The following is a 72,089-nucleotide window of genomic DNA, read 5'->3' on the forward strand; positions in this document are numbered from 1 at the left end:
CCTGGTGGAGGCTGCCCCTGCACTGCTGGGGGGTGGGGTGATAGGGGACATGAGTGGGGGCTTGGTGGAGGCTGTCCCTGGTGACTGGGGGGTGGGGGTGGTGGGAGACATGAGTGGGGGCCTGGTGGAGGCTGCCCCAGCACTGCTGTGGGGTGGGGGTGGTGGGAGACATGAGTGGGGGCCTGGTGGAGGCTGCCCCTGCACTGCTAGGGGGTGGGGGTGATAGGGGACATGAGTGGGGGCCTGGTGGAGGCTGCCCCTGCACTGCTGGGGGGTGGGGGTGGTGGGAGACATGAGTGGGGGCCTGGTGGAGGCTGCCTCTGCACTGCTGGGGGGTGGGGGTGATGGGAGACATGAGTGGGGGCCTGGTGGAGGCTGCCCCTGCACTGCTGGGGGGTGGGGGTGCAGGGAGACATGAGTTGGACATGAGTGGGGGCCTGGTGGAGGCTGCCCCTGGTGGCTGGAGGGTGGGGGTGGTGGGACACATGAGTGGGGGCCTGGTGGAGGCTGCCCCTGCACTGCTGTGGGGTGGGGGGTGATAGGGGACATGAGTGGGGGCCTGGTGGAGGCTGTCCCTGCACTGCTAGGGGGTGGGGGTGATAGGGGACATGAGTGGGGGCCTGGTGGAGGCTGCCCCTGCACTGCTGGGGGGTGGGGGTGGTGGGAGACATGAGTGGGGGCCTGGTGGAGGCTGCCCCTGGTGCCTGGTTGGTGGGGGTGGTGGGAGACATGAGAGGGTGCCTGGTGGAGGCTGCCCCTGGTGGCTGGTGGGTGGGGGTGGTGGGAGACATGAGTGGGGGCCTGGTGTAGGCTGCCCCTGGTGGCTGGGGGGTGGGGGTGGTGGTAGACATGAGTGGGGGCATTGTGGAGGCTGCTCCTGCACTGCTGGGGGGTGGGGGTGGTGGGAGACATGAGTGGGGGCCTGGTGGAGGCTGCCCCTGCACTGCAGGGTGGTGGGGGTGATGGGAGACATGAGTGGGGGCCTGGTGGAGGCTGCCCCTGCACTGCTGGGGGGTGGGGGGTGATAGGGGACATGAGTGGGGGCCTGGTGGTGCTGCCCCTGCACTGCTAGGGGGTGGGGGTGGTGGGAGACATGAGTGGGGGCCTGGTGGAGGCTGCCCCTGCACTGCTGGGGGGTGGGGGTGATAGGGGACATGAGTGGGGTCTGGTGGAGGCTGCCCCTGCACTGCTGGGGGGTGGGGGTGCAGGGAGACATGAGTGGGGGCCTGTTGGAGGGTGCACCACAGTGCTGGGGGGTGGGGGTGCTGGGTGACATGAGCAGGTGTGCAGGGTAGTCCCCTGTGGTGTCGGCTGCCTGCAGGGGCCGTGGAGGGTGTACAGGGAATACCTGGGAGCACCCAGCCAAATCGCATGTAGGATTTCCCGCGTACCCCTGAAATACACATACCCAGCCAAATCGCGTGTGGAAGCTCCCGCGCACGTACCCGGCCAAATCGTGTGTGGAACTTCCCGCGCACCCCTGAAATCCACGTACCCTGCCAAATCGCGTGTGAAACTTCCCGCGCACCCCTGAAATCCACGTACCCAGCCAAATCGCGTGTGGAAATTCCCGTGCACGTACCCGGCCAAATCGCGTGTGTAACTTTCCGCGCACCCCGGAAATCCACGTACCCTGCCAAATCGCGTGTGAAACTTCCTGCGCACCCCGAAATACACGCACACGTTATTTTTCAGTCAGCGGGTGTCCGTGTTTGTGGGTACCCCTTTGCACGTCATTTGTCCTGGACGGCCACAGTATAGGACATTCATCATAGCTGTATGTAGGTGCTATTTGTTGGCGCACCTTTTGGCGCACATTTATTACAGGCGCAGAGACGCTACCGCCTGTTTTCTTGTGGCGGTCGTGTTTGTGCCTGTGCGCTGGTTTGACCGTGCGCTGTTTTGCCCTATTCGATTCCATGAATACGTGTTGTAGGCAAGCGTGTGGGCGTTCCGCGCACTTGCACCATGTACTTCCCCCGTGACGCCCACATTTTGGCAAGTTGTTCCCCATTCCGAGTGTTACGCCCCATGTTCCGCCTACTTTTGTTGTGTGCGCCGCGCTATGTGCGATTTTCGCTGTGGCCTGGCGCACGCCGTTAGATAGCCTGTGCGCCAACGTGCGCCGCGCACTTTTTTAGTGCACATCCGATGGTTTTCTCGCGCATGGCCTTCCATGAATCGATGTGTGCTGCTTTTCGTGCGAATTTTGCACTTGCACTGCGATTTTCACTATTCCACTGCGAATCGCACGTTTTTGGCCACTTGCGTCGTGCAAATTATTCCATGAATCGGCCTGTTGATGTGTTCTTAGAACTGTTTCAACCTGCCTACGAACAGTACGGACAGGTATAGTGTACTCAGGACACCCCCATTTTGTTTATTTACGAACATTTTAGGACACAGCCTGTGTTCTTAGAACAGTTTCAACTTGCCTGCGAACAATACGGACAGGCATAGCATCCTCAGGACACCCCCATTTTGTTTATTTATGAACATCCCAGGACACTTGATGCGTTCTTAGAACAGTTTCAACCTGTCTACGAACAGTAATGGCAGGTATAGTGTCCTCAGGACACCCCCATTCAGTTATTTATGAACATTTCAGGACACAGGGCCTCATTACACGGTAGGCGGAGGACCAAGGTGCTATTAGCACCTTGGTCCATGCCGGTAAAATACCGGCACCGCCTTGGTGGAAAGGGGAATTACCTCCCTATTCCAAGGTTGGCGGGGCGGTAATTCCCCTTTCCCCCATTGCCCTTCCCCATTCCTATTTTTGCCCCATAGGGCTCTATGGGAAAGGGGAAGGCGCTAATTACGGTGCCGCAAATTGCGGTACGGTAATTAGCACCCTGGTCCCTTTGCGGGTTGGTTTTTAACGCCTGCAAAAAAAGCATGTTGATAAATTCACCAACCCGCAAAGGGACCTCGTAGTAAGGCGGTAAGGGTTAACGGTCACCGTTACCATTATCGGTGACCGTTAACCCTTACCGCCGTCCGTGTAATGAGGCCCATAGTGTTCTTAAGACAGCTCCATTTTCGTTTCTTCACAGACATTGCGGACACCCACGCTTTCCCCGGACACCTGAACTGCTTTTTAAAAAAAGACGAGAAATGAATTAGGCACAATATACTAATTTTACTTTATTTTACATGTATGTTAAATTTATAACAGAGAAGGTGAGGCAGAAACTGAAACAAAAACAGGAGAATTTGGGGTTTCAATAGGATTTATATGAGGTGAAGAAGGGCTGGAAGTCTCATCAAAACGTTTTGGTTCATGGAGAGCGTTTGGGGATAATTGAGTGGGATATGTGAGGGGGGCAGGTACATGTGGGACAATGGTATGTAGTTGTTTGTTTCAAGTGATCCTCCACAAAATTTTTAAATGATTAAAATTTGCCAATTGTAGGTCAATTTTTTTTTCTATGTGCTGAAGAGTCTTATCCAATACTGCTTTTTCTTTAGTATTTTCAATTTTTGTAAGGTCTGTACAAAAAATATATATATGTTAAATGTATATAAAATAATATTTATTAATTGGTTTAAATAGTAAAGTGTCTACCGTTAGGTTCACTGTCTTCCGACATGTCCTCACGTGGGAAATGCTCCTCTAACCGCTCTAGAGTACTAGACATTTCTGTGAGAAAATAAACATAATATCATTTTTTTTGTATCTAATACAGAAAGTTTAAAAATATATGAGTAAAATGCAGTACACTTACTAGCTTCTGGTAAGGTGTGTTCTGAGTGGTCTGTAGATCTGCTGTTGCTCTTAGTTGTGGAGTTTATGTGAGGTAATCATGTTGGAAACCTATCTTTCTTCTTTTGGTATATTCCATTTTAGAACATATTGTATTTAAATGAATGGTTAGTGTGTTATATATATGGGTTACAATTCTTATGTATTACTACATATAATGTGTATGTGTGCTGGTTTGTGAATTTGTAAAATGTTCATATGTTATGATATAACAATTAAACATACCCCCCCAGACTTTTTGGGTAGTGGTGTTGTTGTCCGCATCTGTCCGCGGACATTAAAAGAGTTTGCAGACATCAAATTCAGTAGAGGGGTTTCAGTATGTTTTATGTTACTTGTACATAAAGTCAGAGTTATTATTGTTAAGTTGAGCTACTAAAAACCTATGAAATTCAGTAAAAAAACTTTGTTAAAGGGACGTTATGGTTAAGTTGCGCTACTAAAAACCTGTGAAATTCAATGAAAAAACTTTGTTAAAGGGACCTTATGGTTCCAAGTAAAACCGAAAAACCCATGAAATTTACCAGTTATGGTAAGCTAAGCAACCATAACTCACTCCACCACCGTGCACTGCTAAGACTAACACCCACGACATCAAAGATGACATCACAAATGTCATTGATGATATCACTGATGAAATCACATATGAATTTACTTTTCATGAAATGTCTGTATAAGGCAATCTTATTATAATGTTGAGAAAAAAGTGTCAAGGATCATTGGAATAAATATCAAGAGCTAATTAGTGCATTAAGCAATGCATTGATATAAATAGCATTCTATTATGAATTACTATCGAGCATACTAAGCTACTCATGCAGAAACCTAGGCATTGCGTGCAGCATACATGATGAAGATATAATATTCATTATGTTGATATGTTGAATAATGACATGATAAATGTTTTCTTATTAGAATTTTGTGTATTGTGAAATATATAATAAGTAGCTAATAAAACCCACGTATTACATAATTGCATTATTAAAGACAAAACACAAAGACACAATAACGCATACAAATATGTGTTTATACAGGGAAAGTGAAGTAAGCAAAAAAGCAGAAGTAGTAGCAGAAACAATTCATAACCTAACTGATTATCTTTATGCTAATAAATGATTGCTCTGTTGCAAAGCTGCTATTTACCCTATGTATGTGTATCACATGGTGTGACTGGACCCTAAGGAAAATAGTGTGAGTACAATGTCTACAAATATGAACATATACAGGGAACGTATAGTATAGTATTAAAAAAAACAACAGAACTATCAGAAAGTGCTGATAACTCTACTGATTATTTTCATGCACAGAAAGGATTGCTGTCTTTCAAGATTGTGTCTTCCCCTATGTATATGTTTCATATGATACAAGTGGACCCTAAGATAATTACTGTAAGAACATACTTGAAGGATAAATCTACAAATATAGTACATTTACAATTTTTAGTTACTGACTGTTACTGAAGAAAACCATGTGGCCTTGATGTGTCAGCAAAGCAAAAAAGAGGGAGACAGACATGTGATGTCATCAGTGATGTCATCAATGCCATTTGTGATGTCATCTTTGATGTCTTCGGTGTTAGTCTTAGCAGTGCACGGTGGTGGCGTGAGTTATGGTTGCTTAGCTTACCATAACTGACGAATTTCATGGGTTTTTTGGTTTTACTTGGAACCATAACGTCCCTTTAACAACGTTTTTTCATTGAATATTTATATGAGTGAACAACCTCAATCCTATTGTTGTCCATTGACCAGGAAAAATACCTACATCTTTTCTTTTTAGGCCCAATGATCATGATCTTAGTTTTTTGATGATTTATTACTAACTTATTATCTCTAGAATATTGTAACAGCTTATCCATGCTTTGTTGTAACACTATCTGGGTTTTAGCCAGCAGCAACATATCGTCTGCATATGCAAGCCAATCTAGGAGTTCATTAACTATTATCAAAGGGACATTTCTACAGTTTCTTGTTGAAGTTCCCATGTCAGATACATACTGATTATAAAGCATGTGTCCCAAAGGGCAACCCTGCTTTAATCCCACATTAGTCCCAATTTTATCGCTCAAGGTCCCCTTTTGATTCAACTGTATTTGTGCCACTGAATCTGTGTAAAATTCCAGGATATAAAAAAGTACTATGGTGCTTAGATTTCCATGATTGGAGCTTGGACCACAGCAATAGACTGTCAATTGTATAAAAAGCAGCTTTAAAATCATCTATAAAACATATAAATAATTAGCCCTCTTTTTTTTCAAATGATCCCAGTTCAAATACATTTGTGAAAAAAGGGGGGGGTGGACCAACTAGACCAAAGATGACAAGTTACTGTTTATCGACTCATAGTAAAACATCATTTATTTACAAATGCAGGAAACAGTTTCACAGAAATTAGTAAGCTAGGCTCAATGCACAAAGAACCGTCCCTCCAAATTCTATTCTATCATAACTCACACATACGTATCTCATACTCACATACATTTTGACAATAAGGTAAAATGATGTTACTATCTCAAATTATAATTAAATAAATGTCACTTTAACACTCTAATATTAAACAATGTGTCCCTCCAGCGGTAGGAAAACTATCGTCGACACATGTTTTGGTTGGGTTCTCAAACATGGGTAGGGTCCCCTTGGCCAGTTATTTTGACCATAGACATAGCAACAGGCATCCCATATCTTTATTACAAATACATTAGTGTCCATGCATTATGTAAACTGCTCATGCCCTGTCAAAAACCTGTCTGTTGTCTTAATAAGATGTTATTTATTTTAATCCATATATTCACCTCCTGCAATAACATTTGTGCAAAGTATTCTTAAACAGGCATCTGTCATGGCCAACCATCTATATGATACAGGTTATATCCTGCCCCCTTCTTAAAGATTGGAATAACTACAGTAGCTTTCCAACTCACCAGAAGGAATCCAGTCATGCCAATCTTGTGAAATAACTGCGTGAACATATTAGCCCAATAACTGTGATTTCTTTTATAGATCAGATGAGGAATCCTATCAGGCCCTGGAACACACAATGGTTTGGCTTTGAAAATTAGTGCTTCAATAGATTCAATGTGAAAGATAAGATCAAAGCTCTTATTCATATCCATATAGGCAGTGACACTTTTGGAGGTTACAGAGTCACTATATAAAATTTGCTTGACATATTTGATCTAATCAGACTCTTTTATACCGTTGATCCCATGCCTCACATCAAAAAGTTTGTTATTCTAGGCATTATACATATTCCAGAATTTTCAACCGTCATGATTATTTAATAAGGTTTGCAATAATACCCATCTCTTAGAGTGCTCTGAGGGTTTGTGCCTCTGAACAAAATTCTTATATACAGTTTTTAGATGCTTAATTGCCCTCTGCCTTTTGTGGCCATCATTGAATTCACTCTTCATACCATTTATTTCCTTATAAAGTTTATTTTTCTCCCTAGCAATTACAATATTGAATGTCTTACGTTTATACATTATTTTACCATTTTTACCCTTGAATCAGTCATGAATGTATTGCTTTGAGGACTCAGATTTCTTTGAAGGCTTTTAAATCTATTTGACTCTTTGTTCAGGTCACTGATACCAATTTCTCAACAACACAAAAATCATATCTCTTTAAGTTTTTAATAGACCAGTGGATTATGTTGCCGGCAGCATTTAACTGATAAGCCCCCATCATTAATTATTTATTTTTGCTTTTAATGTGACCATAGATTTCAAATGTCTGCACAAAATGGTCACTAAATGATGAAGGAATATGACTGAGTTGACCAATTCCCTCTGATATAGAATCAGAGAAAATGTTATAATCGATCCAAGAATATTTGTTTCCACTAAACCAAGTGTAGGTGGTAGGGGTTACCACAAGTTCATTTACATACAATTGATAGAGGCAATTAATATTTATAAAGGTTAACCAAGGGTCCATTTTTATAGAATCCTCCACACAAGGTTGTACAATCCCAGCCCCAAATGTGTTCATTAGTAATGTGTTAGCCCTCGGCTCTTGCTTTCTCATGTTCTTGAATCTCTGATATTTTAAATCCCCCAGAATCATGTATAATGCAGAGGGATTAGCACAATTCCAGCAGTCAAGTAACATCTCCAATTCTTCTATGAGTTTCAATATATAAACATTGTTAGGGGAAATTATACACATTTATGATGAGAATGCTTGTAACTTATTTTCCATCACTACAGGAAAGTATGACAGCCAGTATATATTGAGAAAAGAGTGGAGTCAACAGCTACCCTGGTCATTGACGCTTTGGTAGGATTCTTTTTTGAGAAGCAGTGGAGCTAAATTGGCACATATCTATTAGCTCTTAACATAAACACAAAGAAGTTAGATTATTTTTCAAAAATAAAAGGTTGAGATTTATAAAATTTTCAAGAGTAGATATTTTGAAAAACGAAATATGCCATTCTTTGCACAGAAAAACATTTTTTACACAAGGTTATGCAATAGTGACTGTAATTACATGTACTGTTAGTGTTGCGGCAGTACGTAAAAATTGTCGACACACACAGTGTTCAGGTGTTTCTAGTTCAGTGAGTAGATGGAGCGGCCAGCGGTCGAAAGTGTGGAACCTGCTGGTGGATGCACCAGACTGTCTTTAGGACTGGGGCAACATTTGAGCACAGGAGTGCTTGTTAAGTGCCAGGCACCTAGGGTAGTTGGAGCGTCATGGATTGCGTGGTTTGATAGGGGCCAGATTCTGGGTAAGTCGCTGGCGAATAGTTAAGTCCAAAAAATGGACCGACGGTCTCTGGTCTGGTCAGAAAATTGAGTCCCAAGTGGTTCTAGATGAGAAGATGTCTCTATCTAGGACGCGGGGTAAAGCCGCGGTCTCTGCAGTCGAGCTGTGTACTAACCCACCTATATGCACAATCATTGCATAACCTTGTGTAAAAAATGTTTTTCTGTGCCAAGGATGGCATATTTCGTTTTTAAAAATATCTACTCTTGAAAATGTATCCAGTAGTATATATATATTTAGGCAGTCCAAACAGCATTGATATCCCGCTTTATCTCGTGGGTTGCCAAACGACAATCAACAATTACACCAATGTAGTAAAAGAGACCCATTTGCTAAGAACAATTGAGGTGCTCTCTGCTGAAAATTTAATAGAGAAATTGTATTGTGTATGTGATACTGAAATGCCGAATGGAGGGACCGGGCCTCCTAGTCCTTGTCCTACCACTTCTATGTGTGTGTTTTCTCTATGTTTCCTGCCCCAGAGGTCCAGCCTGGGCCTCTGGCAGTGCAGATTTTCATTGTATCTTTTGGTGTACCCCTTATGTGTGCTTTTGGGCACCAGTGTGTTGCCCACAAAGCAGGGTATAGGCGGGTGCCAGTTACATGGTGACTTGGCAGTGGCTCTGAATGTCGTCCATTTTGGGACATCAAGGACCTGCCGTAGGAATCAGTAGATTCCTGACAGAATGCAAGATGGCCTCTGTGGCCTCTTGGCTTCTATTGACATCTACCTTGTTTTCCCAAAGTCCTGGGAAGCCCTGCCTCTGCTCGTCCTCCTGGATGTCTTTTGATCCTGACTTGCTGTTTGGTGGAAATACCATATATGGCTCTGGGACTGCCTCATGTCAGACTGACTGGAGACTTCCCATGTGTGGGAGGTTCTGACCCACTGGCTCTGCCCTGCAACATCACTGTGTGCTGCTTTCATCAGAAACAATAGTATGGCCGCCAAAAAGCCTTATGTGCACTGAAATCTGTGAGAAGTGCGCAGGTAAACTTCAAAAATAGGCTGCCAAATCCATTTTGCCTATGCCAGTGGTAAAACAGGAGACCACACTGCCAAAACCTATCATTGGGCTGCCCACAGAGTACAATAAAACTGCTTGAAAAGGCAGTGCTACATTCCAAGGAAAACCCAGAAGTGTTTTAAAATCTGTTTTTCCTTGGCTGATTGAAAGTGCAAAATCATGGTTCCCACACAGCAGAGAAGATCAAACATCCTTGTGGGGTGTTCACCATCACCTTATTTAAGGAATCCCAATAAACACAATGTCAGGAGAAACACCTTTCATCATAAAAAATCCACATTCAAAGGGTGCTTGCCTTGGAAGAATATGTCAGAAATGGGCACAGTACCGTCGCTCACCTGCGTCCTAGCTGTCATTACTTATACTGTCAGTTTAAAACGTGTGTCTTAAAATCAAATTGTAGAAAAGAAGATACTTGCCATCAATAGCAATATGGGTTGCTACAATTCAATTTCTATGTTTTAAAAAGACTGGAATGAAGAGATTTGTGTGTATATTTGTAGAAAAATGTAAATTGTATTTTAGAATGGACCATTTTAAACAGTGTTTTAAAGGTAAATTAATGCCAGCCACACTGGACTTCAAAGACATTCCACAGCTTCTCGCCAAACAAAGGAATCTTCCTCCTGCTCTCTGCTCAGGAACTGGCATTGAGTTGTTAAGGGAAGTGGGAGGAGATTTTGGTCTGTTGCTCTGAGTAGGGACAAAAGGCTCCCTTGACTGAAAGGAAATGCAAATTCGGGCGTCAACAGAAACCAACTGCTAAGGAAGAGAGGCTCAGGTTGCTCTTGGCGCAGCCAAACCTTGGAGGCAGAGCTAGACTGATATGTGTATCTGAAACTTCAAGGAAATATCATTTTGGAAAAAGACTCATAGAAAACTGTGAACAATTTGGAAAAATCTGTATTTTATAGGTTGTTAATATCAAAATGCTGCTCACAGTTTGAAACTACTCTGAACCCTGTGCGATATTCAGAGACCGGACTACTAAAATGTTGATATTGTAGCAATTGTGATCATGCTAGGAATATGAAAGTTTACAGGATTATGCCCAGATGTCATGCGCATGTATGTGGAAAAATGTGTGACACTGGGTAACCATACAAAAGCGCAAAACACTGTCAGTTTTGAACCGAAACTCTCAAGAAGATGGGACTCGGACGGATATGTGCTTTATTAAATATGTGATATGAATATGAATTATTAGCAAGTTGGTGATATTGTAGATATGCTTTATATGAAACATTGATTTTCTGCGTAGGAACAAAGGGGAGGTTTTTCCCTGTATTGTAAATTGCAGCATCACTATGACACTAGGTTTCCTTCTCAAATCAGGAGAGGGGGAATGCTCTGACCAATCGGATCCCTAGAGGGTGGGCTTATTATAATCATCCTGCTCATCCCTTTGGGAAATACATAAATAGGGACTGTTTTAGGACCTGGACACACACACATTCACCCATCATCTACTGGCAAAGCACTCTGCAGGAGAACCCAGATCCAAGACTCCAGAACTCTGAAAGCAGAAGGCCCAATTCCAGAGCTGAACACTTCTCAGCTGGCCTTCAAAATCTTGCAACCTGATTTTAACCCCAGACTTCCAAGGGGCACATCAAAAATTGAACAGCCTGGCTGTTTTCTGCTTCTTGCCAAGAACTCTTGCCAGAACCCAGAGATCCAAACCAGTAGAGCAGAGCTGAAACCAGATAGCTGTAAACTCCAGAACCAACCCGTCAGATCAGTCCAGAGTGCAGTGCAGAGGCCAGAGTGCCGTGCTGAGTCCAGAACCGGATGCCTGAATCCTGTCTGGTGGTCTAGCAGAATTCCAGTCCAAAACCTTTGACCAGATCCTGATGGGCCTATTCCATAACCATAGTTGTGAGTATTTAGCATAGAATTGTCCATTGCCAATCTCTTAACCTTAAGTAATCTAATCCAACCATTTCCAACATATCCAGAACTGCATTGTAGAATCTCTTTTGTCTATTCTGAATCTTTCCCTCATCCATATAGTCCTTTGTTCATTGTAGTGATAAATTCATATTTGCGCTAATATAGTACTGAAGAAAGACAAGTGTCTTGGCGGGCAAAAGTCAGAGCGGAGGCGCCCTGCTCTGGTGGCTGTACCGTTGGGTATCTTGCATCTTCATAGCCTCCTTAGTGCCAAGGAAATGTTTGTTTGTAATATTCAAAAGCGCATCTTTCATTTGAAAACCTTGACTCTTTCTGAGAAAAATCAACCTCTACTAAAACCTTCATAACTTCTGAACCGTACATGCTAGAAAAGAAATTTAAGTGTCAAATTGATTCTAATATCCTCTGCTCTCGAACAAATCTAAACTCCTTATAGTTTTTCTGTAATCACGTTTCTTGCGCACTGAAAAATTTGCCGCCAATCTGCATTTGGCTCAATTTCATCACATATAAAATAGCTATTTCTTGTATTTCTTGCACTCAACTTCTGAATTTAGTTTCCTATCTGCTAGTTATCCAACCATATATGCTAGTGTCTACCTGGAACTATCCAAAGCGGCTCCCACTAGTTTTGAATCCAATTTAGAGAATGAAATCCATTTTTAGCATTTTTCCCATTAATTTAAAATCCCATTCAAAAGCAATCGACCTGTTTTGAAATCAGTCCTGTTCCTGTCTAAGCTTGCTGTGGGAATTGGGATTGAAACTGCATTTGTGTTTATTCCTGAAACCTGTTTTTTCTCCTTCCATCTCTATATTGCATATTAGGGGGGGTTGAGTAGTATCAGGGGGAAAGAGTGATTACATTGCATTTGATTGAATTCATATCAAGTTTTATTTCTGATCTGCATTAATTTCCTATCATTGCATTTCATTGAACCCACACAAAGTTTTATTCTATGCTACATTATTCTTCTCATCCATACTCCTATTGATTAAAGAGATTGTTGATTGTAATATTACCCAACGCTGATCATTGTATAAATATTAATAGTGTGATATCTAGGTATTGTTCAAATTCATAAAAGTGTGATATATATCGTGTTCAAATCCACAAAATATATCTTTTTACTTTGCAAAACAACCTGCTCCTTGGTTCATTGAGACCGGGAGGATTCAAAGATATAAGGGTACATCATTAAAAAAAAAAGAACTTTAGACATCAAAATATATCATTAAGTGTTCCAGCTGGGCATCTCATGCTAGGCATTGACTTAGGTGGACTGCTGGGTTGAAACCACTTACAGATTGGGGGCTCGTGCGCGGGATTTCTGAATTTGATATACCACTTGTGACAGCTTAATACAGTGTGCTAACTGACAGGGTACATACATCCCTGTTGGGCTACCATGCTGTGTTACACTGTGAAAAGCACCCCTCAATAGGAACGCTCTAAGGAAACGGTCTGTTTTGCAAAATAAAAGAAAACTTCTGTAAATCAGGAAGGAAATCAATATTTCCAAAATGGCGACATTGGTAGATATCAATATGGCTAGAGAACACCTATAGCATAAACTATTTGTAAGGGGTGAATGGACAGAGCAGGATCAGAATGTGTGGTTGCAGGCAATCACAGAACAGATCACTACAACAAGATTAGATAGATGGCAAGATCAGGGACCATTTCATATCGCCCTGAGTGAACTATATATGGCCCCTAGGGCAAAGGAGGAGCAAAACAAGATTTCCAAAATAGTGGCATATCTATACCTATATATTGGAGCCATACAGGATAAATATGCTGAGGGCCAAGATCTGGCAAGTACGCAACTGAAAGCATTAGGAAAGGCCCAAACTGATCTGGACTCTGCTGAGCAGAGGCTACAGAGGAGCCAAGAGTCAGAAAATGAAAGTAGGCAGTATATAATCAAAATAAAAGAGGACATGGGTATCCTGCAGCAGGAAAAGGCAGAACACGATACCAGAATTCTGAGAATTCTGGCCTTGCAGAAGGAGTACCAAGAAAGTTTGGACTCTCTACTGCAGAGCCAGAAAAAGCTGGAGCAACAGGTACATTTCAAAATGGCATGCAGAGAGCAGGTAGCCACCCTGCAAAGCCAACTAGACAGAGAGAAAGAGGAGAGTAATACATTAATCCTGAAAGACCCGGACACCCAGGCAGAATTTGATGAAGAGCGCCAGAAAGCTGGTGCGCTTCAAAGACAGAGGGATGACCTGGCGGCACAGAGGCAGGCTCTCGCTCAGGAAAGGGACACCTTAGGCCAGGAAGTCTGCTATTTAAAAGAGAAACTGGAAGAAAATCACCTAGCCCTCCAGGGACTGGGTGACCTCCAAAAAGACCATCAAAAATTGTTAGAGCACACCAGGAGGGTGGAAGAGGCTCTAGCAAGGAAGGACCAGGCCAGTATGGACAGGACTCAGGAGGCAACCCTCCTGCAGCAAAGACTGGACCAGTACTCAAAAACAACCCAGGAAGCACAGAGGGAAAACTATTAGGCTCTCTTTGAGAACAATGACAGGCTCCACAGACAGGTAGCCATGCAAGAGAGATTGATATAGACTAGTAAGGGCTTGATTGAGGAACAGAAATCTCAGGTTTGTGCATGGCAACAGGGAGCAGGGGTTGATAGAGATGAGGTTCGCTGGGAAAGGGAAACACCTGAGCATAACCTCAGGAACCCTACTACCAGAGGCCTTCACCTCTTCCAATCCCTGGATTCTGCCACCCATGTCCACTGGTGCACATGAGCCAAGGGCCATGGGGATGGCAGATTTCAATCCAATCAGAAATATGGGGCTCATAGACCAGCACCTCCCAGGAATGGATGGGCGGGCATCTGGGTATGGGTACACAAGTACTGTGAAATTTAGTGGAGAACTCCATGAGAGTAGGCCCACTAAGGGCATCCTAAAAACCTCTGCCAAGCAAGGGCAGTGGGGGGGTACCCATCAAATCCTGACAGCAAGGAGGAATCATAAGACTCCTCTGAGCGCCCCAGGACACAGGAGACTAGGTCCCCATTTTCTGCCAGCAATTCCCAGGCTCACAGAATCCGGGAGAGCCTAGAAGACCAGACGGGCACCTCTGGGAGCAGTGCCTCTGAGTCAGAGGAGGAGTGGACCAGGGTTACCCGAACCAAGAATACCAATAAGGCGAAAAGGGCCTTGCTTAAGGACCCCTTAAAACAGATCAAAGCGATAAGGAGCATCACTACGCCCTATCATAAGAACGCTAAGTATTCTGTCAGGGAGCACTTAGAGCTCTTTGAGCAGATGATGGAAACTTTCCATTTGAAGGACAGCCAAAGCTGTATTCAATATGTGAAATGGACCTTCTCACCAGAAAACTCCAGCTTCTTTGCAGGGCTGGAGGACCAAAATCATTCTAGGTGGTCCACCTATAGGGCGGCCATCTTGAAGCATTTTTCTGTGCATAGAAATCCTCAGGAGGCTCGCAAAGCAGCCTACAACTTGCAATGTGGGGAGGATCAGGCCTCCAAGAATGTGTGCAGGAATTAAAGCGTGCCTTTGCGCAGACCACTCGAAGGATGCGCACGGACAGCAAAGAATTTGTGAATACTTTTTTCACGCTCTAGCAAAGTACATTATGACCCAGCTAGTGAGAGATTTTCATGAGAAAAGATCACTAGACTGGGTCATTGTACAGGCCACATGAATTTCTGAGGTGCAAAAGCCCATAGAAAATAAGAATAATGCTAAAAGCCCCAAAACAACGAACACCCCTGCTGCTGCTAAAGTAGCAGAGGTGAAGGTTGCCCCCATTTTGGATTTGGAGATGGGGGGCCTAAAAACCTGCCTGCACAGCAGAATAATCCCAAGCCCAGAAGGCCCTCGGGCCAGTCACAGACAGGGAGCCAAGGAGGTAGTCCCACAAATGGGATCCCTCACTCCCCTGACTACATAAGTCCCTGCTACAAGGGGGACAGACCCATCCTGGGTTATGTGTGGACTCATCCAGCCCAAGGGGGGATCCAACCAAGCACCAACTAATCCAGGGAACTTCCTGCCTCACTTCCCCCAGAAGGGCATAAATTCCCCAAATCCTGGACAGAACTTTTTCCCCCGGTACCCACAAAACTTTCAACCCCAGAACAATCCATCTTTCTTTTCCCACTTTCCTGGAGGGGTACCCGAATTTTCCAAACCCAGGGTATTTTCAGAGAAGGGATAGCTACCTTTCCTGGGATCAGCCCAGGGGAGAAATGAGAACCCCTTATCAGCCTGAGCGGGTGTCACAGCTAGAGCGCCAGGTCCAAAACATGGCACATGATCTGGGTTGCATGCTGAGGGCTCAACAGAATCCTCAGATGAGCATGCCGGCACAGAATTCCCCAAACTCCAGACCTGGTGCTCCAGAACAATGACAGGGGCAGAACACTGACAACCCACCAGTTCCCAGGGAGAAGGCACAAGGGGAAGGGAGGTGTAAAGCCTTGGAGGAAGCCTCCTTCCCCACTTGTAAAAAGCCCCTGGAAACCCAGGAACTGGAACCAAAATCTCCTGCCCCTGAAAGTCTGCCACCCAAGGAGCAGAGGGGGGGGGGGGGTAGGAGAAACAAAGAACCCAAACAGACCCATTTTGAGGAGGAGGGATCCTCAGAGGATTCTGGGAAAAGGATCTTCTCCTTCAGAGATGGAGAACTCCTCCCAAAGAGAAATGGGTCCCAAAGGATTCATATCCAGACTGGGGAGACGTGGGGACTGAGCTAGCACCGCCCATCATCCACCCCCAGAAACAACATGAAAATACCTTGGTTCAAACCCATCCTGGTGACTGCCTCCAAAAAGGGGGGGCAGCCCAGCACCAGAACCAGGGGAACCCAAAACTTCTCCCATATCTAGTTGTCACCTTTTCTTTTCAGATTCCCTAGACTCCAAACAGAATTCTGGCCAAATCTATTCTCTATCAGTGTCCATAGCGAAAAAACGAACCCACCAGTTGTCCAAAAATGTACATTATCTGTGCCCCCTTGCTGAGAATGAGGGAAGATTCTATGCCCGGGTCCAAATACAGGGGCAGGGTACAATTTTGGCACTGGTGGACACTGGAACCCAAGCTACCCTTCTGTCCAAAAAGGCCTTTGATAAACTGAATTCAGGGAGAATTACCAAATTCCTCTCACCCTTCTTCCTAGACAACTTCAGAACTTTGACGGGAAGGAAATTCCCATCGAGGGGACTGCGGATTTGGATATTAAAATTGGGTGACACAAGGTGAAGCACCCGGTCATAGTTGTAACTCCAGAGGGCACCCCTTGCTTACCCGGGAATGACCTCCTGCGAAGGTTGTCACCCCTAATAGATTGCGTAAACAAGGTCCTCTGGACCCAGACTAGCTGACCAATAAAATTAAAACAGAGTGTCAACCATGTTAGTTTAAATGGCACCTGCCACATGGTTGAACAAAAATCTGACCAAGTACAATTTCACTTTTAGAACAACCAAATCCCAGATGTGACAGTAATAGCAGTAGGACAACAAACTGGTGATGGGGGTCCTCTCTATTTCTGAAAATAAACCTTTGTTCCAGTCTAAGGTGGCATTCCACACTGGACGGGAACACTCTGAAATTCTTCACCAATCCACAATCAGACATTTCCACTCCTACAGTCCTGAAAGATGAGGCATCAGCTCAGAGCCTGGCTGATATCCAGCCAATTGGAGAGCAGTTGTTCATCCCTGTTCAGTTAAATGAAGGGAAGGACTCTGTTCTCGCCCGAGTGTGTGTGAACAACGGTAAGAGCTTCATCAGCGAAGTCATGTTCTGCCAACTCCTAAAAGATCCAGCCATTCCCACATTTAAACTGATAGACAAATGGGAAATGGATCTGGAAAAACCCAATTTCAAACATCTCCTGCCAAGCAGGGGTATGCTCAAAATCTCCATAGGCAACAAGAGCATAGTCCATAATTGTTGGGTCGTGCGAGACCTCACTGCCGCCTTTTACTTAGGCAGTGACATTCTCAATCCCTTTGCCATTAGTTTGGACCTAATAAACTTCAAAGCTTGGTCCCGATTATCGGATAATCCCATGGGCTTTGATGACCCAGAGAAAGCATTTAGGTGAGCTCAACTGCTGCCTTATGCAGTTGAAATTCAGATTGGAGAGGACGTCACCATCCCAGAAAGGAACCGACCATTCTCCTTGGAAGTGAAAGTTAAAAGAGGACAGAAATTGAAAAACTCTGATGCCTATATTCATCTAATTGCTCCTCTCCAACAGAAAAGGGTTGGGGGTAAACCCAACACCACTAGTCAATATAGAACATGACACCATTCCAATACAGGTGGATAACAGTGACTTAAAGAGTATCACTCTAGCCGCAGGCACCATTATTGGAATGGCGGTTGATGACCGACATTTTTTCATAGATTTAGGAAATGAACCGTTAGGACCAATCCCCAAGGACTGTTTTGACAGTGATGGTGATGACAACACAACACCAGACAGGATCTTTACCCGGCATGGGGGGAACTTCCTGGTGTACACTTCCTGCCCTTATGGTAAGGAAGATGTGACCTGTGACTTCAGGAGGGATGAGGTGATTTTCCAGGTCCATGAGGGCTACCTTCCCCATCTGAAGCCACCAGTCCAAATCAGCACTGTGACCAGGGACTTCTCCACCCAGCTTGAGGAGGCCGCTGAGATAGCAAAACTGGAAGTCTTTCCAGGCTTCACGCAGATGGTTGAAGAGAGAGTCAAACTAGCTGATGTTTGTGAGACTCTGGATCAAAGGCAAAAATTGTAACAAGTTTTCTTGGATTTTCAAGATCTCTTTGCGGTGGACTCATATGACTTTGGTCGCACCGACATCCACACAACAATTCCCACGGACGCTGGCATGACTCCAGTGTTTGACTAGCAATATCGCTTGCCTCTCACATCAATGGAGTCCCTTACTGAAATAATTAAGAACCTTGAGTCCCGTGGGATAATCTGTCCAGGCCACAGCACCTTCCATAATCCAGTGCTGGGGATATTGAAGCCAAACGGCCAGTGGAGACTCTGCGCCGTCCTTAGGGAGCTCAACAAATGGGTCCATACTTCCCGATGGCCTCTTCCCTACATTTACCAAGGGCTGGCCCAGATCCAGGGGTCACAGGTATTCACTGCAATAGACCTGACCAATGGATACTGGACTGTGCCTGTCAGTAGGGAGGACCAATACAAGCTGGCCTTCACCTTTGGGGGGCAGCAGTACACATGGACCCGGACTCCATTCGGATACATCAACTCCGGCAATTAATTCAACGTTTTTCTACATAAGGCCATGACCGACCTGGGTGAAAGGGGTAACCTGGCCTATGTAGATGATGTTCTCATCGAAAGCTAAACTGTGGAGGAACACAAAGTGGAGATCCGTTATGTTCTGACACAGTTGAGGGCCGCCGGAACAAAACTTTCCTTTCAAAAGGCACAGTGATGTAGAACCCGTGTAAATTTCTTGGGGCATGAGATTACTCCTCAGGGTCTCTGACCCCAAGAAAAGAAAGTGGAAACACTCCAAAAATTGAAAGACCCCACAACTCTGCGGGAACTAAGGAGCCTCCTTGGACTGACTAATTAAAGCAGAAAGTTAATTGAGGACTACGCAGAGATCACAAGACCCGTGATTCATCTTTTGAAGGGGCTAGTCAAGTGGGAGTGGGGACCAGAACAAGCCGAGGCAGTAAGACAACTCAAAAGAAGCCTCTCACAAGTGCCTTGCCTAGCTTACCCTGTCAAAAACAAGGAGTTCTTCTTGGAGACAGGGTTCTCTAACACATGCTTGGCTGCAGTATTATACCAAAAGCATGACAGGGTCAATAAAGTAATCGCCTATGCGAGTAAAACTTTATCCTCGGTGGAGGAGAAATTCAACGATTGTGAGAAGGCACTCCTGGAAACGGTGTGGGCATTGAAGAATTACAGCCCGTTTATCCAGGGGGAACACATCATAGTGGAGACTCCACACCAGCCTCTGCAATATCTCCAAAGTGACAGAATCCACGCCGGAAATGTGAGTAATTCCCGAATTACTTCCTGGATTCTCTCAATGCAAGGCTTTCCTGTGGAGGTCAAATATGGCCAAAACAAGAAGAGTCCCTAGCGCAAGGTCTGGCTGACTTGCATCATTTTGTGCCAGAGAAAACTGTCTCAAGGACGAGAGTCTAAAAATTAAGGACAACATGGAGGCATACCTCAATTCCCCACGCAAAGTCTTTGAAGAATACAAGTGTGAGGGAATGCCCACTGTCTATGTGGATGGATGCTCCTACCATGTTGACAACAACAGGGAAAAATAACTTGTGGCCGGCAAAGGGAATGCATGAGTGAATGAGACCCCAGATCCCGCCGCTGGGTACAGGATTGGTCCCCGAAGTAGTCGAGTGGCAGAGTTGATGGCTGTGCATCAGGCCATCCTCACTGCTGTCCAACATCAACTCCACAAACTGGTCATAATCACAGTTTCGGATTATGCATGGAACGGGTTTGTGGAGCATTTGGTTAACTGGAAAACCAGAGGCATGCTATGTGCTAACAATAAACCATTGAAACATGGGAAATTAATTCAAAACATTGATGATCTGGTCACCTCGAATGGGATGACCATCTACTGGAAAAAGATTAAAGGTCATTCTAAAGTATAGGGACCAGACAAATCTGGAAATGAGTTAGCTGATCAGCTGGCCAAAACCGGGGCCATCCAAGGGGATCTACTAGAAATCGAGTCCCTGTTGGGGGAAATCCAGGTCACTGCTATCACTAGGTCCCAGACAAATGCTCACAATGAACTCTCAACTGTACACTGGAGTAAGGAGACCCCAGATACTGATTTGATTGTGCCTCAAAAAGGGGATCCACAAATTGGTAAGTTCTATCAACACATTGAGGACCCTGAGAACTTTCCCCTGACGGATACCGATTACATAGGGAAAGAGGACCTCAGAGTGTTGATGAAATGTCCAAAAATGTTCAGAATCCAAGACGGTTTGTTGGTGAGGAAATCCCTAGCTGGCCATGATCATTGGGTGGTCCCTACCTCATTCCGAAGCCTGATGTTAAGTCACGCCCATGATGCGGCCACAGTGGGTCATAGGGGGTTTCGCATACTGGCCACACAAGGGGCAGGACATCGACCAATACTTGAAGGGGTGTCTTGTGTGTGCACAATTTCAGCCAACATCCCTCACACACCGTGCGCCTCTCCAAAAGAGGGGGATGACACTGCCTTGGTCAGATTTACAAGTCAACTATATCGGGACCGTGATTCGCTCCTCTAGGGGGAATAAGTACATGTTGACCGTGACATGCTTGTTTACTAAATGGCTGGAATGTCTCCTGGCCCCAAATTGCAAGGCAGAAACAGCAGCTGCCCGGATGATCAACCACATCTTTTTGCGTTTTGGACTACCCCAAAGGATCGAGTCAGACCAAGGTAGCCATTTCACTAGCGAAGTAATGACAAAGATGTGGGAGATACTTGGGGTCAAAAGGAAGCTACACATTGCTTACCGGAAGCCTCAAGTGGTGCAGTAGAGAGATACAACAAAACAATTGTGAGCATATTAAAAATGTTTGTGGCAGATTCTGGGCCAAGTTGGGATATTTGATTACCTCTTGTCCTAATGGCCATCAGATCTACCCCTTCATCTGCAACTAAAATGTCACCATTTGAGCTGATGACTGGACACAGTATGGTGCTTCCCCAGCATCTGCTCTACAGAACCCAAGAGCAGACATTGATCAATGCCTCCACAACTCATGAGTATGTTGAAAATCTAAGAAAACACCTTCAACATGTTTTTGCCTATGCTCAGCAAAATCTAGAAAGATCTGCAGACAGCATGAAGACCCACTATGACTTAAAGACTACTAGAAAAGAATACAAAGTAGGAGACCGGGTCTACTTGAACAATTTAGAAAGGAACCAGTCCAAACAGCGCACATTTTTTCCTAGCTGGAGGGTACCTTTTGAAATTGTAGACACAATCTCACCAGTCACCTACTATCAAGCTGGACTTCCTCTTCCCCAAACTCCTCCTCACCTGTCTCTTCTTGTATCTCCTCCAACCTAGCAGCTCCTTTATTCTTCTTGTTTCTTGTGCCTTCTACTGGTTTCTTCTCTTTTTTTTGACGTAGGTAGGGACACACTCCCTCAGTGGCCTCTGTGATCTAAAATAACTGCAGACCTGGGGTATACCCGGGGAGCACGCCTTGACTGCGGGGAAAAAGCCAAAAGGCACAAAAAAACCCAGTTGTGTAACAGTCTGTCTTCAGGAGTGGTAGTGATAGAAGGAGTACTGTTGCTTTAAGATAGTCAGATAGTACGGTTCTTACTGCTGCAGCAACACTGAAGCTGTGTAGATGGAAAAGATTCCCTTCCTACTCTTCAGAAGGATGGGGAGGATCGATCAGTGAAGACATACAGACCTGGTGCGGTCTCACTATGTTTCGGGAAAGCCTCCAAGAAGGGGAGTGGACACAGAGACCAGACGGAACGGATAGACGTTCCAAGCTGGGAAGCAGGAAAAAAGGAAGAAACAAAAAGAGAGGTAAGGATGATGGATTAGAACAAGTCCAAAGAACGAACACTACCTAGTAGGCGGTACTTAGAATAAAACACGTAGGCTGAGAGAGGTAGCCGGAAATAGACATGCATACGGAAAACGCATTAGTCACAAGGGTTTTTACGCGTTGTGAAGGAAAGTACAGCTCAAGAATAGACCGTCACCTTACCTGAAAACCTGGAGGCACCGCTTGTGCAGAATAGCGATAAAGATAGCACTAAGTATAGGAAGCAAGGTAAGGAGTAATAAGCATTAAACGCTGAGAAGCTATTCGCTAGTGAGTGACTGGCAGCACATGTAACGTGAAACTAAACAACGCGCAGAGTGCGGTCTGAACTGTCAATTATAGGTTCAGACCGTTAACCTGGAACCATCAGCCATGTTAGTAGTACCTCCAATGGTGGACGAACTTCCAGGGCTGGTGCATGACACCTACAAAATCTGTATCCCCAAAGGCAGTTTGGCAGAGGGGGAAGATAAGTGGGTCCATATTAACCTACTAAAGTGTTGCCATCATATGCACACTCTGCAGCAACTGGAGGAGTCTTCTGGAAGCCCAGATGGGGTCACTCCAGCTCCCTAGAATTCCAACTATAAAATATTCCTTATATAGTCCATAAATTACAATAGAAAAATGTGTCCTGATTTGTCAAAATGCATGTGTCCGCCCCACTACATAATAGTGGTGGGGAAATGTCTACAAATATGTGTAAAGACTGGTAGGGGGTGGTCTGTACTTCTGCTCTCTATGTGGTAGAGGGGAGGCACAGAGGACCCCAGCCTAGATTCTCTATTCGGTAGCTATGGTCGAGCAATCAAGGCCTAGCTTCTCAGGAGGTGATGCAGGCTGGTTCTTAAGTACAGTGTAGTCCCCAAGCCCCCACAAAGGAATGTCCACACACTGTATTGGTTAGAACACAGTCTTTATATAATCAATATTCAAGGTTATGTACACTTATCATAATAACTCACTTTGTACTTAGGAAAATCACCAATGGCAAATATATACAATTCTAAAGTGGTACCACCCTTTGTATTAGATCTCATTAAGGTGCATCAACAATACTGTAACAATGTCACACAGATCAATAGAGTGAAACCAGCAATAGAGAGAGGAGAGAAAATAAGATGGTTGAGCAATAGGCAGAATACTGGCCCCTACCACTAGACACAGTTCTGTGTGGAGATCCCCCCACCTGGGCAACCTGTAAAATAAAGATATAGCACAAGCCCAGTCCATATATTGTTCTGCAAGTCTTATTCCCTCCTATAATGTTTTTACCCCCCCAATGTACCTGGTGGAGTCGAGTTCTTCGAAGAGGCGTCGACAGATCCTTCTTGAGCGACCCCCTTTCAAGCAGGAGTCACGGATAGTCGAGAGGCGTCGAGGAGCGTCAAGGAACTCGGCGTTCGGCGTCGGGGAATTGACGGCCCTTCTTGAATGCCTTCCCTTTCAAGCGGGAGACACGGGGCGTCGAACGTCCGACAACAAACAGGGTAGAATGGCGTAGATGAGGCGGCAGCTTCGACCCAAGCGGTGCTCGTCGACGACAGAGCGTTGGCATCCTGCAAGGCAGAGGCGTGCGAGGCACCTCGATGACAATTGTTCTGGACCGCAAAGATTGTGGAGACGGGGGCCCAGCAAGGGCGTCGAGTCGTTCGAGTCTTTGTGGTCTTCGGGTGGCGGGAAACCCACCGGCAGGTTTCTCCTCGGCGCGTTGGTCGTCCTCGACTTTCTCCGGCAGGATAAAGCGGTCGACGGTGCGGACGAGGGAGTCCTTCGATTCAAATGTTCTTAGGCAAGGAGCGGACGGCTCCGGTCATCGGCGGCACGGCGTCAAGTGGTTCCCACGGCTGGGCAACACAACTTCGACAGGCCTCCAGCGGTTACACAAACCTGCGAACCCTGGTCGACGGCAATGGACTTCGACAGAGGCGATGTCCGGGTGCTTAACTTCGATCTCCTCGGCGGTCCCGTCTGGGGTCGGCAGCCTTTGGAGGGTCTGACTTACAGAGCGCTTCGGCGAAGATGGAGAGGTGCTCGATGGTCCCTCGGAGCACGGGAAGAGGGCGCCTTACCAGGTCCTCTCTCAGGTCAGTCTTCGACGATTTCGGCAGCCTTCGGATCGGTCGAAGCAAATGCAACAGCAAGTCTTCTTCTTCCAGCTGGGCATCGAGGATCAGCAGTTCCAGTTACTCTTAGAGTGGAGACTCAGCTCCTGAACGCTTCTGAACAATTACCAGTGGTGAGAGGTCCCCAGATATACTATTCTGTCTCTCATCCACACTGCTGGCACACACTCATCAGCCAATCATACAGAAGGGCATTAATGCAGTCAGTCAGCCAATCAGGCACACAGTGCATTCAGGCCACACTCCTCCCTTTCAGACACTCACAACAAGGAATGTGGATTGGGACAAGTACCCAGCCATTCAACACTACACACTGCATTCAGGCCAGTTTCGGGCAGGGCTGTCTCAGTCTTTGTCTCTCATGCCAGAAACCAGACAACCACAACAAGAAGTGTATATTGGTCACACACTCCATTCACCAAGGTCCCACCCACAGGAGGTACCCACAACATACAGTCACTGGGAAGGCTCCAGTCAGTCTAGCTGGGCCTTCACAACAACACCATATATGGAACTTCCACCCAACAGCCAGTCAGGGGGAAGGGACAGAGTCAGGGCTTCCCAGGACTTTGGGAAAACAAGGTAACAGGCAATAGAAAGCAAGAGGCCACAGGGGCCATCTTGTTTCCTATCAGGAATCAACTGATCCCAATGGCAGGGCCTGGGTATCCCAAAATGGAGGACACCCAGAGCACCTGTCAAATTCAGCATGGAGCGGCCACCAGCCCATACCCTGCTCTGTGGGCCACCCACAGGTGCCCAAAAACATACACTAGGGGTACAGGGTTGTACCCCTACCCATGGGTGCCATAAGGGTATCCCATGGGTCTGTTCACCAAACCAAAAGAGAGAGCTGCACTGCCAGGAGTCCCACATGGACGCCTGGGCAGAAAACACGACAGAACACACGATAAAAAACAGTAAAGGACAAGGATTCAGAGGCCCTGTCCCTCTGATGCATTTCCAGCATCACAGTCGCCCCCCCCAGACTGAGGTGGAGGGTGTCTAATCTCCCACGGGATAGACACCCTCATCCAGACGGTCAACATACCTTCTGGAAAGGCCATCTGCATTATCGTGACTCTTCCCTGGTCTGTGCTCTATGGTGAAGTCTAGCCCTTGCAGGCTAATGGACCACCTGAGCAGTTTCGGGTTCTCACCCTTCATCTGCATAAGCTACTTCAGGAGCTTATGATCTGTTTGGACCTTGAAGGTAGACCCTGTAAGGTAGGGCCTAAAACGTCTAAGGCTCCAAACTATGCTAAAACATTCCTTTTCTACAGTAGCCCACCTAAATTTTCTACCCTTGAGTTGTCTACTGATGAATATGATAAGATGTTCTCTCCCTTTGTCATCTAACTGGGACAAGACAGCTCCAATTCCGGTGTCGCAGGCATCCGTCTGGACGATAAAGGGTCGGCTGTAGTCAGGCGCACACAACACAGGTGCCCTACACAGACTTTCTTTCAAGCCATCAAAGGCCCTCTGACAGTCTTCGGTCCAATTAATCTTCCTAGGCTGTTTGGGTGAAGTTAGAGCTGTCAGGGGTGCAGCTATGGTTCCATAGTCTGCCATGAAATTGCGATAGTACCCAGTGAGGCCCAAAAAGGCTCTCACCTGGGTTTGAGTAGTGGGAGTCTCCCAGTTCTGTACATTCTGTACTTTACTGGAGAGAGGTTGGATTTGACCCCCTCCTACCTCATGACCAAGATAGGTAACTTTCCCCTGAGCTATCTGGCACTTGGTGGCCTTGATAGTGAGGTTAGCCCTTTTCAAGGCCTGCAACACCTTATCCAGATGTGTCAAATGCTCTTCCCAGGTGGAACTGTAGACGGCAATGTCGTCTAAGTAAGCCACACAAAAGGTTTCCAGCCCACTGAGCGCATGGTTGACCAATCTCTGGAAGGTGGCAGGGGCATTCTTCAACCCAAAAGTCATGACCCTAAACTGGTAGAGTCCCTCAGGTGTTGAGAAGGCCGTCTTTTCCTTGGCATGGTCCGTCAGAGCTATTTGCCAATAGCCTGAGGTAAGGTCAAAGGTGCTCACAAATTTGGCAGCACCTATGGTGTCCACAAGCTCATCAGCCCTGGGCAATGGGTGCGCGTCAGTTTTGGTGATGGCATTGACTCCTCGGTAGTCCACACAGAACCTCCAATCCTTGGTACCCGCCTGGGAACTTGCCTTGGGGACCAGGACCACTGGACTGGACCAGGGACTGGTTGAGGGTTCAATAACACCCAGATCCAACATCTTGGCGACCTCAGCCTGGATGTGGTTCTTGACGGTATCTGACATACGGAAGCACCTGCTTTTGACAGGCACACTGTCATCAGTGTCAATTTCATGCCTACACCACGGTGTAAGGCCTGGCGTCAGTGAAAACAGAGAGGCATACTGTTGGAGCAAAGCCCTGCAGGCCCTCTGTTGCTCTTTTGTCAAATCCGGAGAGAGATGTACTCCCTCCACTGAGCCATCCTGAGGGTTGCTATGCAACAAATCAGGAAGGGGCTCACTCTCATCCTCTTCTTGCCCTGAAGCTAGGAAGAGACATGAGACTTCTGCTCGCCGGTGGAAAGGCTTGAGCCTGTTGACATGGAATACCTGAGGGGCTACCCCAGAGGCTCCCATGTCAATCAGATAATTGACTTCGCCCATCTTGGAGATGATCCTGAAGGGTCCAGTCCACTTGTCTGCCAAAGCTCTAGGCTTGGTAGGCTCCATCACAAGGATTTCCTGTCCCGGAGTCCAATCCACTTGCGAGGCTTTAAGGTCATGCCAGTACTTATTCAATTCCTGGCTGGCCTTGAGATTTGCTGTTGCCTGACCCATCATCTGTGTCATCCTCCGTCTGAGGCCTAACACATAGTCCCCCACTTGCTTGGCGGGACCTGGAGGGGTGGCTTCCAAACCTTCTCTGATCAAGGCGAGGGGCCCCCTCACGGGATGTCCAAAGAGTAACTCAAAGGGGCTGAAACCAACACCCTCTTGAGGTACCTCTCTGTAAGCAAACAGCAGGCATGGCAGGAGGAGATCCCATTTCCTCCTTAGGGGTTCTTCCAAAGCCCCTAGCATGCCCTTGAGAGTTTTATTAAATCTCTCAACCAGACCATTGGTCTGGGGGTGGTAAGAGGTGGAGAACTTGTAGGTTACCCCGCACTCTTTCCACATGGTTTTCATGTAACTAGACATGAAGTTGGATCCTCTGTCAGAGACAACCTCCTTGGGGAATCCAACATGGGTGAAAATGCCCAGGAGAGCCCTGGCAACCACCTTGGCAGTAACAGTCCGAAGGGGTATTGCCTCAGGGTACCTGGTGGCATGATCTACCAAGACCAGGATGAACCGATGTCCACCTGAAGTGGGAGGGTCAAGGGGACCGTTGATGTCAATGCCCACCCTCTCAAATGGTGTGCCAACCCCTGCCAATGGCTGCAGTGGGGCAATGACACTGCCTCCAGTCTTGCCAGACAACTGACAAGTTGGGCAGGTCCTGCAGTGGGACTCCACCTCTACTCCCATCTGTGGCCAGTAGAAATGGGCAGAGAGCCTCTGCTTAGTCTTCTTGGTCCCAAGATGACCAGCCAAGGGCACCTCATGCGCCAACTGCAGTAGGAAGGGCCTGTAAACCTGGGGTACCACCAACCTCTTGAGGGCACCAGGTTCAGGCTTAGTGGGCTCACTAACAAGGAGCTCACCCTCCCAATAAATCCGGAACATCCTAGGCACTTCTCCTTGTGCCTGGGACAGGGCCTGTTTCCTCAGTCCCTCGAGAGAGTGGCACTCTCTCTGTCCCTTACAGAAGTCTGCCCGGGAGGGTCCCCCTTCAGCTAACAAGCATTGTAGGTCGGGATGATCCTCTGGGTTGAGAACCTCTCCCACAGGAGAGTCTTCTGTCTCTTCTCCCACAGGAGTTGAGTTTGGGTTTTCCACTGGACCCAGCCCGTCCGGAGCATGGATCCCAATGGGTGCTTTCGGAACAGCAGGAAGAGAAGGTGTTCCCTCCACAGAGGTGGCCTTCTTGGTCTTCCTTCTTCTTGCCTTAGGCCTCGCCTTTGGCTCGGGTACCTGACTCACAGCCAGACCCGGTGTCACCTGTGACCTAGTGACTGCAGCAGCAGTCATGGGAAGACCATCCGAGATCAACCCCAACTCTACTAGATCATTTCCTAACAGAATGTTAGCAGGGACATTGTCCTGAACCAGGACAGGAAGCTTTGCTGTCTTGTCTCCAATCATGAGTGTGACTAAGGCTACAGGCGATAATTTGGGAGGCCCACCAGCTAACCTGGTGGTTCTCGGAGGAGCACCTACATAGTCCTCTGACTTGAGCAGGGTCCTGTCCACCACTGTCATGCTTGCCCCAGTGTCTCTCAAACCAGTAGAAGGCTGGCCATTCAAGAGGACACTTCTCAAAAACCTACGGGTGTTCTGTGGGATAGTCGCCAGTACTTCTGCATACTGGTCCCAGGCCCCAAGGGACACTAAGGAAATCTCTACCGGAGCACCAAATGTGATCCCGGTAGAGGAGGGGAGGACAGTGGCCTCCACCTCAGACACGGGGTAAGGGTAGGTCAGGCTGACAGCCTGTACTCCAAGTGCCTTACCTTTACACTTGGAGTCACCCCTTCTGTGATCCAGAGCCCGACAGTCCCAACAAGTGCCAGGAGTGCGGGGTACGGTACGGGAACCACTGGGAGCCTGCTTTGCAGCAGGTGGACCACTACTCTTATTCCCACCCACAGATGACTTATCCCCACTAGATATTTGGGTCTTGGGAGAGGAAGGTTTAGGTCATGGGTGCACAACATACGGCCCGCGTGCCAGTTGCGGCCCGCCATGCCCTTTTGACCGGCCCGCTAGGCACAAAGACTTTCCTAATGGAGGGCGGCCCGCGGCCGCCCTCCATTAGGAAAGTCTTTGTTGTCTTCCGGGCCGGTGAAAACACTGGCCCTCATTGGCTCAGCACACACATGCATCACGTCGCTCCTACGAGCCACGTAATGCGTGTGTGCTGCACCAATGGAGGGCCAGCACTACGGCTGGCGTGGCCCATAAGGCTTGATGCCGGAAGGCATTTCAGCCTTGGACCACGCCAGCCGTAGTGCGATTCCAGCGACTTCCAGCTTACCTGCCTGCCTGCCTTCCAGCACGTCTCTGGTAAGTGGTCTGTTTGTGTTTGTGTGTCGGGTTTGTTTTGCTTTATGTTTGTGTGTATGAATGTTTGTGTTTGTATTTTGTGTATATGTTGAGATGCGGGGGTGGGTGGGTGTGTCGGATGTGTATGAATGTTTGTGTTTGAATGTATTTTGAGTGTATGTTGAGATGCGGGGGTGGGGGGGGGTGTCGGATGTGTATGAATGTTTGTGTTTGAATGTATTTTGAGTGTATGTTGAGATGCGGGGGTGGGGGGTGTGTGTCGGATGTGTATGAATGTTTGTGTTTGAATGTATTTGAGTGTATGTTGAGATGCAGGGGTGAGGGGGTGTGTCGGATGTGTATGAATGTTTGTGTTTGAATGTATTTGAGTGTATCTTGAGATGCGGGGGTGAGGGGGTTTGTCGGATGTGTATGAATGTTTGTGTTTGAATGTATTTTGAGTGTATGTTGAGATGCGGGGGTGGGGGGGTGTGTCGGATGTGTATGAATGTTTGTGTTTGAATGTATTTTGAGTTTATGTTGAGATGCGGGGGTGGGGGGGTGTGTCGGATGTGTATGAATGTTTGTGTTTGAATGTATTTTGTGTATATGTTGAGATGAGGGGTGAGGGGGTGTGTCGGATGTGTATGAATGTTTGTGTTTGAATGTATTTTGTGTATATGTTGAGATGCGGGGGTGAGGGGGTGTGTCGAATTTGTATGAATGTTTGTGTTTGAATGTATTTTGAGTGTATGTTGAGATGCGGGGGTGGGGGGGTGTGTCGGATGTGTATGAATGTTTGTGTTTGAATGTATTTTGAGTATGTTGAGATGCGGGGGTGGGGGGGGTGTTGGATGTGTATGAATGTTTGTATTTGAATGTATTTTGAGTGTATGTTGAGATGCGGGGGTGGGGGGGTGTGTCGGATGTGTATGAATGTTTGTGTTTGAATGTATTTTGTGTGTATGTTGAGATGCAGGGGTGGGGGGGTGTGTCGGATGTGTATGAATGTTTGTGTTTGAATGTATTTTGTGTGTATGTTGGGATGCGGGGGTCGGGGGTGTCGGATGTGTATGAATGTTTTGATTTGAATGTTTTTTGTGTGCTGAGTTGGGGGGTGGGGGTTCGGGTCTGTATGGGTGCTTGTTTGAGAGTTTGCTGATTTGGGGGGGTGGGGGGTTCGGGTCTGTATGGGTGCATGTTTGTGTGTGTGTGCTGAGTTGGGTGGGTGGGGGGTTCGGGTCTGTATGGGTGCATGCTTGAGTGTGTGTGTGCTGAGTTGGGGGTGGGGGTTTGGAGTTGGGGGTGGTGGGGTTTTTTGGGTCTGTATGGGTGCATGTTTGTGTGTGTGCTGAGTTGGGGGGTGGGGGTTCGGGTCTGTATGGGTGCATGTTTGTGTGTGTGTTGATTTGGGGGGTGGGGGGTTCGGGTCTGTATGGGTGCATGTTTGTGTGTGTGTTGATTTGGGGGTGGGGGGTTCAGGTCTGTATGGGTGCATGCTTGAGTGTGTTTGGGGCATAGTGTTTGGTTGGGGGTGAGGGGGCCATGGGGCATAGTGTTTGGTTGGGGGTTAGGGGGGTGAGGGGGCCATGGGGCATAGTGTTTGGTTGGGGGTGAGGGGGCCATGGGGCATAGTGTTTGGTTGGCGGTGAGGGACAGGGGGCATAGTGTTTGGTTGGGGGTGAGGGGGCCATGGGGCATAGTGTTTGGTTGGGGGTGAGGAACAGGGGGCATAGTGTATGCTTGGGGGTGAGGGACAGGGGGCATAGTGTTTGCTTGGGGGGTGAGGGACAGGGGGCATAGTGTTTGGTTGGGGGTGGGGGCCATGGGGCATAGTGTTTGGTTGGGGGTGAGGGACAGGGGGCATAGTGTTTGGTTGGGGTGAGGGGGCCATGGGGCATAGTGTTTGGTTGGGGTGAGGGACAGGGGGCATAGTGTTTGCTTGGGGGGTGAGGGACAGGGGGCATAGTGTTTGCTTGGGGGGTGAGGGACAGGGGGAATAGTGTTTGCTTGGGGGGTGAGGGACAGGGGGCATAGTGTTTGGTTGGGGGTGGGAGCCATGGGGCATAGTGTTTGGTTGGGGGTGAGGGGCCCATGGGGCATAGTGTTTGGTTGGGGGTGAGGGGGCCATGGGGCATAGTGTTTGGTTGGGGGTGAGGGGCCCATGGGGCATAGTGTTTGGTTGGGGGTGAGGGGGCCATGGGGCATAGTGTTTGGTTGGGGGTGAGGGGGCCACGGGGCATAGTGTTTGTTTGGGGTTGGGAGCCACGGGGCATAGTGTTTGGGGGTGAGGGGGCCATGGGGCACAGTGTTTGGTTGGGGGTGAGGGGGCCATGGGGCATAGTGTTTGGTTGGGGGTGAGGGGGCCACGGGGCATAGTGTTTGTTTGGGGTTGGGAGCCACAGGGCATAGTGTTTGGGTAGGGTGGGAGCCATGGGGCAGTGTTTGGTTGGGGGTGAGGGGGCCATGGGGCATAGTGTTTGTTTGGGGTTGGGAGCCATGGGGCATAGTGTTTGGTTGCCGGTGAGGGACAGGGGGCATAGTGTTTGGTTGGGGGTGGGGGCCATGGGGCATAGTGTTTGGTTGGTGGTGAGAGACAGGGGGCATAGTGTTTGCTTGGGGGATGAGGGACCATGGGGCACAGTGTTTGGTTGGGGATGAGAGCCATGGGGCATAGTGTTGCACTCCAAGAGTGAACTCAATAATAAAGCTAAAACAGGCACAGTTAGGAGATGTACATCCTTTGCTTTTTTGAGGAAACCTGACTCAACGAAGGCCATACTCCTCTTGGGTAACCCAAACAGCAAACTATAGCAGTCCAAAATAACAGAATGTCCAATCAAAGGTCAATAAAATATATATAATTTAATTAAACAGACGATATACAATAACTAAATCGAAATAAATGATAGAAATGGAAAATGTGTAGTACAAAATGTAAGTTTGAAATGCAATAAAAATCGTTACCCCTCAAAAACATATCTTTTTCTATGTGTTTAATACAAATTGGGGGTTGAAAAAGCCTCCTGACATGTCCCGCCTACCGCCCCGCCCACTTTTACTTTTTGGCCCACTATAGCCCTCATGTAAGGTACTTTCGGCCCTCTGTCAAAATCAGTTGTGCACCCCTGGTTTAGGTTTACCCGACTGTGACTGCTTGTGGGACTCCTCAGCTTTCTGAGAGGCCCCCTTTTCTTTGTCCTTGTCCTTCCCACTGGAGTCCTTAGGGGACACCCGGTGGGAGACCCACTTGTCAGCCAACCTAGCCAGCTTAAAGGGGTCCAAAATGTTCTGGTCAGCCACATACTGACGCAGCTCTGGTGAACAGGCTTCAGAAAAATGCTCAAAAAACAAGAGGTGGGACAATTCAACAAAAGTCTTAACCTTGTATCCATCAATCCACCCCATCAAGTTCATGTGCGCAGCACTCACCCAGTCAACCCAAGACACATTCTCTCTTTTCTTAAAATCCTTGAACCTTTTAAGGTATTGGGTAGGTGTCTTGCCAAACTTGGCAATCAAAGCAGACTTCATATACTCATACTGACCCCGTTCTTCCACACTCAGCTTCAGAATACAGTCATATCCAGTTTGAGGCACTCTGCTTAACAAACACTTAGTCCAATTTCTTTTATCAACATCATGAATCGCACAGGCCATTTCAAACGCTTCAATCCATTGGAGGATATCTGAACCCTCCACAAATACACCAACCAAATCTTTCATAAACTTGGTGGCTGGGGACCTGACACTCTCACTGGTTTTAGCTGAAGTCTCCACTCTAGCTTTCTCTATCTGGATTCTCTGACATTCAGTGTCCTGGCTCTTGAGTTCAAGGTCCTTATTCTTGAGCTCCACTTGTTGAGCCAACTCCTCTTTCTTAAGTTCAGCATCTATTTCCAACTTGCGGTATTCAAAGGCCAATTTCATCCTTAATAACTCAAGCTCCAAGGAATTGCTGGGGTTTGGAACAGAGGTAGCAGGAATGGCGGCATTCCCAGAAACAGATTCAGCAGAAACCCCAGGGGCAGAGTCCTCATTGGTTGCATTCCCCCCCTCATCAAGAGTTTCACCATCAGTCTGGTAGTCCACCAGGGCAGCTATCAGCTCAGCCCTAGACTTATCCACAAAGTCTAACTCCCTGGCTTCACAAGCCCTCTGGAGAGCCTCAAAGCTCATCTGAGTCAATTTGCCATTTGCAATAGACTCCATTGTTTGTAATGCAGTTATCTTGTACAAAACTAAACCTTAATTTAATAAAGTGCAGATATTTTGTAAGTGGCACGGTTATACACTGATTCTTAAAACCATAAGCATCCCACCGCTGCCACCAGTGTAAAGACTGGTAGGGGGTGGTCTGTACTTCTGCTCTCTATGTGGTAGAGGGGAGGCACAGAGGACCCCAGCCTAGATTCTCTATTTGGTAGCTATGGTCGAGCAATCAAGGCCTAGCTTCTCAGGAGGTGATGCAGGCTGGTTCTTAAGTACAGTGTAGTCCCCAAGCCCCCACAAAGGAATGTCCACACACTGTATTGGTTAGAACACAGTCTTTATATAATCAATATTCAAGGTTATGTACACTTATCATAATAACTCACTTTGTACTTAGGAAAATCAACAATGGCAAATATATACAATTCTAAAGTGGTACCACACTTTGTATTAGATCTCATTAAAGTGCATCAACAATACTGTAACAATGTCACACAGATCAATAGAGTGAAACCAGCAATAGAGAGAGGAGAGAAAATAAGATGGTTGAGCAATAGGCAGAATACTGGCCCCTACCACTAGACACAGTTCTGTGTGGAGATCCCCCACCTGGGCAACCTGTAAAATAAAGATCTAGCACAAGCCGAGTCCATATATTGTTCTGCAAGTCTTATTTCCTCCTATAATGTTTTTACCCCCCCCAATGTACCTGGTGGAGTCGAGTTCTTCGAAGAGGCGTCAACAGATCCTTCTTGAGCGACCCCCTTTCAAGCGGGAGTCACGGATAGTCGAGAGGCGTCGAGGAGCGTCGAGGAACTCGCCGTTCGGCGGCGGGGAATCGACGGCCCTTCTTGAATGCCTTCCCTTTCAAGCGGGAGACACGGGGCGTCGAACGTCCGCCGAGGAACTCGGCGTTCGGCGTCAGGGAATCGACGGCCCTTCTTGAATGCCTTCCCTTTCAAGCGGGAGACACGGGGCGTCGAACGTCCGACAACAAACAGGGTAGAACGGCGTCGATGAGGCTGCAGCTTCGACCGAAGCGGTGCTCGTCGACGACGGACCGTTGGCGTCCTGCAAAGCAGAGGCGTGCGGGGCACCTCGATGACAATTGTTCTGGACCGCAAAGATTGTGGAGATGGGGCCCAGCAAGGGCGTCGAGTCGTTCGAGTCTTTGTGGTCTTCGGGTGGCGGGAAACCCACCGGCAGGTTTCTCCTCGGCGCGTTGGTCGTCCTCGACTTTCTCCGGCAGGATAAAGCGGTCGATGGTGCGGACGAGGGAGTCCTTCGATTTAAATGTTCTTAGGCAAGGAGCGGACGGCTCCGGTCGTCGGCGGCACGGCGTCAAGTGGTTCCCCCGGCTGGGCAACACAACTTCGACGGGCCTCCAGCGGTTACACAAACCTGCGAACCCTGGTCGACGGCAATGGACTTCGACAGCGGCGATGTCCGGGTGCTTCACTTCGATCTCCTCGGCGGTGCCGTCTCGGGTCGGCAGCCTTTCGAGGGTCTGACTTCCAGGGCGCTTCGGCGAAGATGGAGTGGTGCTCGATGGTCCCTCGGAGCACGGGAAGAGGGCTCCTTTCCAGGTCCTCTGTAGGGTCAGTCTTCGACGATTTCGGCAGCCTTCGGATCGGTCGAAGCAAATGCAACAGCAAGTCTTCTTCTTCCAGCTGGGCGTTGAGGATCAGCAGTTCCAGTTACTCTTAGAGTGGAGACTCAGCTCCTGAACGCTTCTGAACAATTACCAGTGGTGAGAGGTCCCCAGATATACTATTCTGTCTCTCATCCACACTGCTGGCACACACTCAGCAGCCAATCATACAGAAGGGCATTCATGCAGTCAGTCAGCCAATCAGGCACACAGTGCATTCAGGCCACACTCCTCCCTTTCAGACACTCACAGCAAGGAATGTGGATTGGGACAAGTACCCAGCCATTCAACACTACACACTGCATTCAGGCCAGTTTCGGGCAGGGCTGTCTCAGTCTTTGTCTCTCATGCCAGAAACCAGACAACCACAACAAGGAGTGTATATTGGTCACACACTCCATTCACCCAGGTCCCACCCACAGGAGGTACCCACAACATACAGTCACTGGGAAGGCTCAAGTCAGTCTAGCTGGGCCTTCACAACAACACCATATATGAAACTTCCACCCAACAGCCAGTCAGGGGGAAGGGACAGAGTCAGGGCTTCCCAGGACTTTGGGAAAACAAGGTAACAGGCAATAGAAAGCAAGAGGCCACAGGGGCCATCTTGTTTCCTATAAGGAATCAACTGATCCCAATGGCAGGGCCTGGGTATCCCAAAATGGAGGACACCCAGAGCACCTGTCAAATTCAGCATGGAGCTGCCACCAGCCCATACCCTGCTCTGTGGGCCACCCACAGGTGCCCAAAAACATACACTAGGTGTACAGGGTTGTACCCCTACCCATGGGTGCCATAAGGGTATCCCATGGGTCTGTTCACCAGACCAAAAGAGAGAGCTGCACTGCCAGGAGTCCCACATGGACTCCTGGGCAGAAAACACGACAGAACACACGATAAAAAACAGTAAAGGACAATGATTCAGAGGCCCTGTCCCTCTGATGCATTTCCAGCATCACAATGGGCCTCATTACGACCCTGGCGGAAAGGGGTTTGCGGCAGCGTTAGCTGCGCCAACACCTTTCCGCCAATTACGAGTTCCCTTTCCGCCATGGCGGTTTTTACACCTGCTTTTAGCGGGTGTAAAAAACCATGGCGGTAAGGGAACTTAGTGTTAATTACGCCACCGTAATTTACGGTGGCGTAATTAACGCCTTCCCCACTCCCATTATGCCCTATGGGGCAAAAATGGGAATGGGGAAGGGTAAATGGGGATTGGGGATTTACCGCCCCGCCAAGGTCGGAATGGGGCGGTAAATCCCCTTACCGCCATGGCGTAAACGTAGTTAGCGCCATGGCGGTAAAGTCACGGCCCTGGCGGTAACTTACCGCCAGGGTCGTGATGAGGCCGAATATGTTTTTGCTTTGTCATCCTAGTTAATGGAAACCATGGAGACTAAAATCAAGGAGGACCACCCAGGGACCGGGAGGAAATATCCAAGGGGCCCTTAGTATCGCTCCATACTCACATCAGGACTGGGCGAGGAGAACTGGTCGATCCACCCCTGATGGAGGAAAAGATGATGAACTTTGCCATTTTGGAACCAAAAGAAGAGAGACTGATCATCCCAGTCTTGCAACTTCCCATTGATGGACACCCAACGCCAAATCGTAAGGGGGGGCTTGTGGGATGTTCTAACCCACTGGCTCTGCCCTGCAACATCACTGTGTGCTGCTTTCAACAAAAACAAGAGCATGGCCGCCAAAAAGCCTTATGTGCGCTAAAATCTGTGAGAAGTGCGCAGGGAAGCTTGAAAAATAGGCTGCAAAACCGCATTCCAACTCCTTATAGTTTTTCTGTAAATGTGTTTCTCGCGCGCTGAAAAGTTTGCCTTGAATCTGCATTTGGCTGAATTTCATCACATGTAAAATAGCTATTTCTTGCACTCAACCTCTGAATTCAGTTTCCTCTCGGCTAGTTATCCAAACATCATTGCGAGTTTCTACCTGGAACTATCCAAAGTGGCTCCCACTAGTTTTGAATCCAATTTAGAGAATTAAATCCATTTTTAGCATTTTTCCCATCCATTTAAAATCCCATTCAAAAGCATTCAACCTGTTTTGAAATCATTCATGTTTCTCTCTAAGCTTGCTGTGGGAATTGGGATTGAAACTGCATTTGTCGAGTGTTTATTCCTGAAACCTGTTTTTTCTCATTCCATCTCTATATTGCATATTAGGGGGGATTGAGTAGTATCAGGGGGAAAGAGTGATTACATTGCATTTGATTGAATTCATATCAAGTTTTATTTCTGTGCTGCATTAATTTCCTATCATTGCATTTCATTGAACCCACACAAAGTTTTATTCTATGCTACCTTATTCTTCTCATCCATACTCCTATTGATTAAAGAGATTGTTGATTGTAATATCACCCAACGCTGATCATTGTATACATATTAATAGTGTTATATCTAGGTATTGTACAAATTCATAAAATTGTGATATATATCTTGTTCAAATCCATAAAATAAATCTTTTTACTTTGCAAAACATCCTGCTCCTTGGTTCAGTGAGACCGGGGGGATTCAAAGAGAGGGTTGTGATAGAAGGGTACATCATTCAGAAATAAAATAACTTTAGACATAAAAATATATAATTAAGGGTTCCAGCTGGGCATCTCATGCTCGACATTGACTTAGGTGGAGTGCTGGGTTGAAACCACTTACACATGGGCTGTGTGTTGTGGGTGCACCCTAGGAGTGGGAACTGTATGCATGGCATATGTTGTGGGTGTCTGGTTTCTGTGTGTATGACACAATGAAAGAGGCTGCTCTGACTGAAACTGACATGAATGCAGTGTAGTGTGCTGAAAGGCTGGGTGCTTACCTCAATCTACATTCTTTGTTATGGGTGTCTGGGTAGAGTGAATAGCCTGAATGCCTGTGAGTCTGATTGGCTGTCTGCCTGCATGAATGCCCTTCTGCGCGATTGGCTGACTGAGTCTGGCTCAGCCAGAGTGAATGGGGAACAGATGTGTATATCTGCGGACCTCTCACTTACCAATTTTTTGAGAAGCTGAAGTCGAAGCTGAAGCAAGAAGAAGCTGTTCCTTGAAGCCCAGCTGGAGGAAAAGTCTGCTGCTGCATTTCTTCATGTAATCCTAAAGTTGTCCAGTTATTCCACGGACTGATCCACAGAGGACCTGCAAAGGAGAACTCTCCCCGAACTATGAGGGACCATAATGCAACCTGCTACTCTTCATCAGAGGTACCCTGGAATCCAGGACTGTGTGCCTCATGTCCGTTGAAGGGGTCTTTGTGAGTCCTGAAGAGGAGTGCCCCGACATCTCAAGTCAAAGATGTCCATTGGTGTCACCTAGGGTCCGCAGATGCCTTTTGTGACCGCTGGAAGCCGTTACTGCCTACCACCCAGAAGAGGGGGTAACCTGGGATAGTGTTGCTCGCCACCCACAGCTGCAACATTTCCAAAATGCCTAAGAACATTTCAAGGGACATCCTTGCCATCATCAATGACAACCTTTTCCCACCGGAGAGAGTCCAGAGTCGCTGAGTGCAGAGGAAGGTCAGTTGGTGGGCTTTCCACCATCAGAAGCTAACAAAGACATTCTGAGGGTCCAGACTTGGTGAAGGTCCAAGGTCCTCTTCACTGTTCGAGTCCAGGTCACCAGAAGCCGTTCAGAGGTCTGTGCTGTGGATGCAGCACTAAAGAACCAAAAGTCAGAAAACCACAATATTCTGAAAACCAACAAATAAAGTGACATATGCACCTGTCGCCACCAGAAGTCATTGATGGGTCACATGGGTCTTAATGTCATCTGCCAAGCCTTTTAGGATCTAGCAAAAAGTTAAATCTTCACAGTACTTCTGCAGTCAGAAAAATCGTCGCTCAAAGGTGAGAATGGCGAATATTACACTGCTGCACTTCAGAAAGACTTTGGTTACATTTTTCTCATGGACCTAGCATCCCAGTGGCTACTTCTTCCAAAGGTAGTCCTTCCTCAGAGGGAATCGTTGAGTGAAACCAAGAAATTGCCTCTTCACCTGCCAAGGAACCAAAGGTACTGTGATGAGGAAGAACATCTTTTAGCCTCAGGATTCATCTAGGGGTCCCAGGTTCACTTTGGATCCTGTTCTCCTCTGGCCTCTCAGGTAATTGGGGTTGTGGTAGAACCTTTTAAAGAATGCAGAAGGTTATTGAACATTATTGGACTGTGCTCTAAAATACAAGATAAGGTACCCCCTAACTTTTCCCTTACCCATTGCCCAGGTGGGGGAGCTTCACACAGAATTGTATATCTAGTCTAAAGAAAACATGCTGCCACTGTTCACAATTAACTTGCCTTTGGTCCCTATTCTATGCTGATACACCTCACTTAAGAATTCACATGCCTATTTAAAACTGTCTGCAGTTATTGCATCACTTATTGAATTTAAGTATTGTGTTGTACCACATACAGTGTATATATTTTCAATTTTTTGAATATGTATTTCCAAGTACAAAGTGTTATCATTGAAATGTATATATATATATGTATTTTCAAACGAAAATTGAGCCTCTGAACAGGGCAAAACCAGCGGGTTGCACTCCCGAGAGCAGCTCAATAAAGATAATCCAATCTTCAGCAAAATGAAAGGCTTGACGGCAAAATCAGGCAGCACCAAATGTTCTTTATTTATCAAAAGTGCATAGGAAAGAGGAACCTGAAATAACACAACAACGCGTTTCGCGGTACTCCGACCGCTTGTTCACGTAGATATATTTATCCAGGAAGGGAGGAAAGAGGAACCGCACTCCCGCAGGCAAAATGTAAACTCCAGAAAATCAGGGAAAAGAAATGAAAAAGCAAGCACTGATCAATGGACACAGATGTTTTTAATAGTAAAGTAAAATGAAAAAAATATAAAAACAGCAACAGACAGACAGAGGCAGGACGCCGTGGTGCCTGACCTGCAACACAACGCGTTTCGCACTACACTGAGCGCTTGATCACGTGAGGGGAAATGGGTTTCCCAACATAAATAAATCAGTCGCTCTCACAACAAACCGTAGCATCAGATGGTGAACTTGGCAGCCATGTTAGCAAGTGGACAAGAGCATTGAGTGCATAGTAAACTGGGGTCCAACCTTCCACAGAATAGAGTGCAGGGGCAGCAGAGCAACATTCGCGCATAGTACGCATATACTGCTTGATTGGAAGAAAGACAACCTGAGAGAACACACAAAACATTAATGTCAGAAATTAACATCAAAATGACATAACCACAATTAATTCAAATTCAAAAAGCAATAGCATAAAATAGAGTACTGTAGTATAGTCCCCGGGTCACTGAATACATGCTCAATAATGAACATGTGCTGCCTGTCGAGGCGAGGATGACATAGTGGAAGAAATGAAAATATTAAAATGGGCACACAGATGTGCCTTAGTTTAAATAACAAACGAGGAAGACATCAAAGTTAGGCAAACCATGGCAACCAAATAAAAATAAAACAGCAGGCTAGTTCCCAGGTCTCTGGGTTTGAAAAAATACAAGAAGAACTAAAGTGCTAATTCAGGAATGGATATGACGTCACCGCCATTGAGAGCAATACAGTAATGACCCAAAGAGCAAATGCATAATTAGAACCAGCAACACCTGGGAACAAGACAAGAAACACATACCATATCTTTTCGTAAAGATACCAGTGATCTGAAACAATTAGCCAAAGTATGGTTGCATAGGAAATTAAAAGAGCCCATGTGTAGATGTTAAGTTTCAGATAAATATTGAAACTATAGAGCCAGATAAGGCCTATAATAATGGTGGATCACTCATAATGAAAAATAAAGCAATAAATAGATATTGCTATAAATATATATCTATATTCCTGAATTGTATTTTGTGTAAAGAAGCTGTGTTATCACCTAACAGAATGTGTGGACATTCCTTTGTGGCGGCTTTGGGGGGCTCACTGCCCTTAAGAACCTGCCTGCATCACCTCCTGAAAGCTTAAGCCTGGGTGCTTGTCCACTGCTACCAAATTGAGAGCCCTGTCTGGTGTGCCTTTACCCTACCATATAGAGGGAAGAAGTACAAATACCTCCCTCCAGTCTTTACAGTTTAGATACAACACTTTGCACATTGCAGGTGTGGTTTCATATCCCACCCCATCCTTGTCACCAATGTGTTGACTGAAGGAGCTCATGAACTCATGAGCCAGTACTTGAAATCAACCGGTTTATTAAGCTGCTTAATAATAGCCAAATTTAATCCCATGCTCAATGCCACTCCCTGCTCCAACTGTTCCTTTTCAATCTGCCTTCTCCAGAAAATTCCTGCTACCTTCTCTCTCCCACCATTCTACTATCAGAATGGCAAGAAGCATGAAGCTTCTAACTTCTAACAAACTTAACCCTTTAAGTGCCATGGGTATTTCCCCCCAGTGCCAAGGCCTTTTTTTTGGTGATTTTGGTATGTTGTCATTCAATGCCTTGTAACATTTTTGTTACATGAGATATCTCGGCCAAATTTGGCCCCTTTTTTCCCCACATGTAGGCGGTCATAACGCCACCCAGGTTGATGTAGGGGGGTGAGAGAAAATACCCAAAAAGTGAGAGGGTTGTGCTGAACTTCCGAATTTCCTGGCTTTCAACAACAGGTTGAGTGGAAACAAAAAACAAATATTGTGATGTGGTTATCAACCGTTTTGTGAAAGGTAGACGATTTTGGCCATTGTTGCCAATTGGACATGCATGGATGAAATGGAAGAATAGGGTAGGAACGCCGAATTGGAGGACAGAAAGGCATACATTTCTGAAAAGTAGATGAAATTCTAACATTAGGAAGGGGTGATTTGCGTAGGTCGGGCAACAACTAGGTAGGGGAGAATGCCATAGATTGGGGGTAAAGTGGGAAAATGACCGACAAAAAGGTATGTGGTGGATATGTTTGGCTTGGTATGGTAATGGCTTCTATACATTTTAAGAAAAACAATGCTCCACTACATTCCCCGACTCTTGCAGTTAGGAAAGTACACATTTTTTGTAGTGTTTCACAAAACAAGCAATGCCACAAGCCAAACACTGAGCCATGGTAAACATGAGTTTTATGCTTACGGCCTGAACAGACATACTTAGCATGTGTAAATCAGGAAAACTAATGTGGTGAGGAATGGCAAGCATACATCTCTTGAAAGAAATCAGGCAGACCTTTTCAAGGGTAGATGAGTTGAGCAGGTTACAAAAGTGTATGGTGCCTAAAGAAGCAAATAAATGGAGGGCACATTCGGGAAATGAAAGGGTTGTGTGATAAAGGGCACCAGCAAATGGATCAAAGCTTTATGAAAACCACACAAACACAACAAATGTCATACCTTCCCGCTTTTCCACATGTGTTCCAATGGAAACGGTACCTCACATGTGTGGGTGCAACTACCTGGGCAACTACCTGGGCGCCAAGGGGAAAGCGGAACACACAGCTAATCCCAAGTCTTTTCCGACATCTGAATTTCACAATTTTTCCAGACGGGCACACCATACAGATATGGGCCTTGGGTGCCAAAGCCACCAAGGAAAACAGGGAACCCCATGCATTTCCAAAAAGATGACACCCATGGGAATCTGCAGAGTTCTGACTTGCACAAATCAGCCCAGAATTTATTACCCAGAAACCCAGGCAAAGTCCGAAATCTGGCCAAAAAAAACATGTTTTCCGCAACATTTCACTCGGCTCACCCACCGAAAAACGCAGCCCACAACACATGGCCTACCGTCCCTCGTTCCCACAGGTGTCCCGATTAAAACAGTACCTCACATGTGTGGGTGCACCTACCTGGGCACTAAGGGGAAAGCCTAAAAGACCCCTACCCCCAAGTCTGTTCTGACAGCTGAATTTCACACTTTTTTCAGACGGGCACACCATACAGATATGGGCCTCGGGTGTCCAAGCCACCAAGGAAAACAGGGAACCCATGCATTTCCAAAAAGAGGACACCTGTGGGAATCCACAGAGGTCTGACTTGCGCAAATTGGACCAGAATTTATTACCCAGAAACCCCGGCAAAGTCCGAAATTTGGTGAAAAAAAACACATTTTCCGCACATTTTACTCGGCTCACCCACCGAAATACGCCGCCAGCAACACATGGCCTACCGTCCCACGTTTCAATAGGAGTCTGAAATGAAAATGGTACTTTGGCACTAAAGTGGTTAACATATATCTCGTGCAGACAATAACTGCAGAGTGTTCCAGAATGAGGAGGATATCAGTGGTACCCTGCTTTGTGCAAACATTTGTTCTATTTTTCCCACAAATGTGAGGGAAATATGCAGGTCCTGGTGTGGGTCACAGTGGAGCGGAGTGTGGAATAGGCCATCTGAGTTTGGATGTATACTAATTGACCTTTTCACAATTGATTGTGGGAGAATTGACCTTTTGCACAATTGATCACAAAACGAAGGTCAATTAGAACATATAGGCGGGGGAAACCCCAGCAATCCCTCGCTCAATCCAAAAAACCTCACAACCACATACCCAATCCCATTATACTATTTATTACCCCAAACCCACCCCACACACATATATATATATATATATATATATATGTATATATATATATATGTATATATATATATATATATATATATATATATATATATATATATATATATATATATATATAAAGTAAAATTAAGGTAAAGGTCAATTGTGCGGAAGAGCAATTAGGACCACTATTATTAGGTCAATTAGGACAAAAGCTCAATTGTAAAAGGTCAATTTGGGTAATACCCCAGAGTTCATGATAGGTATGCTACATAAACAGAACCAAACTGACTGGCAGTTAGGTGAAAGAGTGACTGCAACTAGCAGATTGAGGTGCAGGTAGAAGCCTTATGTTTGTGGCCACTTTCCCTCCCTTCTTTTCCTACTCTTCACCCCACTCTATTCTCCCTCCATTCCTACTTTTCCCTCCTCCCCGCCCCTTTGCCTCCTCCTTGTTAACTTCCAGCACTACCTCAACTGCCGTGAGGTATATTTAATTCATAGCTGCCTGTCTTTTGAAGCCACCGTGCCGCCCCACCCCTATCCCCCCTTTTCCTTTTTCCTTTACCTGTTAAGCCTGGCACTATCCCAATTGCCGTCAGGAATAGTAATCATAGCTGCCTGGCTTCGCAGCCTCCCTGCCCTCCCCTCCTCCTCCACCCCTATATTTCATTGTCCTGTGCACTTACTCTTATCATTTGTCCCGTGACTTTTGATAGCAGCTTGTCTCTCTCCCCTCCTTCCCTCCTTGTCTTACCCGACCACCCCCTGCTCTATAAAATTTGTCTCTGACCTATTTTGACAATAGCTTGTCTTGTTCCTCTCCTTCTCCCTCACTCCAATCCCCCATTCCCCTCCCTCTTGTATACTTCATGCACTACATCAATTGTCGTCAGGCATAGTCATGTTACTGCTTGTTTTGTACTCCTTCTTTTCTCTTCGCTCTTTGCCTTATCTGTTCCATGCACTTGTTCTATCTGAAATGTCGCCAGGCCTATTACGATAGTTATTTTTCACATTTTGTATTGTTTCAAGGACTTTAAGAATGTAACTGTATTTTCCCATGTTCCCTCCCTTTTTGAAGCGCTTTGAAACACATTGGGCCTCATTACCCATTAGGCGGTAGGGGGTTAACAGGGCCGGTAGAGCTGCTGTCCCCTTTAACCCCCTACCACCTCATTACGAGGTCTCCTTGCGGGACCCGCTAAGGGCACCTGGTAAAACCAGGCATCCTTAGCTTGTCCCACGAGCAGATCAGGATGCATACAATGGGCCCGTCATTAACAGGCCCGTTATTTGCATCCTCACCATTTCCATTGAGCCCTATGGGGGCTCAAATGGGAATGGGGATGTACTGGGTCCGGGTTCCCTGAATGGGGAAATACCGGGCCCTCCAAGGTCGGAATGGCCCAGTATTTCCCCATTCAGGGAACCCGGACCCAGTACCCAGTATGGGCGTAGCCATACCGCAAACAGCGGCATGGCTACCTCCATGGTCGTAATGAGGCCCATTGTGTATAGGCACTATATAAATAAACAATCAAATCAAATCAAAATCAAATCAAATGTAACTTCAGGGTTCTAAATAACTACCAGTAATCAGCTAACACTACGGAAACACAATACTTGCGCTTTGGGATGTCTATTTTTGTTTGTTATAGGTTAGGCTTTAAATTCATAATCTTTGCATTTTAAAAATATGAACAATAATTCCTCAGGTAACATGGAAGTTTATCAACTCATAAGTCAACACAAAGTTGACAATTGCCACAACCAGCACATCTGAAATCTGTTGAATCCATTCAAGGAATTATCTTTAAAGAAAATTGATTTGGAATCCAAAATGTATTGTGCACTCATCTCCTCCACCTCCTCTGCTGATGAGCGCTGGGTACCTTTATAGCACCTAGATTTCAAGGAACGTATGGGGCATCTGTGGGGTACCATTTGAAAATGTTTGGAATTACAAGGGCGGAGTGGTCCAGTGTGAAGGCATATGATATGATATGTCATTTATAGCGAGCCTCTACACAAGTATTTCTAGGAAAGGCAAGAAAAGGAAGGGAAGACAGAAAGAGGACAAACAACAATCTTACTAGGCCTCTTGTCATTCAGATCGCGCAAGTGCGGGGGGAGGGGGAGAAGTGCCGAGGGGAGTGCAATGGAACACGTACGTGCTGCCAGGGAAGTGGCTCATACGTGCACAGAGTCAGGGGGCTGTAGGGTTACAGATACAGTCGCTAAGTGGTTGGGAGGTCTGGAGGCAGTGCAAGGACAACTGCTCGTGCAGGAGCCTAGTCCTGTGTGTTCATATGGTGACAAGGTAACCAGTTTGCGCAGCAGCATGGGAGAGGGAGAGAGAAAGCAAAAAGAAAAGAATTGAGTTGCTTCCTGTGCTTAGGTGGTCCTGCTCAAGTTTGAGAGAGGCAGGGAGGCTGTTCCAGATGGAGGTCCCAGCCAAGGACAGAGATATACCCCCCACTCTCTGCCTGCAGAAGCTTCTGACCCTCGGAGAGTTGGAGGTGGAAGAGCGATGGGCTCAAGAAGGAAGATGATTAGGAAGAGAAAGTTGGATGTAGTGTGGTCCTCGGCCCCAGAAAGCCTTGTGGACGATGCAGAGGGTCAGGGGAACCTGAAGTAGAGCTGAGTGTCATCTGCATAACAATGAAAGTAAGAACAGAATGTAGATGCAGTGGGCCAGAGGTGCCAGGTAGTGATTAAAGAGCCAGGGAGAGAGGTTAGACCCCTGGGGAACACCACATTTAGAGAGATCGAAGAGAAGAAGGACTCAAGTTAGACCTGGGAGGGTTGATCATAGAGAAAGGAGGTCAACCACGCTAGGGCCTGACCAGTGATACCCAGGTTGTAACGGAACCGATTGACAGGATGCCTCTTTATACAATTCTTAAATGATACCTGTTTTACTTATCAGATAACTATCTCCTGTTCCTTCATTCTTTAAATCCCAAATGCTCCTCCTCATATTCCTTTTGTTATCTTGTACCAGAGCATTGTACACAATGTGAGAGTTATTTATTCCCACCATAGGAAACCTCCACTGTCTCCCTATCAAGGATTATAAAAACCCACTACTGAGCTCATTCATATAGGAGACCAGGGTGGCATTTTCATAAAAAGACCAATGTCATTTCTTCAAATCTATTTTAATAACCTGTTCAGGTTTACAATTGAACCACATTTCCATCTCACTCTATTCCTCAGTTGCTCACAACTAAATCAGTTGCAGAATAATACAATTCATTCCTCAGCTGCCTGTGCAAAGAGGTCCCCACTGCACAGTGATCATTGTGAGTAGATCTAACAGTCGACACATATTCACAGAGCGCTAAAAAATGTGGGGAAAGAAAAACATAATCCAAAGTTGTGGAGCCAGTGCTGGAGTACCAGGTTTTTGCAAGATAGCCCCCCTTCACAAAGATTATATTAGCACACCCAGGCTTCTATCAGATTTAACCAGGCTGTCTCCATCCTGTGTTTCTTTTAAAAGAAAGCAATTTGTTTCTGTGCAATGCAAAAGCCTGATCTTTCCCAAGGTAACAATTAAGATCTCCTATTATCACAACACTCCCCCTGACCCCTTACCAAACCATTCTTCCAAGACTCCTTCCACACTGTGCACAAAGCCCTCATAATATTGTAAATTAGGTTTCCAGTAAAAATTCAACATTAGCCACTCGACTGGGCTTCCTCAATCTTCCGAATCCCAAACAAGACCCAGTGGCAGAATATCCGGGTAACCAGAATTTACCCTATATGATGAACATTTGCAGACTCAATTAGACACATGGATGACCATAGACCTGCAATCGCTTGGTCCAGCAAAGGTTGGAAACAGCCAACTCAATTGTTCAGCCAGGAAAGATACGGCCAAGCATGATAAACAGAACTAACACCACACTAGACCGAGAAACTTTCCGGTAGAAGTAATGCACCAAACCTCTAGAATAGGGAGAAATAGTTACATCAGCAGGCACTGCAAGGTAATCAGGAACTGGGGAGCACCTCCAATTGCACAGATACTCACACATAACAATATGCTGACTCTCCTCCTCTGCACCAAAAAACAATAGAATGCAGCTATACCCCTCAATTAGTTCACACATAATTATACACCACCATGAACACCTCAATAATCTTTTAGAACACAGTTATCCCACATGAAAACATCGGTCTAGCTGCACACAAAATCACATATACAAGCACCACCTCTGCCAGAATGCAGCTACCCCCAGGTCAAATTGGCATTGCTGCACACATGTTACTGATCTCACACAAGCTCCACACCAGCATTAGAATTCAGCTACCCACCATGAAAATGTGGCTTGGCTGCACACATACAGAGTGCACCCAAGTACTACTTACTACCCTACTCTCTCCACGGATGTGGACTACTGTCCCCAAGGCCGTTCAGCCCACAGCACTTTGAGATCATACCAATGGTAAAAAAAGGCTCTAAACAAATGCCTAATAACATAACATAACATAACATAACATAACATAACATAACATCCTAAGTCCCCTCTTAGTGCCGTAAGGAGACCCCCCGAAGGCCTAGTCAACACCACTTGTGAGGCTTCCATAGAGGGGACTACAAACCCATCTAATACCGGTGCACTCCATAGCAAGGTTTCTTGCAGGTTAAATATTTGGAACTTTTTTAAGGTCGAGTGGTCACAGCTGGGGCCAAACAGATGATGGGAACCCTTTGAATTCCAGGGGACGATACTCGAATTCAGATCCTAGTTGTTAAATCTCCCCTCCCCCCAGTTTGTATGATCACCTGCCAGTCAGCCTGACAAACAATGCCACTACTGACCCACATTTCAATCCTCCACCGAAGAAATGCGTACCACAATGGATCTAATCAGCGGAGTCACCTGCTTCACTGCCACACCAGGCACCAGGCCACTCACGCCTTTCACCGAGATGTCCTTAACAGGCGAACGACCATGATGTAAATCAAAGCCCAGAGCTCTCAGAGCGTGAGCCTCCCCCATTAATAAATCAAATAGGGATTTAGACTTGATATGCAGGCGAACTAAATCCAACCTCTCCTCAAAAGAAAAGTCCACAAACACAATGTCACTTCAATAGATTAACCTCAATGCAGGAACATTGGCAATGATTTCCAACACATCAGACCTGTTTAAGAGGACAGGGCCATGAGTCACAGTCAACAGTTCCAAGGTCAGTATGCCAAATACTACATTCTGCGATGTGGCCTGTTTACAATAACTATGACACTGCAAAAAAGTCTCATAGGACCTATGAGAAAGGACAGAGGTACCCTTTTGACTGCAGGATATGCCACCTTGGACAATTTATTTACAAGTGTATCTTGTTTGTGTATTTTAAAGGGGGGCAACATCTATGCCAGGGTCAAAGCCTCTGAAAGCAGATCTGATGCATCAAGGGAAAGCTTGTCATATTCTGCACTGTTGTTCAATGTTGAAGATTCCTTGAAGGAGCCGGTATTTAGGCCCTAGGTTTGGGCAGATATCCCCAGGGAAACTGGCTGCCATAAAAAGGGCAAGATCGAGCACTGCCTCAGGCCCACTGAAGTTCTCTTCTTTGGGTCGACTTGAGACGGCTTAGATGAGGCTTAAACCAGCACAACATTAAGATCTTGAGCATTCTTTTGTTTGACCAAGGGGGGAGGGTCCGAAACCAAGGTCGAAGCAACTTTTATCAAATGAGGCAATTTTGTTGTCAAAGTATGTACAAATTTTCTTGAGCCGCAAGATTTCTTCAATCAACTTGATTTAATATTTGTAGAATTGTTTGTAGCTATTTTTAACTGTTTCACAACCAAAGATTAAATAGGTGGGTTTCCAATGTATGCATCTCCCTGCTGCAACCCTGGGTTAAAACTGCTGGGTGGCTGTTTTCCCAGGGTCAAGATGAATTCTTCCAAAAATCAAAGTTTAACCCGTAAATCGTTGATCACAGTCCTTAGTTCACGTACTTCAAAAACAAGGAGATTTTTGCCCCTATCTCAAGATTTCAGTATGCGAGACAAGACAAGAAAAGAGAAGGCATCTACCACCTGCTCCCTACCTGCCCGCAGCTCTGAGCTAATTAAAATAGAGAGCCTGATCCCTTGTCTTAAAGCCTGGCTGGGCAAGTATTCTGCATCCTCCACAGCCACAGGATTAAAAGGGGTCAGATCCAGACAAGCAGATGAAAGGATAGCAGAGCAGGCAAAATCAACCATCAACTGCCCCACCATCTGGGCAGACTTGTCCTGGAGATTGTGTCTTGTGCCTAGCAGCAGCAAAGATTCTTGTGTGTGATTCAAAGGAGCCTGATAGAAAATCACTTCCTCATACTCGCCTTCAATTAATTTTAGATTTTGTCTTAAGTCGAAAGGCTGGCCTTATTAACAAGTTCATAGCACACAACAGCTGTCAATATTGATACATCTTAAACCATGTCTTTATTTAGAGTATCCGCTAATTCACCTTTTATTGGCTGGTCCAGAGTGTTTAGCCATGAATGTATCACCGGGCCAACATCAGCCTGCCCAGTCCCACTCCCACCTGCTGAGCTACTGACGCAAGAGGCTTTGGGAACCTTAGCCCCTCTTTCCCTACCGTCTGTTGGCTGGACATTTTTAACTATCCCCTGTTCCCCCATAGAACGTGAAATGATTCTTTGCAAATGGCAGTTTATTTGACAAATATATATTAAGAGGGGATTTTTGCACTAGAGAGGACCCACTTCTCAGAGAATAAACCATGAGGCAAGTTAAACATTCTTACCTCAGTTATAAGCATCTTCTTGTAAAAAAATCCACCTGGACAGCAATCCACCAGTCCCAGTGGACCACTGCACACCACTTGCTCACCTACTTCCGTGTGTGCTCCGTGCCAGAAGGGTTTTTTTTTAAAGTGGAGTGTGCCTTCTCTCTGATGAAGTCGTCCACGCTGGATGCTTAAAGGGGACAATCCTTTGATGCTGCACAACATGGTAGCTAACAAAAAGTGTTCCGTTCTGCTCCAAAATACAAAGAGCTAATCTGCAGCCACTGCAGACCACTTTCTCACCCACTTCCGTGCACTTTCCATGCCAGATGGGTTTTTAAAAGCGGAGAAGACTGCATCCTCTCTGATGATGGTGTATCACGCTGGATCCTTAAAGGGACCAATCCTTTGATCCTGCAAAACATCATAGCTAACAAAAAGTGTTCTGTTATGCTCCAAAATACAGAGAGCTAATCTGCAGCCACTGCAGACCACTTTCTCACCCACTTCCGTGCACTCTCCATGTCAGATGGGTTTTTTTTAAAGCGGAGACTGCCTTCTCTCTGATGATGGTGTATCACGCTGGATCCTTAAAGGAACCAATCCTTTGATCCTGCAAAACATCATAGCTAACAAAAAGTGTTCTGTTACGCTCCAAATAAAGAAAACACTTTCTCACCCACTCCCGCCTAGGTATATCTGTACAGGTGTGTATGCTCATGCTTTTTGTACAATTAATGTTTTCATTTTATCCTAATTGATTAGTCCGACTTTTCCCAGGTGAGTTCTCATCTAAGAAGCAATCAGGGATACAAATCCTGTCATTACCTTTGAGTGTCCCTTGGCCTTTCAGAAATGAGGTGTCGCTATTGTACCATGTTCGCTGATTAAATCTCTTTGCAAAATGGCTTGCAGGGCTTCCACTAGTTTGTGGAAGACATTAAGGTTTAATTCTAGCAGTGTACATCCTGCTACCCCATGTGTAAGTGTATGTTCCATACCCATTTTAAAATTGGATATTTAAAATAGGGTTGAGTCCGAAAAGTAAGAAACCAAGCCAAGAACATTTTGAAGAAGCTTTATTATATCAGAAAACGTCTATGGCTCTCTTCCAGCAACTACATGGGTACAAGCTAAATGTGTTATTCTCTTAAATCAGTGGGACCAACCCAAATGTCAGTCTCTCCAGAAACTCTGGAGTGGAATGCCTTGATGTAAATCCCACATAGATCCTTAGATCCCAACCCATTAAGGAAAGGAAACAGTTGTTCTGTACATGGTGACAACCAGCAGTGACTGTGACAATCATGTTGTAGAGAGGTATAATTAAGATCATCTGAAGCCTTGTCCAGCTCCTGCAATAACACAGTGGTATGCTGAATTATTGATTGTAAACTGGAACATTTGGAATACATTACACACGCTACAGAGTCCCAAGTGGAGATTCAAAGTTTTTGCCTTAAAGCTAATACAGAATGGTATTTGTGCTTGGAGAAACATTGCCCCCATACAAAAATGCATTGAAAATATAAGGTTTCTTGACACTACCCATGTTCTTATAGTGCTAATACAAATTGCATTTGTACTGGTGCAATTTTTCTGTTATGTGGTCCCCTGTAGATTATGTTATCAATCTTTAAAATGTGCAAATTCATTTGCTACTAACATACTGATGCATACAATAATGGAATTTGGGAGGATTATAATCATATTGAGATATTGGATGTTTGACAAGAGGAAGCTGGCCCTGAACAGATAGAATGACAACAAATGTGTATGACATGAAGGAGGTAGTAAATTACATATGAAAGAGTTGTGAGTGTCCATTTTCTCTTCTGCTTTAACACACAAATTATATAAATATAACATACTATCCTAGTAATGATTACCATTTCATCACAACACAAATCAATGTATTTCAAAACTGACTGCCACATTTGTGCACTTTGCCAGCAGAAGGATAAATGAGTCTTTGGGCAGTGGATAAACTGGGGAATGTTTCAAACACATTTCAAAACGAAGGTGGGGTTAGATTCGAAACTGTCAAAACATGTTAAGTGGCACCCATATTTACCCCCACCCCAATTTAACTTGTTCCATCAGCAAAGACAATTGTTTTTTTGTCAATTCATTTGAAATATTTCCAAATACCTTTTAACTTTAGGGGTTTCTCAAGAGAGCCAGTAGGAACATGCAGTCTTTAGTGTCTTTGGTGGGGGGGAGGAATCAGACAGACCTTTACATACTTTCCCTACACATTTTCCCCAGAGCACCCCACACACAAAAACACAAATACACCCTTGCTGTAATTGCATCATTTGCCCACATTCCTGAAGCAGCGACTAAGCCTTTCAAGTAAAAGTGGTACATCCTGTTCTTAAGGAGAACAATCAAATCTACCCTGATACCAACCAGTTCAAAAGGCTGAGTTTAGGAGTAGAAAGTAATGCACTGAAAGAGCGAATGGAGGCGGCAGGCACATACAAGCCTTGTGTAGCACCTATGGTCTTGCATGCTGTTTTAAGGCACTGAATATGACTGATAGGGAATGTGAATAAGAGAATCCAAATCAGTCAACGTCAAAGGTGTTATGTTGTGCCTGTTACCACCATAATGGTCTAACAGCACAGTAGTTATTTGCCCTTTGGTTTAGAATAGCAGAAGCACAGCACAATCAGTATAAAGTACCCCACAGTAACGTGTAATGGTGCAGTTGGTGTATGCATCCAATGAGGTAGCACCCAGAAGCACACGTCAGTAACCTGCCCCACAGTCATTCCTAGTTCTGCATCTATGGTATGTACCCTTTAGTATACCATCTACAAGTACAGTAAAGTACACATACCTCACAATCACTCCGAAATCTACAGCTGTTTATTTGCCCTGTGGTATGGCCTTGAGAACAATAAGTCAGTGAAAACACCCCCACAATTACTACTAACTGTGCATATACTGTAGGTTATGTTATGTTATTTTATCTTATGTTACAGGGATTTTTTACTACACCAAATTATCACCATATTTGCCTTAGAGAAACTGGTACTTCTTGAGGGTAACATATCGGGCTCCCGACCGGGTTATCCAGACCTAGATCTGAAGAGGAAATGGAGTAGGGAGAAGACATGAGGATGGGGAAGTGTGTGAAATGCCATGGAAATAGGGATGGGGTGATGTAGAGGGGGAAAAGGAATGCTTTGTGATTTTGTAGGCACATATGGATACAAAAGAGTGAAACCTAGATTAGGATTGCAGGATTCAAGGTATATTCAAAAAATGTGTTTAGAACCAAATAGACTGTCTCTGTGCAGATGTTTGGAGGATCAATATGTAGTTATTAACCAATAGTTTTTGGCTGCATGATACACTGCAGCCATCGAGTTTAATTATGGTGACTTGTTGACGCAGTATTAACTTTTCCACTTTCCCACAGATTTCTCAAAAAATAATTCGTGACCGTCAAGCCTGTGGTCCAGATGTGTTCTGTTCTAGAATAGACTCCGAAAATGGTCAGTGAATGGAGAATAAAAGAGTTGGGAGGGCTGTTATGAAGCATTTGAGTCATACAGTGGTATATTGCAAGGCCCAGCTGGGCTCAGTATTTGATTACAATCAACCTTTGTGGCACCTTGTCCACCCCTCAGTCTCTACTGCCCCTTCCTTATTATCACATGCTCATTCCCCCATTTCTCCAAAACTCTCTGGTCAATCTCACTATTGCCCTACTTCCCTCGCAGAACACCTCCCTGTCCTTCCCTCTGCCAAGCCACTATGAACCCCATTTGACCCTGTTGCACTGCAAAACTATAGAGGGTCATGCATCCTACACATCTGCTCACCTCTGCACCTTATTCAACCTTTCAATAGGTATTGTCCCAGCATGTTACAAAAAATCCACAGTCATACCTTCAATAAAGAAACCAATTGCTGACCCCAACAATCACTGACCCTAGAGACCATTCCCTCTGCTTCTGTAGTCCTCGAGATAGTTGTTTTTAAACACATGGAAAACTATTTTGGAATACACTTACTTGATGGTCCCTTCCAATATATCTGGATCAAAGTCCAAAAACTGCACCAAGACTGCACCCACATTAAATGTCTCTTATCAGTGACTGCCCCTCTCGTCTTTCCTTCATTCTCCTCCTTTCAGACCTTCTGCTGCCTTTGACAGTGTGGATCACCCCTCACCCTTTCAAACACTTTCTCGCATTGGCGTCAAGGCACAATAATGGAATAGTTGCCCTTTGAACACTGTGACTGCTACATCCCTATTACACGTGACTCCAAACCATCCTCCTGACACCGTGTCCCATGAGTGCTCCTCATGGGACAGTGTGTCCAATGAAGAACCAACTCCTCCTCAACCTTTATACCTCATCCTTCAGCACATACATTTCCTCCTTTGACTTTAACTATCACCACACCTTCAATCTCTGAGTACAGAGCAGAACTAACCAACTAAATGTCATTCATGCTGGATGGCTCTATGCTGCCTCCTGCTAAACTCTTCAACAATGGAAGTAATTTTTCTCACTGCCTCCAAAACTAACCCCTCTTACCAATTCTTCCCCCCCCTCACCTCCTTACCACCTAATCCATGACTCCCAACATTGGGGTACTCTTTGACAGCGACCTGAAACTCTACCAATTCATCACATCAGTGCCAATGCAGAATGACTCAACCGCAAAAACTTTTTAACAATCTGTCTACACCTGAGGCTCTATGCTTCTACAAATTCTGTATGCACTAATATGCTCCAGAAACTGGACTACTGTGTGTGGCTACTTCCTGTTCTACCCTTGGACATATCTGCTTGTTTCATCAAGGTCCGCTTCTATATAACACATACTCTTTCCAACCAATGGTGAGCTACCCCTATCCCTCTCTACCATCCCCACGATGGTTGGCTCTCTATCGCAATTGAAATAGAGCTCAACTTTTAAGCGAATAGTGGTTAGAGTTAGGGAAGGCTGACGTGAGACATCAGAAAATGCATGTAGTGTCTTTGCTGGTATTTCATGGGTCTCCAGGCACCAATGTGGTCTTGGTATGGTACACAGTGTGGCACCATAGTGAGTCTTACTTGTGAACGAGGGGAGGGAGGTGTTGGTACCCAGAGTAATATGACTACTATGGTGTACAGTAGGCAGCCTGGAGAGAAAGTGCCACTGTCACACAGGTTGCATAGTGGTGGTGAGGGGAGCCCTTATGGCATTCCCTCTAAGTGTTGGGGAGGGAGGAGCTGTGATGACTTTCCCTTAAAGAATTAGCTATGGTTAATTGGTGTATAACTTGCTTGCTTTTGGTCTAGGTTGTGGGCTGGGCTAAAACGCATGTGGTCTTCTGGTTGATAGGTGAATTATTTTTTGCATAGGCATTAAACAATCCAGCTCTTTAGAACTTTCCTGAATCTAGGATGGTCCTGTGATGTGTAGATGTTCCTGGAATGTATTGGGTAGAGAGTTGCAGAGTTTGGCTGATACATTGGTGAAAACCGATCATTGTTGTCTTTCTCTATTGTAACACCATGTTGCTAGTTGTAAATCATCAATGGATCTTAGGGGGCTTTTCTCAGTGGACTTTTTCTCCATAGCCCTGAAGAACCCCCTTGGCAATCAGAGTGCGCTTTTATTGCAACACCGTATTTTTAACCAGGGGCCAGTGTAGTGTATTCAGTGTTGGGGTTTTTGATCCCTCCTGTTGAATCTAAACAGTTGTCTTGCTGCTGTTTTCAGTATGCTTTGAAGTGTTTTTGTGATGTTTTACCACATGATGAAGTATACACTGCTGTTGTCTTCTAGTTTTGATAAAACTACTGCAAAACTGTAAGAGCACTGTACTGAAATGCACAGAATGGCAGAATCTGCCTAATTGAGGGAAGATGGTAGAAACATTTATTTACTTATGTGTTAATAAGTTGTTCTTGGGTGTGCTGGTTTTCCATAAGGATTCAATGGTTCTTAATTACTTTTGAGATTTTTGGGTGGGCACACATCACTGCAGGCCAAGGTAGAGGTGCTACTGGTGCCTTATTGCGTAACACAATAATGATTTCTATTTTATCCAGGATGAGCTTTAAGTTGTTTCTGGTCATTCATGTGTTCATCTGTTCAAGGCAATTCATGAGGGCACTTTTGAACTCATTGTTGTGAGTCATTCTGAATAAAACATGTGTGTCATCTGCATAATTAAATCAGGTGAGCTTGTAGTTTATTATGAATCTCATGAATTAGGTCATGCAGATGTTGATCACAAGGAGTGATAGTCCTTGTGGGACTTCACAGGTTTTTGTGAGTTGAAACTAGGTGATTTTTCCTTCATGGTGAAAGACGTTTATTGTAGTGTTTTGTTGTATAGTCCCATGGTGTGCACCCCCCTTGTGTAGGGCAGGCATGGTATTAAGAATAGACATATACAAGTGATCACAGTTCAAGGGTGTTGATTAGATAGTGTGGAAAAACATTGAATCTAAACCTAAGATGGGAGCAAGCTGCGACCATCAAATCAAAAATTAGGCACCCTTAGTGGCGTCTTGTCAAATCAAAAAAGCTATACTAAGAAAAACCTATTGCCAATCCTTACGCTAAATACACAAGAGTGAGGGATAGGGCTCACATGAAATGACAAAGTGTTTACAAATGATAAGTCAGGATGCAATAGTCGTGGTCTCCCTTCTTTGGACTCCGGAGCACCACACACGCTCGAGATTTCCCAGCACAAGATGAAAGTTCAATTTTCAGCTATCAGGTACTTCGATGGCCAACGCTCTTGCTCTGTAAAAAGTATCTTGCCTTCGATGGCCTGATGCATTCAAAATAACAACAAAAGTTCTTTTCTGCTCTGCGTTGGGTGATGCTTTTTCACCCTTGGATCCCCCTCTGTGGTATTCACAATTATTAATGTCTTTTTAAACAGTTCAAGGTGGACAACCCTCTGCTGGGTTCACTCTTGTCAACACACTGTTCCTCTACTTTATTACGATGTGGGATTCACTTCCCTTATTCAAGATCATCTGCCAGTCAAAGACTTTTGACTGTACAGAGTATTTCACTAGACCCTAGTATGAGAACTTTGACCCTCTTCTTGCCTTTCCCAAAGCCTTCTGGTAATAGTAGTTTCAACAATCGTGTAATCACCCAGAGTTTCTTGAATGAGCACCACAGGGTGCCTGGGCCATCTGCAGCTGGCTTTCCCTTTTACATCAACAGTTCTTTATACATTCTGCAATCATCCATTTGCTACTTTTGTTCAACACAATTTGGTTTCTTTATCGGTCCTCCCCCTCGAATCACCAGCTGTGATGAAGCACTTTCTTTCTTCATATCGTGTGTCAAGGCTGGTACCATTGTTGCAGGTGTCTCCCTCCATCCTGCTTATCAGCGTATGCATGCTCTGTGGGCCATTGACATCTGACGCAACACACTTAACATAATATAAAGTAATGTAACATAAGATAATATAGCATAACACAACATGACATATTGGCTCTAAATCTGCAATATGTACCCACACAGCCATTTCTTAGTTGTGAAGGAAGAATATATTTTAGGTGTCCTATAACTGCCTTTCTTGAATGCTTTTGAAAGTAAAAATAAAAATAGATGTCCTTCTAAATTTCTTCACATAATTCTAAAACTGTATTTTATGTCTGGCAGGCATCCACCTGATTTCTGTAAATATATTTTGATGATTTAGGAAGTAATGCATTTGATTGTGGTTTCTCCAGTCAGGCACAGTTATATGGGCATGCCACAAGTGTCAGAGATTAGTTAGATACTAGCATACAAGTCGCCCTGCACTTTTTACCTATCACTATGTTATTATTTTGTAATGTTATACAAGTGTATTGACCTAATGATAGGCTCATTCATCACAGGCCACAACAAATGAAACCGTTAACCCATTTCCAACCCATTCTCATACCGTCACCAATAGCCCACTCTCACTCAGGAGTCCAACAGGTGACTACACCACACAATGTTTTAACAATTTCAGATTCCCTAAGGCAAGAAATGTCTTATATTTCTTGTTAGGTAGGAGATTGCATTCAGTGCCTGTAACTGAATGAGTTGTCTTTGATGGCCATACCAAATACTAGTGGGGGAGAGGAAAAACGTTATAGTGTTTGGTAGGTAGAGGGGGATGATATCAAGTGACTGTAAGAGACTGCACATTCTTTTAGACAACATATGTTGCTTGTTGTTTGTAAAATTGCAAATAGGAAATCATGCAATTGTTTTGTGAAAAGAGAGTGAATTTAGAGGCTGCAAATGAGCCTCCAACATGCTGCCTTCAGTATAAACGGAGAAATTACCATTTACAATACAGACATTGACCAAGCGAAATGTCCGGTGTAGAGGCATGGAGAGGAGTTTCAGCCCACTCATTTTGCAGCAGAGGTGGGAGCGGACATACTGAGATTAACTTATGATGAACTGGGACGCATGTATGGAGTGGTACAGGATGTTCCTGGTCCACTCCACCATCACCCACATCAACTGATGTCTCTGAGATGATGATGCTCATGTGGGTGACAGCGATAATGGTGATACCCCTTTGGTGTTACACCTCTGGATGATTTTTTGAAACCCTTGATGCAGAGGAGGAGAAAGATAATGCCACAGTTACAGATATAGGCGGGATGCACAATGTTACACTCCCACCTTTTGTGCACAGGAGGTTATTTAATAGAAAGCCTGTCAGATCTGAAAGTGCAAAACATCAGTGTGTAACAGCCAAAACTAATTTGGAACTGCCACCAGCTCCTTTGCAACCAGAAGAGCGTAGGAGGACATGCCGTCTTGCTCCAACATGAATGTTGAGAGTGTGAACGTTCTTTGCACTATAGCACAAATTACAGCACACGTAATGTGTGCAACAAAAGTGTGTGTAAGGGAAATTCTCAGACAAATTTGGGATCCACATCTTTGTGGTGCTAATTGATGAGGCACCATGCACAGGACTTTGATTATCTATTGTTCAGCCCTCACACAAACAGTAACCAGTCACTATGGCACCCGCAGTCACTACTGTTGCCCTAGAAAATGTGCTGCTGCTGTTCTATAGCTCTAGCGACAGAATTCAGTGGGGCTGACTCACTTGTTATAGTTATTAGTAACATTTGTGTTGCAACCCTTATATTCTTATGCCATGCTCCTACTATTTAACCACCACAGAAATAGCACAGATAGTCACCTCCAAAAAAGGAACTTAGTATTACCCTTGGTAAATTAGTGCAGTTCTCCATGTGAATTGATTACCTGACATGGTGGAGATGGATAAAAAACAAATCAAGACACTTTTGAATTCAATATCAATAATATTAGATGGGCTAAATAAAGAAGAAGTGAGCATTGTACATTTTTGAAAAAGGTTATGTTGCTACAGCCTATTTAGACAATCTAAAAAGACTGCCTGAACATAACACTGGCTACTTTCGTTGCACCATCTGTGCATAAGCAGAATTCAGAGTTTAAAAGCAATTAATTTGTGTCACAGGAAAAGTAACCACATCATGATATATCTCATCAGATCAGTGAATCTAAAAATAAATAGCAAACAGAACAAAGAAAGGATGAGTTTTTAACTACCTCAAACATTAGGATTTTTCTTTTCCTGACAATGGTACAAAGGGGCTTTATCTCTATAAGCCTCTGGCCATTTGTAATTTTTTGAAAAATCAAAAAAAGGAGACAGAAAGGTTTTTACCAGCATCCGCACTAAACCCAACTAACAATCACAATGATAAACCTGGACGTTGTTGGTTTTATTCAAGGTTGTGCAGCAATGTTGGTCTTGAATGGATGACTATAAGGAGGCTGTGTTCAACTGATTCTTACTGTGGATCGATCAAACGGCCATCGTTTAAACTTTAAGGATTGGACACTTAGTCATGCCTGGGCTAACTAAGGGGGAGATGATGCAGAAACCGAGGTAGGGCATTCAACAATGGAGAGTTTTCTACTGCCACAGGAAGAGATGTGCTGGGGAGTGGCAGGGGAGGCAACAATAGCACAGGGAGGTCTAAGCTCAATATGACTGGGGAAGACTGTCATGTAACATGTTTCCTATGCATGTGAAGGTCATTATAGTTGCAGATCGACACGAGCCATCAGTCAACAATGCCTTAACCAACTTTGGAGTTAGAGAGGATTTGTTGGTACAATAGGAATATGGTGCAGAAGGGGTGTAGGTTTGACCAGAGCATTTGCAGAGAATTTGCAATTGGTGGTGCAGGAACTAGACGACACAGAAGTAGTTTCACAGTAGATGCTTCAGGAGGATTTTATGACCCCTGAACCTGTGCCTGCGGGTCTTACAGAGGTGTAACTTTAGGAAAAAGAAACCCCATGGCACATTTAAGTTTCTACAGGGGATTCTCTGACCTGGGATGGACCTGGTGCTTGCTCACCTCATCATAAGCCCAGTAGCTCTTTAGCTTCATGGTCTGGAAGACAATGATTGGGAAAATAGTCTCTGTGCTTTATAACCAATTCAACACAAGAATGAACAGAGTACACACAAATGATTGCTGCTCCTTGGACACCAATGCGATTCACAAATACATGAAAGTATGGCTACGCATAATGCATGTAGGTCAGCTTTCAGTTAACACTTTTTCAAAGTACCCTCCTGTGGTGTGAAAATCAATGTGACAGTGTCGTCAAAGGAGGACACACCTGCACACTGTGTGGTCATAGACACCAGTGCAAGCAGCCATCTTCTTCTCCACCCTTTCAGCCTGCCCATGCATGACCCCCGCAAATGATGCTAGTGACACCATCCAAATGAAGAGCCTTGTTCTCCTTTTCTACAAAATAACCAACACTGTGTGTTGTTGGTATCTCTGTGCGTGCAAGGTAAAAGCAACCTACCCTGTTGTAGGTGACTTACAAGACAAAGGGAAACAGAGTAAGGAATGGGCCAATGGTGCTGGAAAGATATTCCCTAAATATTGTAGTAGTTGATATCCAAGTGGGTCTGAGGGTCACAATGGGGTTTGGAAACAAATGTGTTTGACTATTGTCCACAAAGTTCAAAAGGAAGGGGAAACATTTGAGAAAGACCTCATTCAGAATGGAATTAAAGCATTGGACGAAATGTAGTTTCACATGGTAGTGATTTCCAAACGTAGGACACTGCCATAAAATACCTAAATCTCAGACATCCAGTGAATCATGTTTCACCGATTCGTACTGTGCATAGTTTAAGATACAACATTCAAAATATTGGTAGATAGGAAGGGGTCCCTTACAGTATTCAAACTTATTTCATGAAACAAAGAAAGATTAATGTGTTTTTGACATTGTATATATGAATAAAAACAAGATATTAAAGAGTTCAAAGAATTCACTACTGATGCTTGTATTAACAACCTGACAAAGGATATGCAGATTTTTTTCAAATTAAAAAATATTATTTGTATATGAAGGAAATAATTTTAAATCCCAGACAAATAACACTCTGATGATTCAACCTTCTCTAGTAAAGTTGTAAGAGTAAAGTATCCCAATACTGCATACAGCAGTGTGAAGATAGTGAAAGCACAGATTATACTAAGAGAATGACAAGCCTTCTGCAAGAATTTCCAAAAGTTGTAGAAGCAAGACAGAAAGGGGACAATGCAGAAAAAGAGGATGGAGTACACCAAAATATAAAAGAGATAAATCATTTTAGGCATTAGGCAAGATTCAACACAGGTATGTGGTGAAGTGAATCCCAAGACCACAGCAAGTTGTCATCATTGGTAGTGAATCTCTCAGATTACCAATTGAATCCATGAGAAACACAAGTTTCCAATACACGTTTGGGCTTTGTGGGTCTTAAAATAAAAAATGTAAAAAAAAAAAATCAATTTGAATGGAAATTAGAATACTACAGTTTGATGTGTAAAATTCATCGTCAACATTTTCTGAGGCTAATGTTCATGGATCCCCTGTCTATAGAACTGGATTAATGGAAACCTCAAATGTTGTCCCTGCTTTTTCTTGTTTTTCTCTGTAGGCATGATCTTAAAAAAAGAATTATTACAAGATATAGAATCAATAGAATGACATCCTTTAAATAAAACATCATGATTTTACAAATGAAGAATACACGACTTCAAAGGAATGACTTAACAATGACATCACAATCGTTTGTAAAGCAGACAAGGGTGTAGTGATAGTTATTCTAAACAGACTGAACCATATGTGAGTATGTGAAAAAACCTTACTGACAAGGCTTTATGCCAGAAAATAAGTGAGACCAACACACTAGCACTATGGTGATCAATCACATTCAAAGTTAAAAGAGCCTAACAGTAAAGTTTAAACTCTGAATAGTAAGACTCTATTGTAATGCTAACAACACACATAACCCTGATGTTTGAATACTGCTGAAAATCCACAAGGACTTCAGAAATCTACCAAGAAGACACAAAGGGCCTCATCACGAGTTGGGCTGTAGCCCTTAAATGTGGTGGTAACGGTATTAGCGCCACAATTAAGGGCTGGTCCTATCACGAGTTGGGCGCTAAACCGGCTGTTTTGCCTCCAGCTTTGTTATGTTTAAGGGTTGGGGGTCAAATATGCACGCTGGAGCCGCTGGTGGGTTTCACAAGTCTTTACTAGGTCAGGTTCACAAGTAAGTACATAAGGGAAGTAAAACAGGTAATATAGGCAGGGGAGACATCGACCGGCCCCCTTGTCCATTCAGTGCCCGGTCTCAACTGTATTACCCTCGAACTCTCTTGCACACTCCAGCATAAACATTCCACATTAACATTCTAAGTATGACTCAAGCATACTGCACATGGACAGGGGCAGGTCAAAACCTAACACATCTCCCCCCTTCATTTAAACACGGACATGAGCATAAAGAATGACATATCTTCTAAATAGAGCTTGTCAGCCAGTCCCACATAATGAGACATTAGGTATAACATCCTGCGCTGCAGAGCCTGAAGTGCGTAGGTTGTTCTCTTTTTTAATTTTCCTTTAACATGCAGTACCTGAATAAAGGGATTGACCAGTTCACAGTGGCTGCTGAAACATCCGATGTCCAACGTTGTGTTTCCTAAATGAACACGGAAGCAGAGCACGTATCTCACATTAGAAGGTCCTTTTCTTTATCCTTCATCAATCTGAAAGCAATGCGGTCACTGCGCTTCCAGGTCCTGGAATACGGAGAATAGAACCTACGCCAGCCACCATCACCAACACCCGCAGCAATCATTTGACATCATCATTCTGATTGTGAGAGCGGCCACGGACAGGCGGCTCCGCTCCAACCGTCACCCCAAGGCCGCCAGGAGCTACAGCCTCAACAAGAGCCATTGAGTGCCACATGGACCATGTAGGGAACACGGCCGCCCGGACCGCACGCTCTACAGCCCAAAATCAATGCAGCCAATAAAGAAGAGGTAAGTGCCTGGATATTTACGCCTTGCTGCCTGTAAGGAGGGCACAGCCCGCACCACTTTCCAACTCCTGCCAGCCATAGGTGCTCCTGCACGCTGCACAGTAGCCTATTGTTTTGTTTAAGGGACCACCCCCTCAACCTTTTGGCCATATACATATTGTAGCGCTCACGCACTGGGGAAAACACGTGCCAAATTGGTGTGTAGAGAGCTGCTTCCCCGGCCATACCAGTCTCTTGATGTTCACTGCCCCATTAAGGTGCTAGCGTTAGTCCCCATTAAATTACTATTTGGCGCAGTCTATTGCTATATTAGGCACAGGGGCACGCTCACCTTATGCAAGGGGACAGCTTGGGGTGGCCGGTGGATGTCTCCTGCTTCTCGGGTTTCTGCCTCTCTCTGTCTTCAGGTTCCCTTCTCCTTGAGTGCAGCCTTTCTTCCTTTCTTCTTTTGGCATTTCTCTTGCTCCTGTGACCGTCCCAAAGACCATTCCTCGTCGCCAGTGTTATGTTTAAGGGTTGGGGGTCAAATATGCACGCTGGAGCCGCTGGTGGGTTTCACAAGTCTTTACTAGGTCAGGTTCACAGGTAAGTACATAAGGGAAGTAAAACAGGTAATATAGGCAGGGGAGACATCCACCAGCCCCCTTGTCCATTCAGTGCCCGGTCTCAACTGTATTACCCTCGAACTCTCTTGCACCCTCCAGGCTAAACATTCCACATTAACATTCTAAGTATGACTCAAGCATACTGCACATGGACAGGGGCAGGTTAAAACCTAACAAGCTTCTTTCTAGAGGTGAAAATCCCTGTTTTCGGCAGTATTAACGCCGGCTGTATTAGCTGGCAGTATTAGCACCGAAAATTCTCCATTGGATCCAATGGACCCAATCAGGAATGAGGATTTACCATTAAGGCCAAACCCATGATCTGGTAGTAATACCACCGGGCCAGTCGGTGCTATGGCTATTACAGTCAGCGGTATTACAGCCGGGAATAAAGCCCAACTCGTGATGAGGCCCAAAGTATCAGAAATATGTTCCATTCTGGAAACTTTTTTCCAGAATGTCTATATTTTCTTGAAACAACTGATAACGAGGATGCCTTCCAATCGCAAACACTCTACTCAAGTAATCAATGAAGCAGATGATTACCATTTTGTGGGAATATCTAGCATTTTATTTTGAAAAACCTAGGTACAATGTTCTTTTACAGAAAATGCCACGGCAAACCTCTTTAAAAGCAGCCAGATGAGGATTAACAATTCAAAACATTTTAATAGTTGGTCTGATAGATTAGGTAATGTCCTCAATGTTTTAGAGTAGTTATACTACCAGAGAGAAGGAACCTCAGTGGGAGTTACTATGGCTCCCAGCATAGCAAGTCAAATTCAAATTCTTTCAGCACATATATTTGGTGTAACATATAAAAAAAGCTGTTTAATACCAGGTCACAGAAACGTCCACAATTAACCAATTAATGGATAATCGGAAATTAAAATACAGTAAAGTATTTCACATTTAAAAAATCAATGCAATTGTAATACAATCAATCACATTCAGAAAAAAAACTCAAACATCTGTCAGCTAGCTGCAGCAATCTTAGGCTACCTTTCCATGCTTTGTTGGAGACATTTGACACAACACAACTTTCTGACACATAGAGAGCTTTTTTACATAGATAAAGGGCTTTAACAGACATCAATAACTGTGTTTTTAACACAAATGACTACTAACTGGTTCTTCCATAGTCCATTATACAAGAAGCATTCAAAGAAAAAGCAAATTAAAGAGTACATTTCTGTTAGACCATAAAAATAATTTCTTGTAGACCTAGTTGGTGACCATCCTGCAGTGAATGCTGATAAAGGTGTCATGTTCAATCTTGAAACACTTGTATACAGGCGAGTGCTACATGCCATATCATATCAATCAGAATCTAATACATTCATCTCTTATCTCAAGGGGCTCAATAAGCTTCAAATAGATCTCAGCATCTAATGACTCTTTAACAATTAGGTAGCCGGTGGATCTGGTTATGCCTGGCATGTATCCATTAGATTGCTATAATGCCTTGCATCAAGAGTATCTACGACATTGCATTCTTCCTAGATCCCTTAGCATATTCCAGAATTGCTTAAATACTTCACATGTATATAAACACAGCCAGTAAGCCACTGGTTTCTGTGAGACTTCCAAGAATTACCTGAAGGGATTTTTTTAAATATGCTTTCAATGAATTGCAAAGTAGGTACCTCAGAATATCCTCAATTGTTGCCACCATACATAGATGCTGAGAAGACCTGGGCTTTAAAAACATTCATTATTATAAGAGGTGCCCCACTGCCTAAGCCACTACTAAGTGAAAGTAATATACCAATATGTTGCTCTTGAAACAATTCAGCTTTTGCAAGTTGGTGCACACGTCACATTGCTTGGAAATTCGAAGCCATGGTAGTCAAATAAATGTACTCACTTTATAAAAATAAAAATAAAGGATTTGGACCATGGCCCTCTTTACAAGTTAGCCGGTAGACAATACAAGTGTGGGTAATTATATGTACTGTCCTACAAAGTATGAGTTTGCTGGTACAATGGTATTAAAGGCATATCACGAGATTGGATTTGCTGCAAGTACCGGCAAAACCATGGCGAAGATAACAACACCTCAGAGCAGCCAGTAAATGGACACAGGTGAAGGAAATAAGGCCACAGGTGCACTCAATCCACCCAGGTGCACCCCATGCACACAGGAAGATTACAAAAGTGCCACACATACCGCAAAAGACTTCCCAACGCAACAACGCTGCCAACATGGAGCGTTAGGCTCTACATGCCAGTCTACATCTGCAGTGCTGGAGTACAAGCAGAGACAACAGGAGGCAAGCGAGAGAAGCAGTAGGAGGAAGAGGAGGAAGATGTGGATGCAGGTGGAGAGGGGAAGGCATGCAGTGATACCTCGCACAAGGGTCACACCCTGGGACCTCACTGACAGGCAGATACAAGCCTTATACCATCTAAACAGGGAGAAGATACTTGACCTCCTGACCCACATCCAGGAGGACATTGAGAGCAAACATCCATGCACCCTTCAGAGTTCACAATCAGACCAGGAGCTTGGTGGCTCTGCTGCTATGTTAAGCGGAAACCTGTGCAGTTCCCTCTGGGACCAATGCAAAAGATTTAGGCTTACAGGTGTTTGGCAGTAAACCCACTTGGTAGCAGTCTGTACCACGCAGGTTCACCTGGTAGCTGTGGCTGAGCAGTCAGACTTCCCTCAAGAAGAGTTAGGCAGTGTGTGTAGTATACAAGATAGGGCAATTTACACAGTAGAACAAGCAGACACGGAACAGAGCTTGGGTGTAAATATATATAATTATTTATTTTAAGGACACATCTATGAAAACACTCTGGCACTAATACGGCAAACAACTTCAATTACAATTACTATAAGTATATCAATCCCCTAACAATATTTCGATAAGTCTAGGTTCGACGGCACCACTTATTTGCAGACTGAGGTGAATGCTTTAACCTAGATGACACTCTAATATTCGTTAGAACGGGAGAGAAAAGGCAGGGTATGAAACCAACTTGGTACCAACACTTTTATGAAGCAAATGCAAGGCCCGCAAGGCAGGGTCTACTTTGGATTACAAAGTTCAGAGGCCGGGCCCACTCGGAGAGAGGCAAGGCGATATGTCCCAACAAGCATCACAGTGGAAACGCACTTCGAGTCTTTGTAGCAAATTGTCACAGAAAGGTTGGACCAGTTTAGAACAAAAAGTTAAGAAGGTCTGGAGGCGACCCAATGGCAAGGTAAGGATTTAAGACACCCCACGCTAACCGTCACAAGGGAAGCCAGGTGGACACGGTACCTTGTAAGTGAAGAGCCAGCTCCGGCGGGGGCAGTTGTTCCTGGTGGTGGATGCAAGTCGGGGCTTTGCCAAGAGATGAGATGATCTCGTCGTCGAAGAAAAGTGGAAGATCGTTGCACCACCAGGGAAGAGACCAGCCGCGGAGTGCTCCATCACAAGGCACCACCTTTTGGTCGCGTTATGGGCTAGTGGCTATCCGGTTGCCGGGGTGCTCAGCATGGGCAATTCGACCACTATGCCCTGGAAGCGAAGAAAAAGCAAAGGGACTGGTTGTTCCCACCAGTCAGGGGGAGAAGACTCTCCAGCGGGGAGATCTCCTCTGTTGTTGGGAAGTGGTGAGTCGGTTCAGCAGGGCTCCACCGGAGGTGTCGTCGTTGCAGGTCGGCTCAGCTTTACCCTCGTCGGATTCTTAGGTCCTGTGGCGACTTCTGAAGATCCAGTCCCAAAAGCCCTGCTTTTATGCAGCAAACCCCCATTCATTCAGCCTAGCTGTCAATCAAAACACGCTAAGTGGTGAGCGGGGTGGCTCACTACTTGGGCCAATCACACCAGAGTGCGACTTGAGTTGGCAAGGCTACTCAGTCCAGGGTGCCTAAACCCCTTCCCACACCCCCTGTGGTACCCAGACAGAATGGCACCACTCTGGAGAGCTTCTGTGCAGAAGCCCGCCAAAAGTGGAACAAAGGGCTCAACCTTTGGTTCGGATTTACAGAGGTGAACACAGACGCCATTTTAAAAACCGAGTTCTGGAGAAAATACCGACCGGTCGATTTATTTAAGACAAATAAGCTGGCGGTATGTTAGAGACTAACGGAAAAAAAGTATTAGCCTCCAACAATGGGAAGAATCCCATAGAGTTATATTCGGGGTCGAATATAACAAGTAGTTTCCACTGCCACCAGCCAAAACTGGACGAGGGGGGTCGGGACAGTGCCCCCTCGAATAACAGACCCAGGGGTAATCGAATTACCCCTACTAGTAAGTCCACAATCGGATGGTTTGTAATAGTTCTGTTAGTAAATTTAAGGTCTAGTAAAGCCAATGGTGACTTTACATGCCCTGGGACACAGTACTCAGTCCCAGGGTATGGAGTCTATGATGGGGGTCCTCTAGGACGCCCCAGTGTTAAGGCACGGAGGGTGCGGTGTAACACACATAGTAAAACACATGAGACCCTATGGAGTAAAAGACCCCATAGCCCATAGAACACATTGACATTCACAGGAATCAACCACATTCATGTCCAAGAGTGGGAGAAAAGAGTCTCACTCTTGGCAGGATGGAAAAAACAACTCCAGAAATCCAGCAAAGCTGCTGGGGGACTCACTAGGTTAGGAAATTCAGCCTAAACAGAGAATTCTCCCTAACATGCTACCCCACATGAGTCATGAAATCTGCAGGCAGTCATAACACAGTCCACTACTGTCATGCTTCCAGTCTCCAGAAAGTGGAAATCCTTCCAGAAAATCGCTATTTTAAGCCGTGCTGCTTTCTTGCCGTGGACTCACAAATGTCTGGGGGAAACATTATAATCCTGGACTACAGCAATGTAACATGATCATATCATCCACACCCTAGTCTTTCCTTCACTTACAGGTTACAGCCTCCTGTCACATCAGTTCCCAAAGGTGAGATGGTAACAGAGTCAAGGAGATTGCTCACCACATTGAACTACTAGTAGAGGTGGGTGGATCCCAACTCAAATAAAATTACGTAGACTCTGATGCTTCTCACCAGCCATGTGGTGACTATCTGCAAGTTAAGAAAGTGCCACGGGTTGTTTTGTGCATCCACTCAGTACTGCATTACTGCCCCAGCACCCTTCAACACTATCTCCTGTTAATGTAACCCTAACCCTTCTCTAGAGTGCTCTGCTGCTTCCGAGCTACTTCTGCGCTATATAAATATAAACATAATGTACATCCGTCGTTTCCTTTACGTACTATACGTTTACACATGTAAAACAAAGGTAACACATGGCTGCCATCTTTGAAACGGCTCACCATATAATTTGCCAAAACTGTTTCATGTACCATCAAGCGGATGCGCGTGGTTTTACTCATAAGTAAATAAAATAAATCGACATAATTAGTTTGGTTTCAAAATAGAGTTAGTGCCTTGTCCATTGGTAATTTCTTTCCATTAGCTGACGGGTTTTGAAACATACTTAGTGAAGGGACAGAATCAACAATGTGATATTCTGCTATGCACATATTGATTGAATGTAAGAAAAACTCGATATAGGTATTGTGACAAGCAATCGTGCATGCTGGTAGGAGGAGCCTTCTCCGCCATCACACGTAACTTGTAATTATGGTAGCACATAGTTGCTGCTTTCAGTTGTCAAACACCTACGGTGCTCATCCAGCAGCAGGATATTATGGCTAAATGCCTTGAAACAATTCTGGAGCAAATGTAATTGTATTACTCTCTAAAGCCACCAACGTGCTGTATAAAGCCACTGGGAACTTGTTGTTTAGCTATTAGATTAGCTCTGCAGTCGGTATAAGTGGGACTTGCATTTTAAGTGCATTATAATCCCCTAGGTGAAACATGTTTCTGACTAGTATTACAAGGCACAGAGGAATGATAAGTGTGCCTGGGAACCATCTGATGGAGTGTCCTAGAAAGTGGAAAAGAAATATATGCATTATTCCTGAATGAAATAGCATTTGAATGTGCATTTATGTCTAATTATATACACACAGACAGGCCTCATTACGACCCAGGCGGTAAGTTACCGCCTGGGTCGTACCTTTACCACCATGGCGTAAACTACGTTTACGCCATGGTGGTTGGCGGACTTACCGCCCCATTCCGAGGTGAGTGGGGCGGTAAGTCCCCATTAACCCATTTACCCTTCCCCATTCCCATTTTTGCCCCATAGGGCATAATGGGAGTGGGGAAGGCGTTAATTACGCCACCATAAATTACGGTGGCGTAATTAACAACAAGGTCCCTTAGCGCCATGGATTTTAACACCTGCTAAAAGCAGAAAAGCAGGTGTTAAAACCTCCATGGCGCTAAGGGACCTCGGAATCAGGCGGTAAGGGTCGGCGCTGTTTACGCCGCCGTAAACCCCTTACCGCCTGGGTCCTAATGAGGCCCAGCAGCATGTTAGCTAAAACACGTATTGTTTCAATGCATTTTTGCAAATGGGAGAGAGGACTACAACTAGGACAGACATAATCGTGGCACAACATGCATTTAAAGAATATGAACATTTGCTGAAATACCTCTCCTGGAACGTTTCCAAATAACACTGTAACCATGGCTCAAAAATGCATCTCACGAATATGCAAATTTACTGTAATACTTCTCCCATAAACACTGTCATAACCTGATGCAAATGAGGAAATAGACAGTCCTATAAATTAATGTTTTTTAAAAAAAATGCTTACCATACATGGTGTTCGGCCTTAAAGAAGCAGTAACATGGACTGCTGTAATATTCTGAAGACAGCTGCTGGTGAGAACCTCACCCAAGTCCAACTCTATTCATAGGGAACGCAGACTGAACCTGTATGATACAAGGGCTTCGGTTGCCTGGCCTATCAAATGGCAATTGCGGCAATCTATGCTCTGTGTCCCATCTACTACAGATAATTGAAATAATCAATTCGAATTAAACTTCACATTTCCTCAAACCTCATGCACTTCCAAAAGCATATGGTGTGCCTCTGTTCAATGTATGGCCATTCCAGATAACAGTTAAGTTTTGCTTCCCCCTAAACCACTACCTTTCCACAACCCAGAGACAAACATTCAACCCCTGGTGGTACAAATCCAGACGGTGGATCCATCTGGATTCCTTGTGTAGTAAGCTGTTAGTCAAATCAACTCCACCCTTCACTCTTTCTAAAACCCACCACTTGATGTTGTTGGGTGAGTGTTTAGCTTCCACGAAATGTGGAACCAAAGGTGCTGACAAAGTTTTGCAACGGATTTTTGATCTATGTTCCGAGATCCTTAGATGTACTGCTCTCATTGTTTGTCTGATGTATCTCAAACCGCATGGACATTCTATGCAGTAGACGACTTGGGCGCTCTTGCAGTTCGTGAAATCTTTGAACGTCCAGTCCCTCTGAGTGCATGATGGAGCCTGGGTATGCCTGTGCGAGTGTATGGAGAAAGTGTGCAGACTCAAATGTATGGGTTGCTGGGAGTGTGTGTGTGAGTGTATGGTGAAAAGGTGCATAATTACAGGTATGGGTGGCTGCCTTGGTGTGCCTGCATGGTGAAAGGGTGCACACTTAAATGTATGGGTGGCTGCCTGTGTCTGCCTATTTGGTGTACAGGTGCACACATAAATGTATGGGTTGCTTGGTGTGCATGTGTGTGCATGTATGTGTATGGTGATT

Source organism: Ambystoma mexicanum, chromosome 6q, assembly GCF_040938575.1.
Source record: "Ambystoma mexicanum isolate Mex_15411 chromosome 6q, UKY_AmexF1_1, whole genome shotgun sequence".
Classification (NCBI taxonomy): Eukaryota; Metazoa; Chordata; class Amphibia; order Caudata; family Ambystomatidae; genus Ambystoma; species Ambystoma mexicanum.